Source organism: Hylobates moloch, unplaced genomic scaffold, assembly GCF_009828535.3.
Source record: "Hylobates moloch isolate HMO894 unplaced genomic scaffold, HMol_V3 SCAFFOLD_2, whole genome shotgun sequence".
NCBI classification, from domain to species: domain Eukaryota; kingdom Metazoa; phylum Chordata; class Mammalia; order Primates; family Hylobatidae; genus Hylobates; species Hylobates moloch.
In genome coordinates, this window is record NW_026652277.1 from 96,134,523 (window position 1) to 96,206,611 (window position 72,089).

General features: G+C 32.4%; 1 long non-coding RNA gene across 1 annotated transcript; it reads right to left on the bottom strand.

Moving 5' to 3' along the window:
- Positions 1 to 13,413: 13,413 nt before the first annotated feature.
- LOC131381691 (uncharacterized) lies at positions 13,414 to 55,286 on the bottom strand. The gene is made up of 3 exons (XR_009210574.1): positions 55,231 to 55,286; positions 21,238 to 21,325; positions 13,414 to 13,479 (listed from the first exon to the last, which is right to left on the bottom strand). It is a non-coding gene; the product is annotated as an uncharacterized LOC131381691 (long non-coding RNA).
- Positions 55,287 to 72,089: the final 16,803 nt, after the last annotated feature.

Sequence of the window (72,089 nt, forward strand, 5' to 3'; positions counted from 1 at the left end):
TGTTTCTCCTACAATGTTGACATCAATTAAAAAACATAAGCTCATACAAATGCAAGCAAGCAAGCAAACAAACAAGCAAACAGAACACAAAAAGTCAATTGTACTAGTCTCAGAGAGATATCTAGATGTTGAAACCATTGAACAGAAAATTTAAAATAACTATTACTATATGTTTCACAATTTAATGGAAAAGGTAGGCAATAGGCATGAACATTTAGATAATGTTTTTAGAAAGAATAAGCCTATAAGACAGCTAAATAAAAACTCCATAATTAAAAAATGCAAGAGATAAAATTCTTTCAATAGGCTCACCAGTGAACTTAACACAGCTTAGGGAAGAATTGGTAGATTTAAATATAGGCCAACAGAAATTGCTAAAAACTAAAATACACAAAGAAAAATGATGGACAAAAAGCAAGCAAACACTGCCACCGTAAAAACAGATAAGAGCATCCAAAACTGGAAAAAAATTCAGTCTAAAAAATGTGTCATTGGATTAGAAGAAGGGGAAAAATGAGAAAATAGCAAAAGTGATATTGGAACAGAGAATGTTCGAATTTTTAAAAAAATAATAAAAGACAGCTAAACCCAGATTCAAGAAGCTAAGAATAACACAAGCAGAATGAATAGCTCCAGAAAACCACACCTAGGCATATTAAAGCCAAACTGCTAAAAATAAAAAATAAAGAAACATGTCTTTAAAGACAAGAGAAAGGTAAAAAGAAAATACAGTTTACATACAAAGTGGCAAAGATAAGAATTATACCAGACTCTGTTTAGACACCACACAAGCCAAAAGATGTGTGAGATCTTTGAAGTGCAGAAAGCAGAGGAAAAAACAAAAATCTTTGTCAACACAGAATTCTGGACTCAGAAAAAATGTATATTTTTTAAATCAAAGCCTAGTAACAACAGTTTCAGATGATCATAATCTGAGAGAATTAATAACCAGCATTCTTGCCCTACAGGAACTGTTAAACAAAGTTCTTCTGAGAGGGCTTTGGTTCTAGATATGAATCTACACAAAGAAATGGAGGCTCTAGAAATTGTAAAATAAATAAACATTATTTCCTTATTTTTAATCACTTTTAATGACATTTGGCCATCTAAAGTAAAATTAGTAGAAATATCACATGCTTATAACACTTCTAAAATAAAACATATGACAACAATAGCATAAATATTTGGAGAGAGGGATTAGAAAAAATACGATTCTGGGAGGAGAGGTGTTATTTCATTAAGTAGTCTCTGCTGCCTTAAAATACATTGAATTTTATGGAAAAAAACGATTGCATTAGTTAAAATAATAGGTTATGTTGAAGGAATCGACGAACTTATAAACGTTAGTTACTTTGTACCACACAATTTTATATTTCACACAATTTTATAATTTCAGATATGTATTGGGTAGCTCTTCAGGGCTGCTTGTTCTTCATGACTCAATGGCCCTTATCACAGTAGATGAAGAGAAAGGATGCACTGTCATGCACAGGATTCTGATTCCCTTTGCCAGTCATTGAAACGTATCATATTCATTGGTCAGAACCAGTCACATGTCTCTGCTGCCATTCCTTAAATGTATGTTGACTGGTAAGTATAAAAATTTGTAAACCAGGTGTGGTGGGTTACATCTGTAATTCTAGCACTGTCGGAGGCTGAGGCAGGATCACTGGAGCTCGGGAGTTTGAACCAGCTTGGCCAACATTGCAAAACCTGATCTCTATAAAAAAAAAAAAAAAAGTGATAATTTATTTTCCTGGGAAGGGGAAAAAAACTAGACATGCATGTGCATTGGTAATTTTTGCCGCAGAGCTTCACTAGGTGAACTAGCGATTAACTTATACTCAGCATGTTGGCCCATGAAAAATGAAATTGATGCATTTGCAGTTCCCTAAAAGCATGGAAACATTTCTATATTTGTCTATCTATCTATCTATCTATCTATCTATCTATCTATCTATCTATCTATCTATCATCTATCTACCTATCTATCCATTGATCTATCTCATCTATTTCTGGGTTAAGCATCTCTAATCTGACAATCCAAAATCCAAACTGTTCCAAAATCTGAAACTTTATGAGCACTAACATGATGCCACAAGTAAAAAGTTTCACATCTGTCCTGCTGAGAGAAGAAGTAGTCAAAATGCAAAGAAAACTTTGTTTCATGAACAAAATTTTTAAAAAACGTACAAAATTTTCTTCAGGCTATGTGTATAAGGTACATATAAAACATAAATAAATTTTGTGTGTAGATTCGGGTCTTTTTCTCAAAATATCGCATTATGATATATGCAAATATTCCAAAACTTGAAATTTAAAACACTTCTGGTTTCAAACATTTCAGAGAAGAAATAATCTAACTATATCATCTCTATATATTATGACTTCAATTATATAAAAAAGCCTGATAAAATGAGTGTGGCTAACAAAAAAATCTTAATATTTTATATGTGTTACAGCCTTAACAAAGATTAAATAGCAGAATATATGTTCTAATTTAGTTGTTTTTATTCCTTTTTAAAGCCAATTTAGTCCCTTCACATTTCATTTAATAACAGTAGAAATTTTTATAATATTTGGAATATATATGACATTACATATCCTAATGCTGCATGATAATTGCCACATGATGAACTTTAATAATCAATGCTTAAGATGTTAATATAAAGTTTCAGATTGTTAGTAATAACATTTTAAGAAACTCAAAGTCCATTTAATTTTTAGATTGCAAATACTCCTGCAGTTATATCGAGTCTTATATAGTTTATTAGGAATTATCTTTATATAAAAATATATTTTTATCTGTCATCCAATTACCTTACTCTCTAAAATTATAGTCACTGATTTGGAATAATCATGATTGATTTTGTTTTGTTTTCAGAATATAAGTCAAGAAAACCAGAAACAAATCCTCTTACCTATCCAATTTTGACAATAAAAGTACTTCTATTTTTCCATCATTTTTTTCTAATTACAATATAACCAAAGAAAATTCTTTTATTTTTGAAAAAGTTGAAGTATAGCACATTTCTCCAACTGTTCTGCTAAGCTTAGAAATTAACAAACCTTCTACATGAATTTATCAGTTAAAACATGCTAAACAGTTTCCAATATAGTGAACCTGGAGTATTAATTTCTTAAGAAATTATAATATCACTTCATTATGTGTACATCTTCACAGCCTGTTCAGCTTTTGCTTAATAATAATTAAATGGGAGATATGGTTAGTAAAAGTTGATGGTCTATGTTTTTCATTGGCGTGGACTTAGACATTCATATGCTAAAATACACACAGATTCACAAACACAAGCACAGTTATACATGATGTCTAGAATAGAAAAGAAGTGAATTAGAAATTTATTTGTTTTAAGAACAAAAACATAAGAGACAGGCTCAGAATATTATGAATAAGTGTATATAAACATGTCTTCCTAAGAAGGCAGTGGATGAAAATTATTTGAAATTTTTTTCTTAATATTATATATAATTTCATTTATTCTTAAACTTGTTACTAATCATTTTTGATGAGAGGAGAAACAGACAAATTGGTTTAATAGTTTTACAAGGATTGATTAAAATTTTGCTTGGCTAAAAACCCAATTTTCATAATTTTAAATGTCATTCCCATGGAAAAATAGTCAACATTAGCTGTCTAACATTTGTAGACATTCATGGAGTAAATCTCCCACTGGATTATAATGCCCTTAAATTTTGAGACTAATTTTCTTTTTGTTTCCTACAGCATTCAGCATGATGCTTGTCACATAGGAATGTCTCCACAGATATTTTTTGAAAGAATAAAGACATGGTGGCTGTAATTAAACATCATAGAATGTACTTATTATACATTTATCTCATTAATAGTTTTAATTCCATCCAGTTGTTTTAAAAGATTTGTGATTTCCTTTATCACACACTACAAAGAAATTCCCAGGCCTTTAAATGAAACTTGGAACATATTGAGAGTGTCTTAATTTAAAGATCATTTCCCATGGGATTCCAAGATATCATCTTCTGTGCCATAACTGCATTTTGAGGGAAAAAGAATATCAAGCTTCTTTTAAAAATATAATAATGACAATTATTTAGAGGGCATTTACTATTGGTCACAACAAGTGTGTGAGAGGAGTCAGTGCTTTAACTCTCATTATTCAAAACTCATTAGCCACTGTTGAGTTCATGGGCAAATTAAGCACCATGTGGTTAAAGACCACTGTCAACAATAATATGAGATGTGTGATGGAAAATTGTATCCCTTTCTGTAAATGTTATTTTGTATAAAACAAATTGAAAATATAAGTACTCTTGTGTTCCTACCTATAAAATTTTACATTTTCTTAAAACTATTTCTTTAGTATATTTTCCTCAATTGCCAGGTTGGGGAGAGGGGCATCTTATGATTCCATTTTTTACCAATGGGACGAAGTCTCAAATGGGTAAAATGATGCAAGGGCACACATGACTAGTAAATTACAAATTTTGAAATGAACCAAAAGCATTATTCTTTACATTTAGATTCAGGGTGACTTTCTTGATAGCCCCACAAATTTATGTTGGACTGAGTAGTACAGTTGCCAGGTAACATATAGAATGATCAGTTAAAGTTAAATTTTAGATTAACTTATCGATGTTTTAGTATACATGTGTTCTAAATATTGCATGTAACACACATAAACTAAAAAAAAGTTTGCTTACCTAAAATGATAATTTAACTGAACTTAGAAATACACATTCTATGTAACGTTAATGAACTTAATAAGCAATGCTTAAAATGTTAATATAAAGTTTCAGATTCTTAGTAATAAAATTTTAATAAACAGTAACTCAAGGCCCATTACTTTAATTTTTAGACTATAAATATTCATGTGTCTATATAAAAAAACAGAATGTTTTTTTCTTTGTTTGGTTGGGTTTGGCTAAAACTCGCAACTCTAGTTGGGTAGGGATATATGAAAGACTCATGTTTAGCAAATGAAGAAGGAGCGTCTGATAGACAGAAAGTAAAAACATTTTAAGATTGTTAGTAATCTGCTATAGATCTCTGATATATCCAAACACTTTAGACCTGATTAAGAAACAATAAACTAAATAAATAAAGCAAATGAAGATACCTCTAGCAAACAATAATCCACGAAATCAATGGTCCATTTTAACTTTATTGATTTTCACTTTTGTACAAGTAATATCAGCCTGTTCATTTGTGCTTTTGTTTCTTTTGCTCAGCAGTAACATAGTTATCTTCTCAGCAGAAGACATATTACACTCGGCTTGCGATATTGTGGCTCTGTGGTGCTCTGGACATGGAAGACTTAGAGCTGGAAATATAGTCTCATTGATCTGGTTTCAATTCTAGCAGTGAAGGGAAAGGTGGATCTTTAGACTAAATCTTTATGGATGCAAGTTCAAGAGCCCAGACCTTGAAACCAGAAGTCGTGGGTTCAAATACTGACTGCCACTTACTAACCGCATTAATTAAATCAGTTACATAGCTTCCTCTTTATGATTCTTCATCTGTCAACTGTGCTTGATATTATACTAGGCTTATAGAGTTTTTATAAAGAGCAATGACTAATTGTACATAATGCTCTTACAATGATCCAGGGGATATGGTCCTTTTATTACTATTGATATTATTAGACATTTAATCTACCATTTCTAGAAAAATTTTAGTTTTATCTAAGAGATAAGATTTAAAACATATAGTAGTAAGAATAATAAAATATACTTTTTTTACTACCAACATTAGACATTTGTAATTTACTGAAAGTAAAATAATTAACGGCAGATGTGATACAATAAATGGAATTAAAAATTAGGCACCTGTTTCCCTTTTGTACCTGCACCAAGTCCATTGTCTTTTGTGTTTATAAGAGTATACCACTCATATATATACATTTACATATATAATTAGCATTACATGCTTAGAAATTCTTATCCATGCATGCTCTGTGCGGCTCTGTTCATTACTTGCACCATTTGTCTTGAGACCTATGGATTGTTTTTGTAATATCAAAATCATCTTCAAATTCATATCTATGAGTATTTTAAGTTATATTCTTTATAGGAACCGAACTGGCAAATAATAAAATTAATATTTCAATATAGCTAATATAAACACGGAACTAAAAATAATCTATACTTCTGAAGATATATACAGCCTTAATTAATCAATAGTAATAGGTAGTAAAATATTTGAATTAGATTCTGGCAATTCAATATGGTTTTAATTTCTAAAAAGTAGTTTCCAAATTACTGCTACTGCCTCAAAATACAAAGAGAAAAAGGAGAATGGTATAAGTAGTACAGGAGTTGAACCAAATAGCTCTACACTAGAGTATCATTGGATGTGTATTCTGAGTTCTTAGCACTTCACATAACGATTTCCACATGAGGGGCATTAGCTTTTTTCTGATAGTTTCTCTCCACTTCAGTCTATTTCTTTTTAATGGGTATTTTCATCAAGCAGAGGTAAGAGAAGTAATATACAAGCATAAGATTTCTGCCGCGCTTTTTACATTGTCTTCTCTTCCGTGTCTCTGTGTCTCACATGTCTCTACTTTTCTTTCATAAGGACACCTGCCATAGGCGGATTTATGTATATATATATATATATATATATATATACACATACTTTATCGCTAAAAAATGCTAATGATCATCTGAGCCTTCAGTGAGTCATAATCATTTTGCTGTGGAGGGTCTTGATTTTTTTGTTGATTGCCCCTGACTGATCAGAGAGGTGGTGGCTGAAGGTTGGGGTAGCTGTGGTAACTTCTTAAATAACACAATAATTAAGTTTGTCACATAAATTGGCAAGTCATTTCTCTGTAGCATGCAGTACTGTGTAAACGCATTTTAGCCACAGTATAACTTCTTTCAAAAGTGAAGTCAATCCTCTCAAACCTTCTTGCTGCTTCATCAACCACGTTTATAAATTATTCTAAATCATTTGTTCTTATTTCAACAATGATCACATCCTCACCAGGAGTAGACTTTATCTTAAGAAACATTTATTTTTGCTCATTCATAAGAAGCAACTCCTCATTTGTTCCAGTTTTTTCATGAGATGACCGTAATTCCGTCACATCTCAAGGATTCATTTCTAATTCTATTTCTCCTGCTATTTAGACCACATCTGCAGCTACCCACTTCTCTTAAGTTATGGACCCTTCAAAGTCATTCATGAGGTTTGGTATCAAATTTTTCCAAACTCCTATTAATGTAGATATTTTGACTTCCTCCTATCAATCACACATGTATTTAATGAAACCTAGAATGGTGAATCCTTTCTAGAAGTTTTTCAATTTACCTTGCCCAGATGCATCAGAGTAATCCCTATCTGTGACAGCTATAGCCTTATGAAATGTATTTCTTAAATAATAAGAATCAAAATTTGAAATTAATCCTTAATCCATAGGCTCCAGAATGGATGTTGTGCTATGAGGCATGAAAACAACGTGAATGTCTTTGTGCATCTACATCAAAGCCCTTGGGTGACTAGGTGCATTGTCAATAAGCAGTAATATTTTGAAAGAAATATTTTTTTTTCTGAGGAGTATGTCTCAACTTTAGTCTTAAAATATTAAGTAAACCATGCTGTAAACAGATGTGCTGTCATCCAGGCTTTATTGTTTCTTTGATAGCGAAAAGGCAAAGTAGACTTAGCATAATTCTGAAGGGTTCTAGAATTTTTGAAATGGTAAATGAGCATTGGCTTCAACTCAACATTACCAGCTGCATTAAGCCTCTAATGAGAGAGTTGGGCTGTCATTTGAAGCTTTCTTCTACCAATAGAAGGCAGTGTTGTCTACATTGAAAATCTGTTGCTTAGTCTAGCCACCTTCATCAATAATCTTAGGTACTTCTGGATAACTTGCTGCATTTTCTACATTAGCACTTGCTGCTTCATCTTGCACTTTGTATATTATGGAAATAACTTTTTCTCCTTTAACCTCATGAACTAAATTTGCTGGCTCCCAACTTTTCTTCTGTAGCATCCTCACCTATATCAGCCTTCTTGAATTGATGGGAGTTAGAGCCTTGCTCTAAGTATTAGCTTAATGGAATATTGTGGTTGGTTTGATCTTCTATCCAGACCACTTAAATTTCTCTATATCAGCAATAAAGCTGTTTTGCTTTCTTATAATTCATTCATTCACTGGAGTAGTACTTTTAATTCCCTTCAAGAAGTTTTCCTTTGCATTCACAACCTGGCTAACTGCTTTATACAAAAGGCATAGATTTTGGCTGTTCTTGGCTTTCTCCATGCCTTCTTCACTAAGCTTAATCATTTCTAGCTTTTGATTTAAAGCGAGAGATGTGACTCTTCCCTTGAAAATTTAGAGGCTATTATGGGGTTATTAATTGTCCTAATTTCAATATTATTTTGTCTCAGAGAAAAGCGAAGCCTGAGGAGAGAGAGAGAGGGAAGGAGAAAGGACCATTCAATGGAGCAGTCCAACATTTAATTATGTTTACTTTTACGGACACAGTTTGCAATGCCCCTCTCCCCCAAATTATAATAGTAACAAAAGATTACTGATTACAGACCATTATAACATATAAAATAATAATTTAAAAGTTTAAAATATTGTAAGAATACCCAAAATGTGACAAAAGATACAAAATGAGCACATTGTTGGAAAAATTGTACCAATAGACTTGCTTGATGCAAGGTAGCCACAAATCTTCAATTTGTAAAAAGCATAAAATCTAATGAGCACAATAAAGGGAAGTATAATAAAAGGAGGCATGCCTGTATTAGTCGGCTGATATAAGTATTCCTACTGTGATGTAACATAGATTATCCTTGGTTTGCATAGTTTTGATATTAATGAGTTTTAGTTTTCATGATTTAGTTAAATAACACCAACCCTCCAACAACTTGGTCTTAATTTTGGAAGTCCCACTGTATTTTCTGTGAAGAACTGCAAAAGGTACAAATTTGGCTGTTAGCTTGTTATTCTACTAATCACTATGTAAATAACTGATGCATTTACTTCATTATCAATGACTACGGAGTCAATTCTTTTTGAGTATGTCAGTGATTAGCCACTGCTCATCCGTTATTCATTTCACATGTAGACACAAAGCTGTAGTTGTATTATGTGGCACTTTTGTCTCTCAGTGAAAAACCCTCATGCAATTTTACAAAAATAGATAATCAAAAGACAACATTAATCATCCAAGATGAAAGTGCAGCAAAGAAACTTGATGTCTGGAAATGAAATTTGAATGAAATTCAAGTAGAATGAAGTTACAAAAGAAATAGCTAATGGCAATAATGTTGATTTTGTCTCCATTTGGAGAAACTAAATATGCAGCTGGAGAAACTTAGTAAAGGTAAATTTAACCACATGCATAAAGAAAGTGGTTATGATGAAAATAATAAAAATGTCTCACAGGACTGGTAGCTGCAACAAAGTTTACATTAAAGAAACACTAGGAGATTTTTATGACATTGAAAGCTGAAAGGACAAAATGTTGGAAAATAATAAGAACTTCAAAAGAAGTATGACTATTGGCCTAAGGTAAGCACTATCCAAGCTACTGTAAACCCAGAAATAAAGCCCTTTAATTTTCAGTAAGTCAGAGTATAATAACATTTATCCCATCTTCATTAAATTTCAGTACTAAGCAAAAGTGTTTTACTATTTTTATTTGTGTATAGTCTTCTAATTAACGGTATGATAAAAGGTTTTTTTTATTTAGTTGTAGTTTACTGAATAGTTTCCTATTTGTTGTTTTAATGTTTAAGAAATGAACATTTTTATTTATTTATTTTTTATTTTTTTATTATTATGCTTTAAGTTGTAGGGTACATGTGAACAATGTGCAGGTTTGTTACATATGTATACATGTGCCATGTTGGTGTGCTGCACCCATTAACTCGTCAATTAGCATTAGGTATATCTCCAAATACTATCCCTCCCCCCTCCTCCCACCCCACAACAGTCCCCAGAGTGTGAGGTTCCCCTTCCTGTGTCCATGTGTTCTCATTGTTCAATTCCCACCTATGAGTGAGAACATGCAGTGTTTGGTTTTTTGTCCTTGTGATAGTTTACGGAGAATGATGATTTCCAGTTTCATCCATGTCCCTACAAAGGACATGAACTCATCATTTTATGGCTACATAGTATTCCATGGTGTATATGTGCCACATTTTCTTAATCCAGTCTATCGTTGTTGGACATTTGGGTTGGTTCCAAGTCTTTGCTATTGTGAATAGTGCCACAATAAACATACGTGTGCATGTGTCTTTATAGCAGCATGATTTATAATCCTTTGGGTATATACCCAGTAATGGGATGGCTGGGTCAAATGGTATTTCTAGTTCTAGATCCCTGAGGAATCGCCACACTGACTTCCACAATGGTTGAACTAGTTTACAGTCCCACCAACAGTGTAAAAGTGTTCCATTTCTCCACATCCTCTGCAGCACCTGTTGTTTCCTGACATTTTAATGATGGCCATTCTAACTGGTGTGAGATGGTATCTCATTGTGGTTTTGATTTGCATTTCTCTGATGGCCAGTGATGATGAGCATTTTTGCATGTGTCTTTTGGCTGCATAAATGTCTTCTTTTGAGAAGTATCTGTTCATGTCCTTCACCCACTTTTTGATGGGGTTGTTTGTTTTTTTCTTGTAAATTTGTTTGAGTTCATTGTAGATTCTGGATATTAGCCCTTTGTCAGATGAGTAGGTTGCAAAAATTTTCTCCCATTTTGTAGGTTGCCTGTTCACTCTAATGGTAGTTTCTTTTGCTGTGCAGAAGCTCTTTAGTTTATTGAGATCCTATGTGTCAATTTTGGCTTTTGTTGCCATTGCTTTTGGTGTTTTAGACATGAAGTCCTTGCCTATGCCTATGACCTGAATGGTATTGCCTAGGTTTTCTTCTAGGGTTTTTATGGTTTTAGGTCTAACATGTAAGTCTTTAATCTATCTTGAATTAATTTTTGCATAAGGTGTAAAGAAGGGATCCAGTTTCAGCTTTCTACATATGGCTAGCCAGTTTTCCCAGCACCATTTATTAAATAGGGAATCCTTTCCCCATTTCTTGTTTTTGTCAGGTTTGTCAAAGATCAGATAGTTGTAGATATGCGGCATTATTTCTTAGGGCTCTGTTCTGTTCCATTGATCTATATCTCTGTTTTGGTACCAGTACCATGCTATTTTGGTTACTGCAGCCTTTTAGTATAGTTTGAAGTCAGGTAGCGTGATGCCTCCAGCTTTGTTCTTTTGGCTTAGGATTGACTTGGCAGTGCAGGCTCTTTTTTGGTTCCATATGAACTTTAAAGTAGTTTTTTCCAATTCTGTGAAGAAAGTCATTGGTAGCTTGATGGGGATGGTATTTAATCTATAAATTACCTTGGGCAGTATGGCCATTTTCAGGATATTGATTCTTCCAACCCATGAGCATGGAATGTTCTTCCATTTGTTTGTATCCTCTTTTATTTCATTGAGCAGTGGTTTATTTTATATCTTGATAAATATTTTGATATGATTTTACAAGGACACAGGTGAATTGTAAAGTTTCCCATTGGTTATTAGGATTGTTTTGCAAGGTTTCAGCAAAACAGTGATAAGAAATATTATAGTAAATGATTGGGAAAGCTGAATAATAATCCATCAAAGTCAGAGCCGAAGGTCTAACTATGCCAAAAGGAAGATGGTGGGATTAAGGCCACTGTTTTCTACTTCAGTTGACCTAGGGTTGTTTACTTTCAACTGTTGTTTCTTGGTAATCCCAAATATTGTCTGAAAAATGTGGTTTATAAAATAAGGCAATTACCACTTAATAAAATAGTCTGTCTTTATCAAATGCATATGAAACAATTCATACTACAGAAATGTAATTTTTGCATAAAAATCAGTGTGTGTGCTTACATTTAATCAGATTAAATTTTTCAGTGATTTTAATACATCCTCTAGTGTTATGTACTTTCAAAAAGAAAAATATATGTTGACATAGTGCTTTTTCATAATGGCTTTATATTTGGTAATTTTCGGCTGGTGTTTAGATTTAATAAGCCAGAAATTATTTTTGCTATCTGATATTTATAAAAAGAAGAGAGAGAATAGACAAAATTTAAGAAAACACATACACAAAATATAAATTAAATAATCTGGTTAAAATATTCCTAAGATTTCTTCACTTTTAGAGTTTAATTCTTTGTTGTATTTTTGGCTTAAACTAGTTGATGTTTATATCATTTACAAAATATAATTTTTTGTTTTACGAAAGCATTGGTGGTGCAACATTTCTTAAAATAATCTGTTTAAGAAATAAAAGCCATCTGTGGAACTATGTAGAGCTAATCTACCTTTGACTCCTGCTTGAAAAATGTTGAAAAATATATTTTATTGTCTACTTCCCCTCTCTCTATACCAGTTTGCTCCTTGGGATTAAAAGATTGCTCCACTCTTCTCCTTGGGATTTCCTTTCAAGCTCTTACTCTTCTTTTTACTTTTTTAGGGAATAATTATGTTCTTATCTTTCATTTCTAACACACTTAATCTAAATACAGTTTCTCTAGAGAGAGCTTGTCTGATTTATTTGAAAAAAGCTGCCATGAACCCAGGATTTGGGGCAATTAGCCACACTGATCTTCAGAGAGAACTCTATCATGGTTTTTAACCTCTGTTTTGAAATAAAATGTATATCTATTACATTTTAATGAAAGTGCAACTGCATTACTTTTAATGGTAAAAACTGCAATTACTTTTGCACCGCCTAATATTATTGTGACCATTTTGCTATTTTTATTTTATTTCATTTTTTGAATAAAAATGCTGGGTGAAGTAGTGTTTTAAAGCATTGTTAAGTACGTTGTTCATAAAATGCTGCATTAAAACACATTCAATTGCAAATTGTGAAGCATGATTTTGTTTTTGATAAGTCTCTTTGAAGCTTGTTTGTATTTTCATTCTAAATCCAGGATATTGGTGGGAATATATATAGTATTATGTTGGTAGAAAACTCATTCAGATAATTATGTTACAAGCTCCTGTATGTTACATAATTCTTATTTTCAAGTGGAATTTTACTGTAACTCTTACTTAAGACTGCTGGATATTGCTATTAAAGTCTTCTCTTGAACTCCAGCAGTCAAAGCCAAGGAAACCGGCACATGTTCCTCTATAATGCAGCCTGGGAGACTCTGATCTTATAAACACTCTATCCAGCAATCTTTCTGAACTCTGGAAAACAATTCAAATAACATTCAAGAGGTTACAATAATGAAAGGCAGGTCTTTTAGAACTAACATAGTAGTTTCAGCATAGAGAAAAATGTTATTTTGATTACTTCTAAACTGTTGAATTTTAAGGGATTTGCTAGTGCTTTAACATATTTTATCTATTGCTACAAATTATGAGTTATAGCAGTACTCACGACAGAAAAAAATACCTCCAACAAATATGCATACAGGAGAAAATACTCGAAATCTGGAAAAGTCTGTGGGGCAACATCATTACCTAAAAAGTAAAACAAACATGTAATATAAATTTTACTAATGTAATTTATTTGTCCAGCATACCTAAACTATTATAATTTATACATGTAACCTAATTTTAAAAGTTAATGAAGCATTATATATATACATATATTCAACTAAGTCTTTGTATTATATTATATAAAATATGTCTCAATTCAGAAAAATTACATTTCAAGTGCTCAAGAGCCACTGTGGCTAGTGGTAACCATATTGAACAGATGTAGGAATGTATTCTTCTCTCATTAAAAATAAATATTTAGAGATAGTCTTTTTTTTGGTATATATTGAAAAAGAGACATAATATTTTCTCACTTCCCCAATTCCTTTACACATGTTCCTAGACAAAAGGATGCACAATACTTTCTTCAGCATTTAATTATGCATCTGGTTTCAGTATGGATTGCACACACAAAAATATTTTCTCCAGAACTGTAAGATTGTAAAGCAATCTTTTCTGTGAAATATTCCTGATCAGCCACCAAGCACTTTGAGTAGTTTGTCTTAGAGTGGTAATCCATCAAAATGTTTTATTTAAAAAAATGAAGAATTAAGTGATTTATAAAGAAATAATCACTTTTAAATTTCTTCTTTTAGTAACAGGCAATGACAGGTTGAAAATGCACTAGTTTTAGGTTCAATTTAGACAAATAGGCATGTCTAAATCCCAGTATGTTGGGATATATGAACTTGAGTGAGTTATCTAGCTTTTTGCTTGGTCTCAGTTTTCTAATTTATAAAATTTGATAAGATAGCTATATTAAATAATTGCCCAAAGTCACCTATTGGTAGTAATTGGTTAAACTCATTTTTGAGTCAGTAAAGAGAATACACGTACATATAAAGAGTTTAAAAATGAATTATTCAGTAACATAAGAAAACATTTCAATAAACATAAACTGTCAAGATGTGGTTTTGTAGCAAAAAAAAAAAACCAATATGATGCTATAAATTTTCAGAGAAGGATGATCACAGTGTAAACAGGAATACACAGAAAGACATCATAATAATAGTCACATTTTTGTCTTGGTCATTTTAAAAAAATTTTGCACTGAAGATAGTGTGCCATCCAAATCACAAAATAGCTTGAATAAATGCATTTCATCAGGAAATCACATGATATGTTCAGAAAAAAAAATAATCAGATCTACCTGACTGAACTTTTGGGAAGTACATTTAGCACTTCTGGAAATAAAGTAAATCCATATTGTAGACATAAATAATAGATTACCTATTTTAGGTTGGTGGAGATACAATAACGAAAGCAGCCTTTAAGAAAGAAATTCTAAAAATAATGTCCACATTAATTCTAATATGCTCATTTTTTTCTGTCTTGCATTTTCATTTTTAATGTTGTTACTATTTAGAGGGCTTATGTGATTAGAACATTAAGTTTTCTATCCTTGATGGATTCGGGTTCTGAAAATCTGCTCTGACTTAACTAAAACAGTTTTACACATAATATCTCTAATTCTACCAATAATAGTGTATGATAGATATTATTATCCTGCTTAATATATAAGGCAAACAAGGCATGGGAAGGTTTACAAATTTTCTCAAATTCACACTTCATAATATAATGAAGCTAGGAGGCTGACTTAAGTGAATTTGATGGCAGAGCTACTTTATCCTATCCTATGTTATTAGATGTTCCTCTATGTCTTGGACACATTTATGTTTACCATTTGTGAAACTCACATATCTATTCCTGCCTTGTTCTTAATAATTCTTAATGCATCAATGAAAAAAAAAACAGCATGATTCAAGGGATTAATGCACTAGACTCACCACAGGGTTAAATAATAGAAAGAAAGGTGGTCATTCTCACTTCTCTAGGACAATAGTTATTCAAGAAAAGAATCTCCCACTCATATGCCCAACTGTCACAAAATGTTTAGGTTCTAATTATTTATCACATACTTTTAAAAAACAACAATTTAATTATGGAGGAAACATTACCTAATTTGAATTTATTTCTTACATCTGTTATATTCTTATATTCAAATGTTTAAACAGGTGAATAGCACAGAATTCTATCTTCATTTTCAGATAAAATGATAGCAAAATAGCAGAAATTCACATACTGCATAAAGAATTATTATATGTTGGCTCTTTCTATCATGGTCTGTTTGTGCAGGCTGGTTGACAAAAGATGAGTAGAATATGAGAAAAAATTGAAAAATTTAGTATTCTCAATAAAAGATTATAGTTTTTTATTCAGACTCAGAAAGGAAAGAGAAAAGAAAATTCTCAGTGTTTATTTTGGCTAAAGTGTTAACTGCTCTTGCTGTTTTATAAGATGAAAGAAAATGGCACTCATCATAAATGCACATTTTAGATATAGCCATATAGTCATGTGTATGTGCATAAATTGTCTGGGGCTGAATAGAAAATAAAAATCATTATCTTATTCAGTGTAATGGAAAGTATGAGTCATTCATTTCCTTCAGAAGCTTGTTCTCCTCCTTTGTTCCCTATTTGAGTTAATTGTAACATCCTCCTCCTAGCCCTTCAGCTTGTAAAATATGAAATTATTATATCTTTATAATTCATATCATTCAATCTATACCCTACCATTATTTCCTAAAACTTTCATGTCTCTGTACCATTTTTTGTACTATTTCCTCAGCCCAGAATTGTATCTTCTTTAATTCAACATATATGTATTCTTTATCTTTTTCAGAAATATATGATATAAATTTTGACTTATGATATCTTTTCTCAAAGTTTTACATAGTAAAAGTCTTTTTTCTATTTTGCATTCTGCTAGAATCATATCAGTTTATTTTAAGACCTTTAATATTTTCTGTCTTGATTTATCTAACACCTCATTATATCTATTTCTTATTCCTCCTTCTGTAGTGTAAGATGCCTGAGAGGTTTCAGTGTGCAGCACAAAAACTAAATAACTGTTAATTGACTGGTTGAATAGTTTAGTGCATTTTTCTAAAGTAGAAACTAAATGGGAGTAAACTAGACAGCTTTGGTGACCGCATTGGTATTGTTTTGTTTTCTTTTTAAATTAAAAAATATAAATTCTCTAAGCAGCTTTCTTACTACAAACAATAATATAATAAAGTTCGGGATAAATGATATTTAGTTCTAAATAAAAGTGTCATTTATCAGTATATTTCTGTTATATTTAATATTACTTGTTCAACCAGTCACTGATTAATGAGGTAATATTTGAAAGGATTCCTGTGGGATCTATTCAAAGCTGTATTTTTAGTACTTCTTTAATATTTTAAAATTATTTTCTTAATGTTAAATTCCAATTTTACCATAAATTGGTTATTCTTATATAATCTTATGTCCAAAAATCTTTAATAGTAACAAATTAACAGGTTAAAATGGCAATGACCTATGAAATGGAAAGGAACTGACAATTTGGAAAAGCAAAATAGCAACTTATAAAGTAAAATACAACGCATAACAGAGAAACATTTAAGGAGGACTATAGAAACTATTGCCTTTTGAATTTACTAACCTATAATGGATGAAGAAAACTTTTCTATCATGTCTTTTTAAAAACTGAGATATAAATTTTACTTATCTGACATACATTTTAAACTCAATTGTTAATAATAAGAAAAAATAGAAGAATTATACAGCTATACTATACTTTTTCTTCCTTGTTTTCTGAAACAGCATCTAAAGTTCCACTTCCTGACAGGGTATATGAGATTTTCAGTTTCCTGGCAGATGTACTGTCCTGAGGCAAGGCCCACAGAATTGACAAATCTCCTCCCCTAGGCCCTGGTTTTCTTGTTTCAGAAAAACATTCCAAAGACTGTGAACTCACAACAGTGGTAACATCTGTGGATATCCTTCTTGAATGCTTTAAAGTATCAAAAAACACAATATAGTGGCTATTTAAAATAATTTACCAATATGAAATCTAATTGAAAATATAATAAATATAGCAGAACAATGTTAATGAAGTATTTAAGAAAAGAATATAAGAAAACAGCATCTTTTTTCATCAATATAAATTGTTGTATCATTTGTATTTCTAATTTTAGTCACTGAGTACACATAATTTCTTAAGTAATACAAGTATTTCCCTATGAAATATTTCAAAATACATAAATTGGCATTGGGGAAAAGAGACTTACCAAGGACCCACTCATTCTTGTAGTGAGTGAAATGTATCAAAGGAAACCCTAAATGTTCATAATTTGGAGTGATTTTAGCCACAGTATAAATGTGGTATATATACACCATAAAATACTACCCAGCCATAAAAAAATGAAATCCTGTCATTTGTTGCTGCATGGATAAACTAAGAGGTCATGATGTTCAGTGAAAAAAGCTGGATGCAAAAGGAATACCACATGATCTCACTCAGTTTTGGAATTTAAACAACTAGATCTCATAGAAGCATAGAATAGAATAATGGCTAACCAAAGTTGAAGTGGGCTGTAAAGAAGGAATGATAGTAACTGAGACTGGTCAAAATTATAGTTAGATAGGAGAAAAAAATTATGTGTTCTATATCACAATAAGATGACTATAAACAATATTATCATGGGTACTTCAAAATAACTAGAAGAGAGGATTTTGAAGGTTCTATCCACAAAGAATAAATTTTGAGGTGATGGATATGCTTAATACGCTGGTATGATTATTAAACAATGTATATTTGTATCAAAACATTACACTGAACCCCATAAATATGTGCAAGTATTATGTATCAAGTACAACAAAATAAATAAAATATTTCCTGTATCCCATGACACATGTAAATAAAAATAAGTAGGGCTAGAGAATTTGCTGAACACAAAGCAAGAACAAAGACATCTCAAAGATTGTCTAATAAAACACATCAGAGGAACTAGCTCGTATCAGTTGTTGCCAAAATCCCTGTAGCTTTCCAAATGCAGAAACTGACTGCTTCCAAATTTTTATTTTTTCAACACTTTAGTCAAGAGGAGACTTTTCCTGAACATGGGGTATACTTACTGTATGACAGAGTGCATATCAAACATCAAATGACATATTATGTTTCCCTTGCAGTGATTGGCAAGCAAGTAATAATTAGATGTATCAAGATGAGTTCAGAGGAGAGAACTTGCTGTCACATCTGTTTATTTTCCAAAAGTAAATACATACACACATATATATATACACACACACAGATACATATATATGTATATATACAGACATATATATATACACACACATATATACACACATATGTATATATATGCAGAAGGAGTTAAACTGTAATAAAATCTTACTCTTGAATAAGAGCTCAAGAAGGAAATACAATGCTTTGTTGTGCTATTTGATAGTCCCATCTTAAATAAAGAGACTTTCATAATGTTTCTTCATGTTGTATTATATTTAACACAAAATAGATGAATAAACAAAATCACGTATTAATTAGGGAGGATTTGAATAAAAGGTTCTTCTTGTAGGGATAATTATTCTAGCATCACAATTTTGTAAGGAATTAAATGAACTTCATTTTAAGGCTTCTTAGAAAGCCAAAACTAGAAAAAACTTTGGTCTTATTAAAAGTCTGGTAAGAACAAAGGGAAGTTGAAGTTCCAGACATGTAAATTCCAGTGCATATGTCTTTATACTTCCTTAACCAATTTCATTCTTGTTGAAATGTGAATGCTATAAATTTAGCATCTGTTCTACCTACACTTGTTCTAGAGTGAACCAAATGGTAGTTGAGTTCAGAAAACATATAATCAGTATTCCACTGTCTCAGTGGACTATGTAACTTGAGAAAACAATGGGAGACAATTCAGTATCTTCATATAAATTCCAATACATTTATAATTTAAAAATATATATCTAAGAAATCATAGCAAACACATCCTTAATGAAGGCATATATAAAATGATAAACATCAATAAATTTCTGTTATAAATATAGTTACCTTCATTTATAATCCCTATCATATTGCATTCTCATTACATATGAAAGCTTATATTGGATTTTACTTTTATTCTTTGACATCAAGGTTATACTAACATTTTACCATACCTGTTTTTGCACAAAGAAATCTATGACAATTTATTACTTCCTTTAAACTATGTTTTTTCTGATGTTCTATGTTAGAAACTTTAATATAAATCTATGTTCAGGCTTGACCAACACTTGGAAATCTGTTTTTGTTATAGATAGAGAAAGATAAAACCAACAAATATATATCTCAGTGTTTTAACAGGCCAATCTTGATGATCTGGTTTTGGTATTTCTGCCATTATATTGGATTTCTTTTTTCCTGGATTCAAAATTCATTCTCTTTAATGCTGTGCTTCCCTTGCCCTATACCCTAGTTACTGGGTTTCTTCTCTTACCTACTTTGTTTGTGTCCTCTCTGTAACTGGGTGTATTAGTGCCTAATTCATACATCCAATCATTAGATCTCCTTTATGCCTTGTGGCTGTGATATAAATAATGAAAATAAAAACTTTATTAATTTTTTAAATATAGGTGTCTTTGTTTATGTTTTATATTATATATTTTCTATAATACCCATGACAACACCATGCTGTAGGTATTGTTGTTTCTATTTTATACACTTAATAATTGAAAAATGTATGTATTAAAAGGCTTAGCTGTTTCACTCACTGATGCCTAATTGGTAAGGAAAGTTTCTCACCAATTTTTAAAGGTACTTTCCTCAGTGTCAAAGTAAAAATATGGAACCTCTTATACCATCAGCATTATGCACATGGGCTAAAAATTTATCTGCCTCTCTTTGATTTATCACCGCCACTAGATTGTAGTTTTATCTTTAGCACTAACTCTGGTTAATTGGTTGAAATAACCTATAATTCTGGGTCACAAAACTTTATTTATTTAATTTTTTATTACTTTTTATTTTGAGATAATTGTAGATTCACATGCAGTTGTAAGAAACAATACAGAGAAACGCAAAATGCCCTTTACCCAATTTTCCCCAATGGTAACATTTTTTGGAATCAAATAGTACAACATCACAACCAGGAAATTGGCATTGATATAATTCACCAAACATATTCAGATTTCACCAGTTTTATTTGCACTCGTGTGTGTATGTGTGGGTATGCAATTTTATCACGTGTCACTGCCATCAGAGTCAAAATACAAGACAGTTCTCTTACAATAAGCTCTTATGCTACCCTTTTGTAACCATGGCCACCTCCTAACTTCCTAACCCTGGTAACCACTCATCTCTTCTCCATCTCTATAATTTTTTCATTTCAAGAATATAAATGTAGCCTTCTGAGGTTGGCTTTTTTCAGGTATCATTTCCTTCAGATCCATTTATGTTTTTATGTCCCTCAATAATACATTCCTTTTTATTTTTGAGTCATATTGCTTGGTATAAATGTGCCACAATTTTTTAAAATTATTTTAATATGGTAGGTTTGGGTTGTCTTCAGTTTTTGGATAGTATAAATGAAGCTGCTGTAAACATTATTATTACTTTCTTTATGATCATACATTTCATTTCTCTGGGCTAAATATACAATCACTGTATCATATGAAATCCACACCATTACTTGTGTAAGAAACTTCCATACTCTTTCCCAGAGGCTGTATTATTTTACATTCTTAACCAAAGTATATTAGTAGTTGTTTCTTTGCAATTTTGACATCATTCCCTAAGTGATATTACTATTTTTAAAAACTTTTAGTATTCTTATAGGTGACTAGTTGTATTCATTCCTTCTCACACTGCTTTAAAGAACTACCTGAGACTAGGTAATTTATGAAGAAAAAAGGTTTGACTCACAGTTCTGCTGGATGTATAGAAAGCATGGCTTGGGAGGTCTCAGAAAACTTTCAATTACGGCAGAAGGAGAAGGGGAAGCAAGCACTGTCTTCATGTGGCAACGAGAGAGACAGAGTGAGAGAGAGAGAGAGAGAGAATGAGGAAGTGCTATACACTTTCAAACTAACAGATCTCATGAGAACTCATTCAGTATCATGGGAACAGCATGAGGAAAATCTGCCCTCATGATCCAATTACCTCTTATAAAATCCCTCTCCCTATATTGGGAATTACCATTCAACATGAGATTTGGGTGGGGGCACAGAGCCAAACCATATCATTCTTCCCCTGGCCCCTCCCAAATATCATGTCCCTCTCACATTTTGAAACACGATAATGCCTTCCCAACAGTCCCCTAATGTCTTAACTAATTTCAGCATTTGCCTTCCCAACAGTCCCCTAATGTCTTAAATAATTTCAGCATTAACCTGAAAATTCAAGCCCAAAGTCTCATCTGAGACAAGGCAAGTCTCTTCCACCTACGAGCCTGTAAAATAAAAAAAAAAGTTAGTTGCTTCCAAGATACAATGGAGTTACAGACATTGGGTAAATGCCTCCATTCCAAGTGGGATGGAGTTTGGCCAAAACAAAGAGCTACATAACCTTTGCAGGGCTGCAATACAACAGGGCAGTCATTAAATCTTAAAGCACCCAAATTACCTCTTTTGATTCCATGTCTCACATGCAAGGCACACTGATGCATGGGACAGGCTCCTAATGCCTTGGGAAGCTCTACTTTGGTGGATCTGCATGGTACAGCCCCCATGATTGCTTTAAGAGGCTGGCATTGAGTGCCTGCAGCTTTTATAGGTATGTGGTGCAAGTTGTCAGTGGATCTACAATTCTTGAGTCTGGAGAACAATGGCCCTCTTCTCACAGCTCCACTAGGTAGTTCCCCAGCGGGGACTCTGTGTGTGGGCTTCAACCCCACATTTTTCCTCCACATGGCCCTAGTAGAGTTCTCCATGAGGTCTGCACTTGGGCAGCAGACTTCTGCCTGTATATCCAGGCACTTCCATACACTCTATGAAATCTAGGCATAGACTCCCAAACCTCAACTCTTGCTTTCTGCATCCCTGCAGACCCAAACCACATGAAAGCTACCAAAACTTGGGACTTGCACCATCTGAAGAAATGGCTTGAGCTGTGCCTTGGCCCCTTTTAGCCATGGCTGGAGCTAGACCAGCTGGGATGTAGGGCACCATGCCCTGAGGCTGCACAGAGCAGTGGGGCCCTGAGCTTGGCCCATGAAATCATTTTTTCCCTCCTAGGCCTCCATGCCTGTGATGGGAGGGGCTACTGCAAAGGTCTCCAAAATACCTTGGAATCATTTTCCCCAAATCTTAGTCATTAACATTTGGGTCCTTTCATGTAAGTTTCTGCAGACAGCTTGAATTTCTTCCCAGAAAATGTTTTTTTTTTCTTTTCTACCACATGGCCAGGCTGCAGATTTTTCAAACTTTTATGCTCTGCTTTTCTTTTAAATATAAGTTCCAGTTTCAGATAATGTCTTGTTCATGCATATGGTTGTACACTGTTAGAAGCAGCAGGTCACATCTTGAATGTTTTGCTGTATAAAATTTCTTCTGCCAGATACCCTAAATCATCTCTCTAAAGTTCAATGTTCCACAGGTCTCTGGAGCAGGGACATAATGCTGCCAGTCTCTTTGCTAAAGCTTGGCCAAGAGTGACCTTTACTCCAATTCCTAATAAAGTCCTCATCTCCATCTGAGACCACCTCAGCCTAATATCATTGTTCATACAGATATCACTATTTTGGTGAAAACCATTCAATAAGTCTCTATGAAGTTTCAAACCTTCCCTAATCTTCCTGTCTTCTTTTGAGCCCTCCAAACTGTTACAACATCTGTTATTTAGTTCCAAATTTGCTTCCACATTTTCAGGTATCTTTATAGCAATGCCTAACTTCTCTGGTATCATTTTTTTTGTATTAGTTTATTCTCACAGTGCTAGAAAGAACTATCTGAGATGGGGTAATTTATGAAGAAAAAAAGATTTAATTGGCTCACTGTTCTACAGGCTGTAAAAGAAGTATGGCTGGGAGGGGAAGCAAGCACTGTCTTCACATGGTGGCAGGAGAGAGAGAGAGAAAAGGAGGAAGTGCTACACACTTTCAAACCATCAAATCTTGTGACAACTCACTATCATGACAGCAGCATAGGCAACATCCAGCCTCATGATCCAATCACCTCCCACTAGGTCCCTCCCCCAACTTTGGGAATTGCAATTCAATATGAGATTTGGGTAGGGACACAGAGTCAAACCATAGCACTAGGGATATCTCATTATGGTTTTGTTTTTCTGTCTTTTACTGGCTAATGGTATTAAACATTGTTTAATTAATCTGTGTCTTGTTTTTTCTAATTGTTTATTTCAACTTATGAATTTTCATAACTCTTTAAATATTTAAAACATAAGTTATTTGTCATATCAGTGGTTTGCAATTTTTTTTCCACTGTGTAGCTTGAGACAATAGGATTTAATGCTTTGTTTAGGTTTATATGATAGAATTCCATGACAGTTTAGCAATTTGTAGGAAGAAAACAGGGAAGAGACTTAAAAAATCCTAGTTCTCTATGTATTTGCTATTCTTATTCTAGATATTAAACATAGTCCAGACTTTGAGCATGCATGCTATCTTTGCTTCTCATCTCTTACAATCTGTTCAATTGGAAAAATGCATACAAACCAATCTTGTAATTTATTAACCAGAATAATAACCAGAATAATAGACTTTGATTGGTTCTAACTATATGCTCTTGCTATCAACCCTTGGAAAGTCATTTTAAAAATTGTCGCATTGAACATCTTAATAGAAAATCACTGACACAGGTTTTACCAATGTAATCCAAAATAATTTATAAGTGATTGTTAAGTTCATTAACACTTGTAAAACATATGTGTATACTAATATTTAATGCTGGATTTTATTTACTATATTCTTGTGACACATTTCTGCCAGTTTTTATGATAGAATTATATTTGGGCTAAGTTGTTATAAAATTTATTTTAAAGAATCTATTTTACTTTTTTGTGTGACTAAACAACAAGATAAAAGAAAGCCCAACATATTCTTCCTTCCTTATCAGCTACAGCTAGGCGTATTCTTAAATTTGAGCCTGAGTTGATGGTTTAATGTTAATATTTTCAGAATCGTTCAGTTATGTGCTCCTAGAAAGAGGAAGACCCCACCACATGTAGTACATAAGAGTCATTTCCTAAATCTGAGCCCTTATATGTAGGAGTGATGGAAAAAAAAATTCCATTAAGTCCCCCTCCCTAACTATTAAGATAATACCAAATATTTACTTTGAGCTTGATTCAAACAATCTGTTTATATATGCTTTCAAAATTGATTGATGACCACATATGTATGATGGTAATAAATCTAAACTTTTTTTTCTGGAAATAAAGTCTTGGTCTTCACAGGCAAAACTAACTGCTTATTGAAATGGTCACCTCTTAGTGAAAGGATAGAGGAAATGAGGACCATCTTTGCTAGGCACTTCTTCCTCTCTATCCTCTTTATTTTTTCCTACTAATTAGCAGATTGTATTTGTTTTTAACGTGTCATTTTGCCTGCATAGAAAGAATTACAGATTGATTTGGAGGCCAGCTGTGAGGTCAGGGTAAAAATGCCCTTCAATATGTGTCCCCCTTATGGCCATTCTCCAGTTGCTTCCTTACGATGCGGGTGCCGGCCATTAGCTCACATTGTATAACGTAGGCTAGGCAGTCAAGTCTTATACCTGGATAATACTTTCTGGGGTAAACTTCTCAATCCAGGCACATGAATTTTATTTTGTCAGCTTGAAGAGAGAGATCATGGTTCAAAACAAATAAAGACTGACCTAAGCTTCTGATGTGAAAAATGACACAGTTCTGCTCAAAGATTTTGCTCCTTCAATTCAAATAAGAAGTCATTCATTTTAAATAAATAAATAAGCATATGTGAATTTTTTCTCTTGTTCTTAAGCAATAGATAAAGGTAAATAGAAAATTATAATTGTAGTCAGAAGCATTTCTGTTCAAATTTCTATTTATAAAAATCTGATATTATGATATTATTGTTAGCAGTGATTATCTCTTCAAAATGGAATACATAGCACTTCATTAACATGTGAATTTTTACAGCGAGGTAAATGTTAGTTTTAATTAGGTAGTATAATAAAAGTGAAAAAAAAAACAGAAAACATATTTTAGAATATGAACTTCAAGCTTCATTCTTTAGTTAAGTGTTTTTTAACATTTCAAATTTTTGCCAAACTATGGGAAAGACAATTTGGTGTGAAATGTTCCCAAAGGACTTAATCCATAGGTCATTCTTAAAGCACATTTACTTTTAAGAGTAAATTCATGTGAGAGGATTTATTCAACTAAAATATAATTTAAATTACAGAACAAGTATATTACTCCTAAGACGTATTTTATTCATTGTAAATTTCAGAAGATGAGGTTAAATAATTCATGTTCCTTTAACTGGTTTACTGGTAAACTAAATGTAAAATGCTTTACCTTATAATATTCAATATAATAACCACAACAAAATGAATTTAAAATATTTTTACAAATCTTTGTGTGGTGTACCTGCAGACAGACTGCCTGAGACATTTAAAATCACCTCTATTTTAATTCCTGTCAGATTCCCATCATTCTAAATTTTCTAGAAGACAGCGAAACATATTAAAATATTTGAACAACATCAATGTAGCTACAGAACCCCTGAAATTAAGGCAGGCCATCTGGATCCCGTTTTGAGCTTTATTTGGACTGCAAATCTTCAAAAGATAGGTTATCTATTTTTCTAGTTTACTGTAGATTAGAAGTTGCAGTTAGATTAAAAGCAACAAACTAGATGTGGGAGGAGGTAGTGAATGGGGGTGGTTAGAGATATTCTGACAGCATTGAGAAGTTGGAGCTGACAGTCTGACATTGAGGGATACAGAAACTCCCAAGCATATGCAGGATGTGCTGTGGTTTTAGCACAGAACAAGAATGGAGATACATAATGATGGTGATGAGTCATGAAGAAAACGACTACATTATGTGCTGTGTCCTCTGTTAGGGAAGGAAGTAAAATGTACTCTGTGCTTTTTGGAAGAATTTCTATCAAAACAAACAAACAAAAAAGTGAAAATGAATCATCAGCACCCGATGGAACAAACTTCATTTATCTAGAATATTCAGTCCTATAAAATGTGGCTTCATGATAAAATCACTCTGATTCTCCTAGGGTTTTATCCTGGAACAAACTGAGATTGTAAAACTATACAAGTCCTAATCTACCAAAAATCTGGTTTGGAATTAAAGTTTCATTCTTTAGTTAAGTGTGACTTTGGACAATGGAGCCTATTTGAAGTTGAGTGTTCATATATCTGTAAATGCCAGTTTTGCATTTGTCATGAGGTTTCATTGCAAACCAAAAGGGAATATGGAATTGAAAGTGAAGTCACATATGATAAAGGAGTATTACTAATAATCCTTCTAAGCCTCCTCTGTTGATAACTGAGAGCATCTGGGATTTTGGAGTAATTTTTTAAAGAACAAGCTCTAACAATCTTGCTGAATTTACGGATACTTTATTTTCTAAGGCTCTTACTTGGATATCATGTAAAGTACCAGTTGGACTCCAGGTCAGATACCCGTCACCTTAAACACTCTGAAAGACAATAGAACACTTGCAAACGTACACAGCCTCAGAGCAACTTAAACAGAACCACAGAGTCTCTGAAATTAAGAGACCCTCAAGCTCTCTCTCTGAGCTCTGTTGGACTCTAAATCTTAAAAAGCTGGTTTATCTGTTTTCTATCTTATTGCAGATTAGAAGTCACAAACCAGTAGTGGGTGGAGGTAGGGAGGGGCAGTTGTTAAATACATTCTGATGGCATTGAGAAGTTACAGCTGACAGCCTGACATTGAGCAATACAAAAACTGCTTCAAACTCACACATTACCATATGGAGGAGATAAAAAAGAATTAGAACCACACATAATTTCCAAAGATACCTCAATTCATCTCATTCCTTTAACATGACTTCGTTGTGAAATTTTTCAATGTTTTACCTTAAGCATTGAGTTGAGTAGTCCAGTGGATGAGTATTTCATACAGAGGCAAGGTGAAGACAAATAGGAACTGAACTTACATTTAAAGATCATGGAATGGAGATGGAGTCCTGTGACTGGTGTGCAAAGGCCAGTCATAACAACTTTGGTTGAGAAAGCTGGGAGACTGGTAGAACATTCTCAAATTTGCAGGGAGAACATACACATAAAACTAGTGAGAAAGAAGTCAATTAAATAAGTGATTCTCCTTGCGTTTGGAGTTTTTTGTTGCTATCATTACCATCACTTTTGTTTTTCCCATTTTGAGCGTACTAAAAAAATTATGTTATTGAAAATTAAATCTGAGTTACATAAGTGTAGTGAGATGCCAAAGGGAGGATTTGCACTCCATATTCACACTTAACTGGTATTAGTGCTGTTCAGTAGACCTGTCTGCAGTGAAGTAAATTCTGTATCTGTGTTGTTCATTAATACATGTAGCTGTATTAGCCACATGTAGCTACTGGGCATCTCAAATGTGCCTGGTATGATCAAGGAAGCAATTATTAATCTTTAATTAATATTGTTTCATTTAAATTTAAATTAAGTGGCCAGATGTTACTTGTATTTATGCTACTGGACAATACTGGTCATCATGATTTTTAAACATCAAAACAATTCAAATGAATGGAACGGTGTTAGGATCCAAAAACATGTAAGATAGTCTTTGTGTAAACTTATTCAATGTAAAAATCTCACCAAAATCTGAGAGGCTATTTATTGAAGCTGAATGTAAGGAAAATGGTATGAAATACTGCAAAAGCAGTTCTCTCCTCATTTTGATGCCTGCCCCGAAACTGAGTAATATTATCAGGGCACCAAGGGAATCACTGAGGCATTGATGTTGATGTTTATGCAAGAAAAAGATCTATTGGGATTTAGAATGAAAACATTTTTTTTCCTCAAGATAAAGGCAGCAGAGAAAAAAATTTTAGAAAGTAAGTGATCTCAGGAAGAACACTATTTATTTTAATAATAAACTTTATTATCTCAGACAGGTATAGCTGATGTTGGAGCAAGGTAACAAAGAATTCCTTTCAGAGACAAAAATAGAAAATCAAGTCTCTGTTATTCCTCCTAGAATTAAATAAAGCATGAAAATAGATGTTTAATTAAGTTTAAAAGAATAAAAGAATACTTTTTAATAAAAAAGTATCAAAATATTAGACTTAATATTTATACATTTAATTTATAATAATTATAAATACATAAATTTATATGTCTTCAATTTACTAAATGCATATAAATGAAACTGTTTATCTTTTTTGTTATAATTTGCTTTGTTTGCTTATATTAAGTATTATAACATGGCAATAATTTAAAGAGCCATTACTTCTAATGGTGAAAACTGCAATTACTTTTGCATCAAGCTAATAACTTTAAAGTGAATGCTTTTAAGACAACAATATATTGTATAGGCAATGAAATTATTTAACAAAACATGAAGTGCCTTGATAGTAAGCTAGGAGAGAATGTGACTAATTTTAATGTGACATGGTTTTCTAGGCTTATATAAAACAGATTTGTCTCATTTGTAATATCTTCTCATCTCCTCTGTCTCCTAATTTTGAAAACTTGTTCATCATATATTTAAGGACTAATATATACCTGTGCTAGATGTCAGAGAAATATACATGGGGCTAATGATACAATGTAGGTTACCACATTTTAAACCAGGGTATCATTTCTTCTATAATGATGACTATATTGTATCAGGTAATAGACTAAGAACAATTAAACTGATCGAATTAATATTGATTCTTTGTTGATTCTATTTTATCTTAAAATTGTAAGTGTCTCTTAAGAGTACATAGGAAGTGAAAATCTTTAATTATAAAAACAATCACAAAAAGTAGGATAAGACATCAATACATTGATTATGCCTACTATCTCAATTTATTTATCTTATATAAAGGATAAGCTAAAGAAAAGTAAACATTGAGAAGAAAACAATGACTTTTTAAAAAGTATTAATTTCTGAAATGATAATCTGTTTTTGAAGGACCATATTACTTTTATTAAACCAAAATTTAAGTGATGATACTATGAAGTAATGTATTTCCTCCTTGAAAGTGGTGATATATTGTAATATGTAATGGTTTGCATGCCACAAAACAAAGTTCTGTCTTCCATAAGCACAGAAAAGCTTATTTTTTTTTATTTTTATTTTTTTTTAGATGGAGACTCTGTCTCTGTCGCCCAGGCTGGAGTGCAGTGGTGCAATCTTGGCTCACTGAAAGCTCTGCCTCCCGGGTTCAAGTGATTCTCTTGCCTCATCCTCCCCAGTAGCTAGGATTATACTTGCCCACCACCATACTAGGCTAATTTTTGTACTTTTAGTAGAGACGGTTTCACAATGTTGGCCAGGCTGTTCTTGAACTCCTGACCTCAGGTGATCTACCCATCTTGGCCTCCCAAAGTGCTGAGATTACAGGCGTTAGCCACTGCCACTGGTCATAAGCACAGAAAAGCTTTAACTCAAGGAAGTAACATTAATCTTTTTAAATACTAAGTTCTTTTAGAAATATTTTATCGCATTTCCAAAAAGAGTGATCTTTTCTCATTACCTTACACCTTTTTGTTGGTGGGTTTAAGCAAAATCATTATTAAAAGAACACAGTGTTTTTTATTTAAAACGTAATCAGCTTAAAAAATGAAATACCTTAAAACAACAAAATCCTCTCATTCAATTTAACATAGAATAATATTTTTTATTAAAACCAGAAGAGTTATGGTTTTCTTAGCATTCCCCACTAAGAAATTTCTTTCAAATTCTTTAAGTCTTTTTAAGTCAAACATTTGAGTTGTACTGTAACATGGACTACAATAAGATACTCAGTGGAACTAAATGGAAATGTAGAAATTATTTATTATTATTAAATGAACCATTATTTATTGCCTATACTACTGCACATTGCATCCTAATAGGTGCACTGGGTGTGTCAGTCAATAAAACATAGTTCAATATGTATGAAGTTTCAGTTATGCAAGATGATTAATTTTAGAGACCTGCTTTATGACATTGTGCATATAGTTAACAATACTCTATTGTATACATAAAAATTTGTTGATAGTGTAGTACTCACAATAAGTGTTTTTACCATGATAAAACAAAACAAAATAACAGCAGAATAACCTCACAATGCTATTTCTTCAAAATTTAGGAATTTAGCGGATGTCTAAAAGATGAACAATTTGGAATGTGAGGTACATGGGAAATGTAGTAGGAAAGGGGTTTGGAAGGTATATTGGAAGGCCCAATTGTGATATGTTTACATAAATTTAGGTAATATCATATATTTATAAAGAACTTTTTCACCAGAACATGGCTAGTGATGTACACTGTACTTTAAGACTTCATTATTGATTATGATGGAAAAGATGAGTGGAAAGACAAGAACATGCAGACCAGAGGGTCTATTAATAGTCTTACTATAATAGGCACGTCAAGACAAGCCTCTTGACTTAGTTAATGTCAGTGGAATTGTAAAGGAGAGATATTCAAATGACCCTACACATTTAGAAACTTAAGAAGACAAAAGTGCCGAGTGATTGTGAATACATGATTCACTCAGTATCAGCTATAAAAATAACAATAACAAAAGTATATAATATTAAAGATAGAATTATTTAAATCAAAAGTGAGTTCCTCTATAAATTATGACATGATGGCATCCTGAAATGAATCCTTTATGTTGACTCACTATGGTTTCTGATTTTTTATAGTCTCTTATGAAGGATGATGGATGTAGTAGTCTTGTGCCCAAGAAACTAAGGTTATTATTTTTTAAAGAAGACTAGTCATGAGCAGTAGTGAGAAGGGGGAAAGGATAGAACAAAAAGTCTGAACTGTAACAGACTGAGTAATCAATTGAGATAACTCACTACCTTCAAATCAGTCCAAGATACAAAGATTTCAAGGCAAGTCTATCAATATTTAAATTAATAAAGTTGAAATAAATAGGTTATGAAATAGACGTTTAGATAAATAATTTTGCCTCTCAAAATTAATGAACATTTATAAATGTACATAATGTATATATGTATATTAGATATATTACATATAATTTATAATATGTAATATATACACAATATATAATGTACATATATTACATTCTATTCTATATACATGTGTATATATGCATATATACACATGTGTTCACATATACATATTTGTAAATGCAGATATATGTATATATGTACATATATATTTTGTGTATATATATGTATATACGCATATACATATATGTGCACATATGTGTATATAGTAGAAATCTTAGGGTCAGAAAATGACTTTTTTCTATAACTTAAAATACATTAAAATTAAATGCATTAATAAATGCTTATAAACTAAAAAGAAAGGCAGAGAGGGTAATAGTGAGAAACCTCAAAACACCCAACTAATCCCTGAAATCGTATTGATTAAAAAGAATGCCCTATAAGTCATGTATATTTGAATCATGTCAGCTTTCAAATTGATGATTTCTCAACCCAGATTTTTAATATAATTACATCATACTAAGTTTAGGAACATAGCAGGAAGTCTATGAAAACTGGAACAAATTCTACTTGTTTTGCATTTTTGAAACCATAATATGCATGATGTGAAGTAAAATTTAGATACTTTTGCTGCAGACATATTAGCTTCTATTTTTGAAGAAAAGTTATAAGGAAACAAGGAGATTTAAGAGACGTTTGAGGAGAAAACAGGCTCTGCTTGCTTTAAATTTTAACTCATCTCTAGAACATGGCAAGCTAATTAAAATCCTGGCTTTAATAAACTTAAAATTATATTATACCAGAGAAGTAAATATAAATTTTTTTTTGAGTCAGACAAATTTGAAGGTTAAATCAATAAACAATTGCAATTGTTCTTGTGTTATAGTCTAAATAAAATTTTTAAAATACCCTGATTTATGTATGCATGTTTTGCCTTGCAGTACTTTTTTTCTTGATATTCCATTGTTTCTTTGTACAGAAAAAAAATTATTAAGTTGGAAAGCTCCAACTAAACAAATCATAAAATAAATGATCAGTTTTATTTTTCTTAGCAATTTTTTATTTCTTTTAACTCATTTAACAATTTATTTCTTCCTTTTCTGCATTGTTCTTTGATTCAAAATTTGTATTTTTTCCTTTCCTATATTTATAAAGTGTTATTAAATAATTCTATGAATATTTGGGTATTAAATCATTTTATAATATCATTGTTCATTTATTTCAGACACTAAACCCAGAAAAGCAGCCTATTAAAAGAGTTTCTCATCAATGATAAGTTTTATATATTTCATAACCATAATGGGGAAAGGTTTCCATGTGATCAATGGTAAGCGGGGGAACAATTACCATTATTTTCAATGAATGCTGTGCTGTGATTTCTATCCTATTGAACATAAATTTACTTTTTGATCATTTAAAATGCCCCAGGGAAATAATACACAATTGATATATTTACTTTTCCTCTTGCAATTGAATAAGCATAAAATTTATAAATTAAAAGTATGGATTATTCATTATATTTGAATGACTCTTAAATTTAAAGAGTTTTTTTTCACATTAATAGAATATATAGTAGGAGAAAAGAAGGCAGGTGTATTAGTCTGTTATCACACTGCTAATAAAGACATATTAGAGGCTGAGTAATTTATAAAGAAAAAGAGGTTTAATGGACTCACAGTTCCACATGGCTGGGGAGGCCTCACAATCATAACAGAAAACAAAGGAGGAGCAAAGTCATGTCTTACATGGCAGCAGGCAAGAAAGAATGAGAGCCAAGCAAAAGGGGAAACTCTTTATAAAACCATCAGATCTCGTGAGACTTATTGAGTACCACATGAACAACATGGGGGAAACTGCTCCCATAATTCAATTATCTCTCACTGAACTTCTTTCACAACACATGGGAATTATGGGAGCTACAATTCAAGGTGAGATTTGGGTAGTGACACAGCCAAACTGTACCATTCCAACCCAGCCCCTCCAAAATCTCATGTCTTCACATTTCAAAATCAATCATGCCTTCCCAACAGTCCCCCAAAGGCCTAACTCATTTCAGCATTAACTCAAAAGTTCACAGTCCAAAGTCCTATCTGAGACAAGTCCTTTCTGCCTATGAGCCTGTAGAATCAAAAGCAAGTTAATTACTTCCTAGATATAATGGAGGTATATGGATTGGATGAATACACCCATTCCAAATGAGAGAAATTGACCAAAATGAAGGGGCTAAAGGCCCCATGCAAGTCCAAAATCCAGCAGGGCAGTCAAATCTTACAGTTCCATAATGATCTCATTTGACTGTATGTCTCATATTCATGTCATATTGATGCAAGGGATGGGTTCCCATTGTCTTGGGCAGCTCAGTTCCTGTGGCTTTACAGGGTACAGCCTCCCTCCCAACTGCTTTCACTGGCTGGTGTTGAGTGTCTGTAGCTTTTCCAGACACATGTGCATGCTGTTGGTGATTCTACCATTCTGGGGTCTGGAGGAAGGTGGCCCTCTTCTCACAGCTACACTAGGCAGTGCCCCAAGGGGGACTCTGTGTGAAAGCTTCAGCCCCACATTTTTCTTCTGCACCACCCAGAGGTTCTCCATGTGGGCTCCACCTCTGCAGCAAACTTCTGCCTGGACACCCAGGCATTTCCATACACCCTCTGAAATCTAGGTGGAGGTTCCCAAACTTCATTTCGTGACTTCTGTGCACCCATACATTCAACCTCATGTGGAAAGTGCCAATGCTTGGGGCTTGCACCTTTTAAAGCTAGAGCCCAAGCTGTACCTTGACTCCTTTTAGCCATGGCTAGAGTAGCTGGAACGAATGACACCAAGTCCCAATGCTGTACACTGCAGGGGGGCCCTGGGCCCAGCCCACAAAACCATTTTTTCCTCCTAGGCCTCAGGGCATGTGATGGGAGGGGCTGCCACAGAGATCTCTGTCATGCCCTGGAGACATTTTTGCCATTGTCTTGGGGATTCTCATTTGGCTCCTTGATACTTATGCAACTTCCTGCAGCTTGAATTTCTCCTCAGAAAATAGGTTTTTCTTTTCCATTGCATTGTCAGTCTGCAAATTTATGAACTGTTATGCTCTGTTTCCCTTTTAAAACTAAATGCTTTTAACAGCACCCAATTGAGCTCTTGAATGCTTTACTGCTTAGAAATGTTTTCTACCAGACACCCTAAATCATCTCCCTCAAGTTCCAAGTTTCATAAATCTCTAGGGCAAGAGCAAAATGTTGCCAGTCTATTTGCTAAAATATAGCAAGAGTCACCTTTACTCCGGGTCCCATGTTCCTCACCTCCTTCTGAGGCCACCTTAGCCTGGATTTCATTGCCCATATCATTATCAATATTTTTGGTTAAAACCATTCAACAAGTCTTAGAAAGTTCCTAACTTTCCCACATTTTCCTGTTTTATTCTGAGCCTTCCAAACTTTTCCAACACTTGCATGTTACCTAGTTCCAAAGTTGCTTCCACATTTTTGTGTATCTTTACAGTAGCACCCCACTCTACCAGGACCAATTTACTGTATTAGTCCATTCTTACACTACTAATAAAGACATACCCAAGACTGAGTAATTTATAAAGAAAAAGAGGGTTAATGGACTCACAGTTCCATGTGGCTGAGGAGACCTTACAATCGTGGCAGAAGGCAAAGGAGGATCCAAGTCACATCTTAAATGGCAGAAGGCAAGAGAGTAAGAGCCAAGTGAAAGGGGAAACCCCTTATAAAACCATCAGATTTCATGAGACTTATTCACTACCACCAGAACAGTATGGAGGCAACTGTCCCCATGATTCAATTATCTCCTACCGGGTTCCTCCCACAACAAATGAGAATTATGGGAGCTACAATTCAAGTAGAGATTTGGGTGGGGACACAGACAAACCATATGAGTAGGATATTTAATAACTAGATACAGACACAGAGCAGATTAAACTGCATTACCCTACAATCTTGACAATGCTCTTGTTTTATTACATTTTAAATCATTCACAAACAAATACCTTCTGAAGTGATTTATTACATCTAAAGTCATTTCTCAATCAAATATTTTCTGTTTTACTTTTGGAAACAGAAATAACTAAAAATTACTATTACCAAGGAATAATTCAATTCTCTTCATACATATAAAGTAAAATATTATTTAAAATTTTTAGTTCATTATCTACTCTTTATACAAATGATCATTATCTACTCTTTATATAAATGATCATTAATAATATTATTTATAGTAGGCTTACATTATTTTGCTAGTGTACTTAATTTGATGACAATTATCTCAATAATTAAAACATTTGTGTCTTTTGACTTACAAACTATGTCTACATATGATGCAAATTTTAATTCATGGTCCTAAGCTGTCATATAAAATGCTTCATTAAGTCCTAAAGTAGCCATAGTAATAAATCAGTGTACAAGTTAGGTAAGTTTATTTACCCTGCAGTGTGTATATTCTAGTGCATTTAGACAAACATTTTAGTAACAGCTTTTCATTCATGGCTTCTCAGCCTTTTCATCTGCCATCAAGCATCTATTGCTTTTATATCCATTATAATTTATACAATCTCTTCATAAACAAAACTCAATTAAAATCCCATCATTCATCCATTTATCTGTTGATTGACAAAAAGGTTAATTCCATATCTTGTCTATTGTGAATAGTGTAGAAATAATCATGGGAATGCAGATATCTCCTTGACAAGTTGGTTTTCTCTCTTGAATATATACCCAGCAGTAGGATTGCTGGGTCATAAGTAGTTCTATTTTTAGTTTTTTTGAGAACTTCCATACTGTTCTCTTTAGTGGTCATGTGGTACATATACACAACGGAACATTATTCGGCCATAAGATAATAATATTCTGTCATTTGCAAAAACATAGATAGAACTGGAGGACATTGCATGTTTTCACTCATATAGTAGGTAAAAAAATAAAATTTAACACTGAAAGATAGAGAGTAGAATGATAGTTCTCAGAAGATAGGAAGGGTAATGAGGAGAGGGGAATAATGAGGGGATGGTTAATGGGTACAAAAATACAGTTAGAAATAACAAGATCTAGTGTTTGGTAGCACAATAGGGTGAACAATCATTAACATTAAATTATTGCATATGTCAAAACAATTGAAAGATTGAAATTGGAATATTCCTAATACAAAGAAAAAAAATTTGAGGTGACGGATACCCCAATTATCCTGAATTGATCATTACACACCATATGCTTGTATAAAATATCACACATATACCAATAAATATGTACTATTATGTGTCTATAATAATTATAAATAAAAACACAAAATAAAATGAAATAAAATATCAAGTCAAGTCATTACACTTCGCAAGAGGATCCACAAAAAGAGATGTTAAGAGCGTATATGAACATATGAGTAAAATATTTACTTGTTCATTACCACATGTATTCATTCAGCTAATATTTATTTGGAGTATACTTTGTGATGAACATTCTTCTATCCATTGGTGAATAAATCAGTGCCAGTTAAGTCTCTTTATCTTTCAATGTGTATATTATAGTATATCTATACCACCACTATAGCAGAGTTTTCATTCACAGCTGTCCAACAGTCATCATTTCATATTTTATAGTTTCCTACAATTTGTATATATGTCGTTCCCACAGTGTGTGTATATGTTTGTATTTAGGCATACACACACACACACTCACACACACACATATATATATTTATGTTTATAAATTTGTGTTTATAAATGTGTATGGACATCAATATATCTATATTTCTATCCTTCCATCTATCTGACCTCCCTCACTTCTGAATTGTAAATACATTTAAGTTCGAAACATTTCACTTACAAGGGACTCAATTTAAAACTTCATTAAAAATGAAAAAATGCAAATCACAAAACATATAATTTTTAGTTTCTTTTTAAAAATTTTTGAATATGTAATAGTTGTCTACATGTATTGCATACCTGTGATATTTTGATACAAGCATATTCTGTGTAATTAGTTAATCATGGTAATAAAGATATCCATCACCTACAACATTTATCATTCCTTTGTGTTAGAAACATTCCAATTTCTATTTTTTAGTTATTTTAAAACACAATAAATGATTCCTAACTATTGTCACTCTATTGTGCTACTGAACACTAAGTCTTATTCTTTCTATCCAACTGGTGGGTCAGTTTAGTAGTTTGGTTTTAATTCTTCTCAGAGCAAAGAACAGGCTAGAATATCTTCAGTTCCTAAAATTTATGATAGCTAGTTAGCTAGATATGGGTAATATCTAAATAGATATAGATGAAAAGAGAGTTTTGATTACTCTGTTTAAAATTGATACAATGGATTCCACTGTGTTGTCTGAAAATACCAGCTAGTATTTTAATTGGTTTAAGAAGTGGAGTATTGTACCAGGTTCTACAAAATAGCCATGGCTTAATTAAAAGGGTAGAGAATTTTCATATGAACTCAGCTACTTCATTTTGTAAAGCTGATGAACTGAGTTTCCTAGTGAACATATTTGTTGCAGCTGTCATGTTCTGTATGTTGACCAGTCAAACAAAGTGCCAACCAATGCTGTAGCAATGCTAGAAATAATAAAGTCTAAAGCTTGGTATAATTTGGCTCCATGTTGTCAGATTCAACAAAATCCAGTAAGAGACAGTAAAGCAATTGAACTAATCTAAAAGCAGAGATGGAAGGAAATACAGTTTAGTGAATGGAGAGATTTACTACACTCCCAGTTAGAAACTACAAAGGGTCAAAAAAAAAAAAAAAATGCTTCTGTATGCAAAGTGAGAAGGCCTGGGAGTTGCAACCTAAGCAGAAAGTCAAACTAGTACCTGCAACACAAATGTGGTGAGCCTGTTGGCAAAGGCAATGAGTCTATTGGAAAAGATAATTTAACTGGTTTGGTTCCACACACAAGTTCATTATTTAATAAAGTTTCAGCCTAGCAGCCACTAAGTTGAGGAAAAGGGACGTAGATGCAGCTTAGAGACCTATAAGTAAAGTATTATTGTCTTCAGGCTTAAAAACTATATGTAGAGAGTACTAAATGGTGAGATTATCTGGAAGAAAATAAACTGGGAGCCTTATAAGTTTTTGCTAAAACAGCGCTACCAAAACCCCCAAAACCTGACCTGAAACTATCTGTATATATTAAATTCTTAAAAGAATGCTTAGAATGCCCAAGTTTAATCTTTAAGATCTCAATTACTAAAGCTGTGCAGACTTTAAAAATGATGTATTCTTTCTGCTCACCTCATGGTCATGAAAGATAATGAGTAAAGAATAACTTCCTTGATAGTAATGCTAGGCAAGAAGCATGTTTCACTGCAAGAGTAGGGGACTGAAATATTACCTATGAGAGATATTACCTGAATATTTTCTCTTTTCCCCTTTCCTAAGTTGGATATTTTATCCCTAGTATTCTATTACATCTTCACAGCATGTATTACATATAGCTTATTTTGTATACTAGTGACAAATAACTGGGCTTTTTAAATTACAGGATCAGCAGTCCTCAGATTAGAACTAGGTTGAAAAAATTGAACATCACTCAGATATCTTTGACCTTGAATATGGAGTCAAATACTGAACTTCATAGGGCAATTATATTTATCTTTCTTAGAAAGCCAACGAGTGTGTGTCATGCATAGAAAAAAAATGGTATAAATTTTGTGGAAACCAAAGGGATGGATTCAGAGAAAAACAAAACAAAACTGTCCATATCTATTTTTATTCTTTAACAATATAACTTTTTATTCAGAGTGGCAACGCATCCAGCTCTAACACAACATTCCGCAGCCTCTTTGATGTGGGAACATGACTATACTCTGATTGGTAATGTGTGAGAGGTAATGGTATGTGGAAATTCTCACTGGGAGCTTGCTCAGCTGGAAAGTGAGTCACTATCGCCCTCCTCTCTTTCCTCTTTTCTCTTGTCTCAACACAAATGTTTCCCAAAGCTGTGGCATAGTTTTTTTTTTTTTTTTTTTTTTTTTTTTGCTTTTTCTTGGGAATGAAATCCAGAGTCAAAAAAAAGCCTACATTGACAATGGCTTCATGGGAATTATAAAGTGGCCTTAGATCGCTTATATCTGGACGTTTTGCTATGTGTGAGATAAATAAACCAGAGTCATATTTAAAACATTATATTTTTCCATTTGTTTGTGTCCTCTCTTATTTCCTTGAGCAATGATTTGTAGTTCTCCTTGAAGAGGTCCTTCACATCCCTTGTAAGTTGTATTCCTAGGTATTTTACTCTCTTTGTAGCAATTGTGAATGGGAGTTCATTCATGATTTGGCTCTCTATTATTGGTGTATAGGAATGCTTGTGATTTTTGCACCTTGATTTTGTATCCTGAGACTTTGCTGAAGTTGCTTATTAGCTTAAGGAGAGTTTGGCCTGAGATGATGGGGTTTTCTAAATATACAATCATGTCATCTGCAAAGACAGGCAATTTGACTTCCTCTCTTCCTGTCTGAATACGATTTATTTCTTTCTCTAGCCTGAATGCCGTGGCCAGAATTTCCAATATTATGTTGAATAAGAGAGTGGTGAGAGAGGGCATCCTTGTCTTGTGCCAGTTTTCAAAGGGAATGCTTCCAGCTATTTCCCATTCAGTATGATATTGGCTGTGAGTTTGTCATAAATAGCTCTTATTATTTTGAGATATGTTCCATCAATACCTAGTTTATAGAGAGTTTTTAGCATGCATCGGTGTGGAATTTTATTGAAGGCCTTTTCTGCATCTATTGAGATTAGCATGTGGTTCTTGTCATCGGTTCTGTTTATGTGACGAATTACGTTTATTGATTTGCATATGTTGAACCAGGCTTTCAGGGATGAAGCTGATTTGATCTTGGTGGATAAGCTTTTTGATATGCTGCTAGACTCAGTTTGCCAGTATTTTGTTGAAGATTTCTGCATCGATGTTCTTCCATGCTCATGGATAGAAAGAATGAATATCATAAAAATGTCCATACTGCCCAAAGTAATTTATAGATTTGATGCTATCACCATCAAGTTACCATTGACTTTCTTCACAGAATTAGAAAAAAAACTACTTTAAATTTCATATGGAACCAAAAAAGAGCCCGCATAGACAAGACAATCCTAAGCAAAAAGAACAAAGCTGGAGGCATCATGCTACCAGACTTCAAATTATAATACAAGGCTACAGTTACCAAAACCGCAAGGTACTGGTACCAGAACAGATATATAGACCAATGGAACAGAACAGAGGCCTCAGAAATAATGCTGCACATCAACAACCATCTGATCTTTGACACATCTGACAAAAACTAGCAATGGGAAAAGGATTCCCTATTAAGTAAATGATGCTGGGAAAACTGGCTAGGCACATGCAGAAAGCTGAAACTGGACCTCTTCCTTACACTTTGTACAAAGATTAACTCAAGATGGATTAAAAACTTAAATATAAGACCTAAAGCCATAAAAACCCTAGAAGAAAACCTGGGCAATACCATTCAGGACATAGGCACAGGCAAAGACTTCATGACTAAAACACCAAAAGTAATGGCAACAAAAGCCAAAATTGACAAATGGGATCTAATTAAACTAAAGAGCTTCTGCACAGCAAAAGAAACTATCATCAGAGCGAAAAGGCAACCTACAGAATAGGAGAAAATTTTGCAATCTATCCATCTGACAAAGGGCTAATATCCAGAATCTACAAGGAACTTATATAAATTTACAAGAAACAAACAAACAACTCCCCCTTAAAGTGGCCAAAGGATATGAGCAGACACTTCTCAAAAGAAGACATTTATGCAGCCAACAAACACATTTAAAAAAGCTCATCATCACCGGTCATTAGAGAAATGCAAATCAAAACCACAACGAGATACCATCTCATGCCAGTTACAATGGCAATCATTAAAAAGTCAGGAAACAACAGATGCTGGAGAGGGTATGAAGGAATAGGACTACTTTTACACTTTTGGTGGGAGTGTAAATTAGTTTAGCCATTGTGGAAGACAGTGTGATGATTCCTCAAGGATCTAGAACCAGAAATACCGTTTGACCCAGCAATCCCATTACTGGGTATATACGCAAAGGATTATAAATCATTCTACTATAAAGACACAGGCACACGTATGTTTATTGCAGCATTATTCACAATAGCAATGACTTGGAACCAACAAAAATGCCCATCAATGATAGACTGGATAAAGAAAATATGGCACATATACACCATGGAATACTATGCAGCTATAAAAAAGGATGAGTTCATGTCCTTTGCAGAGACATAGATGAAGCTGGAAACCATCACTCTCAGCAAACTAACAGGACCAGAAAACTAAACAGCACATGTTCTCACTCATAAGTGGGAGTTGAACAATGAGAACGCATGGACACAAGAAGGAGAACATTACACACTGGGGCCTGTCAGGGACTAGGGGGCTAGGGGAGGGATAGCACTAGGAGAAATACATAATGTAGATGAGGGGTTGATGGATGCAGCAAACCACCATGGCACATATATACCTATGTAACAAACCTGCACGTTCTGCACGTGTACCTCAGAACTTAAAGTATAATAATAATAATAATAATAAAGACATTATATCCAGGCATTGTTACCCCAAAATGAAATTGTGTCCTAACTGATAGAAGGTGCAAACACTAGATTATAAATGACATGATTTCAGCTAGAAGAGAAATACTTTTGAGAAAGAGAGAATAATTGGCAATAAGGTAAATAAAGGCCCACTGAAGTGGTAAAATTTGAGCTGAGTAGCAACTAAGGAGCATGCTATGTGAAGATCTCTGAAGAAAAAAGAAATTGCAGGCAGAGGAAAATGCAAGAGCAAAGAGCTTGAGTCAGGAAGGATTTGCAAATAATTGAAAGGACAGAGGAACAGGAAGATATATGTTATGGGAGAGCAGCAGAGAATTATATAAGAAAGACTGGCAGTTGGCTAACCATGAAGAATTATAAAATTTTATTTTATTTTCAAGAGAGATTTGAAGCCATGGGGGTAGTTTCAGTAAAGTGATGGCATAATTAATTTGTAATGATCACTTTCACTGCTCTGTAGAAAATGAATTTTAGGTGCTTAACAGTTGAAACACACAGACAAATAAAAATTATTGTGGGACTCTAGGAGAGAAATGATAGTAGTTTGTTTTAATGGTAGAAATAATGGAAATGGTAAAACTGTTCAAGTCAGGATCCATTGTGTGATTAGAGGTACATACTCTGGTAATTTGATCGGAGGATGGGGTATTTGTGAGGGAACAAAAAGAACAAGGTTATTATATTTGCTTTTGTGTTGATGGTAGCTTTGGTGATGGTAAGGATGATGAGTTAATGGTCCTAGTGACATACACTGGATTTGAATATAATTATAATGGAATTTCTTGGAATTTTTAAAATAAACTTAAAAAAATAAACACCTACAAGGTATATAACAAAACATAAAACTTGAGAATTGTAAATATGTGAATATGTCCAGATAAACACCGCCAAATAAAGAGCAACAATGCCTTTTCATTCTCATGAATCTACATACCTAAACTATGCACTATTCTGATTTCTCTTACCATACATTAGCTTTACATTTTTTGAATTTATATGTAATATAAATTATCTCACATGCATTATTTTTGTGGGTACTTGATCATTTTGGTAAACATTATGTTTACAAAATTTACCCATTTTTATGACAAACAGTAGTTTGTTCCCATTACCGTCTGATATTTCATTGTATAAATACCAAATTTTATGTATCCATTTTATTATTTATGAATATTTGGGCTATTTCAGTTTCTATTTTAATATAATTGTGTGTGTCTTTTGATGTATAAGGTATGCATTTCTTTGGAGTATATACATAGATTTAAAATTTCTGGATAATAAAAAGTGCATGTTTTCACCTTTGGTAATTCAAAATTTTTTAAATTATATTGTATGACTCCTACTGGCTTATGAGAGTTACTGTTGCTTCACATCCATGTCAACAGTTGGTGTTATGGGTTGTTAATTTTAGACATTTTGGCAGGTGTGTAGTGTTATCTTTTCATAATTTTAATTTATATTTTCTTTTTTTTTTTTTTGCACATTCAGCAAGCACATATTTATTGGAAATGAGTGAGGAAAGTCTGAAAGCATATGGTGTGATCATATAGACGGCTGAGAGCCCTCAATTTCCTTGTAGGTTTGCCTTCACGTGGACCTGGGTTTTGGGATCAGGGTCATCAGATTCCAAAGCCAAGCCCTGACTCCTATTAATTGATTTATTACACAGGGCCATGAGGATTTGTAAAGAGTTTCCTACTATAAACAATTAATGAGGTTGTGAAGATTTTTAGAAGCTTTTTGCCTATTTAAATATCCTTCCGCTATTTAAATTTTGCACATTTTTAAGTTAGGTTGTTCGTCTTTTTCTAATCTGTTTAATGTGGGTCATGAGTCCTTTGTTATATAAACTAGATCTATAATTTAGATCTATATTATTTTTTCTTTCTATAAATCTACTTATAATCTATGGCTTGCTTTTTCAATCTTTGATGATGTCTTTTAATGACTTAAAAGCCTTAAACTTAATATAGCACAGTTTACCAGTGTTATAAGGTATGATTAGAGTTTTATATCTTGTTCTAGAAAACTTTGCCTATCTTAGATCATGAAGATATTCTCCTCTATTTTCTTCTAAATAATTTTTGTTTTATACGCTGAAATTTATTTTTATGCATGTTTTGATGCATAAGATATATAATGCATATATATGTATTAAATCTATAATTTACTCAAAATCATTTCTTTCCTCATTAAACTGGTGTTTCAATGTTGTCGTTAATTTAGTGCTAATTTTTAAGTTCTATTTCTATACTTAATTCTGTGTCTTTGGTCTACTTTCTGTGCTTGTACAAAGTTCTAATTTATTACAATTCTATAACAAATATTTATATCTGGTATTGTATATCACCTAAGCTGCTTCTTTGCATTCAAAACTGTCTTCACTACGCTTGGCTTTTACTTTTACCTATAAATTCTAAAATCATACTGTCAAATTTTTACTAAAATATTCAAATGACTACAAGTTTTTCTATTTCTTAAATTTTGTCAATTTTAATTTTATTATATACATGTATTATTCATATTATATTATTGGTTACATAATGTTTACTTTTTATAAACTATTTGGCCATTGTAAAATATATTTATTTCTAATAATTATGTTTGTCTTGCCTTAGTATTCTTTTCGTTCTTTTCGTTGTATATTCGTGGTATATCTTCTTCATCATTTTTTCTTTATATTGTCTGTGTTCTCATATCGATTTACATATCATTAAATCATATTTGAGGATTTTGTTTTTTAATTTCATTTGGCAATTTTTGACTATTAATTAGATTAGCTTACTTTAATGTAATTACTAAAATATCCGGAGTAAGCCTTACCATTTTACTTTTTATTTCCTGCTTATTTCACCTATTCTATGTTTATCTCTTATTTCCTATATTATTCTGGATTATACAAAATATTTGAAATATTATTCAATTTTTCTCTGTTAGTTTCTTAGTTAAATACGATTATAGATTTATTATTTGACTTAATGGGATCTACCATAAATGATTAATTTTATTATACTGTACCTTAGATAAACCAGAACCATTGAACACTTTAACTCCATCCATCACATTGTATCATTGTATGACTCATGTTACAGATTTAATTATATGTCTTAGTGATGCACATGATGTAATTATGTGTTTGGTCAAATACAATTTAGATTTACCTGTATATTTAACCTTTTTTTTTTTTTGAGACAGAGTCTCGCTCTGTCGCCCAGGCTAGAGTGCAGTGGCACCATCTCGGCTCACTGCAAGCTCCGCCTCCTGGGTTCACACCATTCTCCTGCCTCAGCCTCCGGAATAGCAGGGACCACAGGTGCCCACCACCATGCGCAGCTAATTTTTTGTATTTTTAGTAGATACGGGGTTTCACCGTGTTAGCCAGGATGGTCTCTCCTGACCTAGTGATCTGCCAGCTTCGGCCTCCCAAAGTGGTGGGATTACAGGCGTGGGCCACCGCGCCCAGCCATATTTAACATTTTGATTGCTAGTAATTCCTTTCTGTCTTTCTTTACTTCCATATGGGATCATTTTTTTTCCACCTGACTAACTTACTTCTTCCACTGCAGGTCTGCCGAAAATGAATTCTCTTAATTTTTGGTTTGTATGTATTATTGTTTTACTTTTAAGTATATTTTCACTGAGTATGGATTGATGATCTTTTATTTTAAGTATGTAAAGATATGAATCCATGGTCTTTTGTCTTCCATTGTTTCAATAGAGAGTAAATAGAGTAGGTCTTACTTTTTGTTGCCAACATGTCTTTTTGACTGATACTAAAAATTTATCTTGAAATGTGAAATTTAATGATGTATTTCATAATTTTGGAATGTTTTTTGGTTGTGATATCTTCAAAAGTATCTTTTGCTGTATTTCTTCCTCTCCCTCTCTTGCTGAACTTCAATTGCATAACATTTTATTATGCATTTTTCCTCATACATTTCATATGCTCTTTGATGTATTTTATATACTTTTCCATCTGTTTTTCCTTGTGTACTTTGACATGATTAATAACCTGTTTTCCAGTTCATTAATTATATTTTTGTGTCCAATCTGCTATCAAGTCCCTTTGTCATATTCTTTAATTATTATAATTTTCTGTCTCAAAATTTCAGTATGAGTTTTAAAAATATTCTAGTTCTACTTAGGTCAATCATCCTATCAATGTTTTTGAACTTATTACTCACAAGTATTTTAGAAGTTCAGTAATATAAGACTAATGTCTGGAACTCATTTGTACATATTTATATGTTATGGTTATTTCTTAATTTTGATTTTTTAAAAATATGGATATCATATATGAAAATTTGAAGAGGATCTGGAAAACAAATTAACACAGAGAATATAAACCTTGTGTTCTGGCAGCCATATTGATTTTGAGATTTCTCAATTCCTTCAGCAACAGAGTTTACTACAGGATACTTTCAAAGTCTGTGAAGCCTAATAAACCTCTATTTAGTCCCCAACCCCAAGGTATAGCCTTTTAAGCTTTCCATCTGGAAGCTTAATATATTCACCAGAAATCCTTCTTGGTAGGCCTTAAACTATATTTCCCCCCAGTTTTATTTAGGACTGATGAAAACTCCACTGAGGTTATTATAAACCAATTTTTTTCTTGGCTTCTTAGCCCCCTTTATATTACAGGTGAAACACCTCAAATATCTCAAGTGGAAAAACTGGTGCAGATTTTCATCCTGTCTTCAATACTATTTTTCTCTCCAAAATGTTTACTTCTTAGTGTTTGTTGGCCTGGTACTTATTACCTTCAAATTTTGTCTCCTCAGAATTATGACATAATTAAAAATTATTCTGGCTATTCTGGCTCTTAATGGGTACCCTTTTCAGCCTCCAGCACCGGTAATGTAGAACTTGGAAAAGTGTCTTGCAGCATGGGGATCTCACCTCAGTGAAATGTCATTTTCTTCTCCAAAATATTAATAAACAATGTCACGGCTATCTCTGATGCTATCCATTTACTAGAATATATATGTTGCTGCTGTTGTTTGTTGTTATCTAGCTTTTGTAGTTTTTCTTGACATAGGTTAATCTGGTAAAAGTTTCTCCATCATAAGCATGATCTCTTTGGTTTTGCCTTTAGTAACTAGTTAGTTGTGCCATTTATTAAAATGTGACATATTCATGCAGAAACACATATGAGGGTGTCAGAAATACATAATTCTATCTTGGGTATGTAAAGTTTGAAATGCCTTTAACACATAAGTGGATAGGATCAGTCAATAATGGCATGTTTAAGTCTGGTTTATTCCTAATTCAACAATTAATGTCCATCATATGCCAGATACTATTCTCATGGCCAAGTAATAAAGACACATTTGATTTAAAAATACATTAAAATATATTTAAATGATGTAAAAATAACTATATTTTATAAATTATGTTTTCACATGTTTTGCATAACATAAAATCTGCTATGTTTTTTCATAATTTATAGTTTTCTTACTGAATATTTCTAGTTATTTCTTATTATGTGATGGTTTATAGCTTCATAGCACTTTTTGTTTCTCTGAAACATACTTAATATATAACATATTTAATATTATGTAGTTAGATTAAATAATTGCTTCCAATAGGGCTTTGAAAGCCATTTTGAGAAATTTTTATGAAAAAGTATTGATATAGTAATTGGGGTCTTGTATTTGTTTGTTCAATTATACCTCTCCACTACATCCTGTCCTGCTTAGCATAAAGTGTGGCTCTTCCATGAATCCTAATGAATTATATGACTTCCTCTAAACTTTCCAACAACTCTGTAAGGAAGTTATTACATTTTTATTTATATATTTTTAAAAAATTGAAGCATACAGGTTACAAACTTTGGCAATTTCTTAATTTTTACAAACATGCAAAAGACCACACATGGAAAGCCGGGACATGATATGTGGAATAGGGAGAAGTAGAATCAGAGTCTGACTGTCACTTGCATAAACATTAGAAATAAAGGAAAATTTTAATGATTTAAGTATCTTTAAATATTAGAAAATAAACACTTGGAATATTCATTGATCATTTTTAAATATATAAAAATCTGTTATTTATTTTTAACTCACAATGTATTTTTCCAATACTCATCCATTAGCTGCTTTATTAGTCCTTCTTTCAATTGTTTTTTTAACTCATTACTTATGCTGCACCAGATATTATAATAAAATTACACATGGTCATGTAAATTAAGTATGTTATGGGTTGAATGTTTTTTTTCCCCAAAAATTCATAGGTTGAAGCCCTAACATCCAATGTGATGATATTTAGAAATAGGACTTTTGGGCTTATTAGGTTTAGATGAGGTAATTAGGATTAGGTAATGATGGGGGGGCTTTTGATGGAATAAGTGCCTTATAAGATGAGACTGGAGAGTTAGCTTTCACTCTCTCCACGATGTGAGATAGTGCAAGAAGGCCACAGTCTGTAAGCCAGCAAGTGGACTCTTTCCAGAACTTGGCAATGCTCACATCAAAATCTCAGACTTCCTGATGTCTAGAACAGTGAGAAGTATATTTCTCTTGTTAATACCCCCCAGCGTGTAGCAGGCCAAGCCAAATACTATGCTACTTATAGTAAATGTGCATTACAAATACATACCTATGCAAAATATCTGAGTGCCAGGCCAACAGAGGACCCCTAAGAAGTATAGAGCAGTGGTTCTTAAAAATTAAAGTATGTGAGAATCACCTGGAAGATTTAATAAATTACAGATTGATGGCTCACCTCAAGTATTTTATTCAGTACACCCAGTATGTTTTTGAGAATTTGCATTTTTGCAGAGTTCCCAGGTGTTGCTACTATTGTTGATGTGTGGACTCTATTCTGAAAACCAATGCTCTAGATCAGGTGTCAAAATATATTTTTAAAAAAGATGTATTATTTTAAAACCTGTCAAGCATTCAAATTTGCCTTGGCTAGCTTTGTAATTTAAAGTGGTTTGCCAGAATATGTTCCTAAACATTCTGCAATACTTAAAACATTTATCTTGTGGCAAAATAAGTCACTTTTAAATAGAAGCAAAAGGATGATGAGACTCCTAAAAAGACTAAAAATATTCAGTTTAATATTTCAACTCTCTCACAAATAAAAAAATGTGTGCTGATAATAGAGCTTTATCTCCTGCTAACTTCACTCCTAGAAATATAGACTAGAAAAACAAGAATGCATGCCTGATTTTGATGCATAAGTGTCTTTTCCTTCTTGCAAGAATTTATTTATATAGGCATTTGAATTTTGGATTAAATGTTTTGTTTCTTTCCCTTTGAGAATTCAAGATATTATAAACGCTCGGGATTTTTGAGAATTTGTTGAATGAGAGATAAATGTGTATACTTCTCTTTAGAGCTATCACTAAATATATGACCAAACCACCAAATAAGATTTTCTCTGAATTTATTAGACAATCTGTATAAGGAAAAAAACTGCTCAAATTAAAATTTGTTTGAAATTTTTATATGAATGAGATTCCAAACATACTTCTTAGAGAAAGTGCTACTGATAAAAATATACCATAAAATGTTAAAAAAATACTCGAAAGACAGGATATATCTATTAGTCTCCCTCTGTAAAAGGCTTTAAACACACATTTGCTCACACATAATACAAGTTTTCATTACAAACAATTATCATTACAAAATGATAAAGAAAAATAAAAATATAAAGAAAAAGTGAGCAAAGTTTATCAATAGAGTAGGCAAAAGAAAGGTAAAAGGTCAGTAAATAAGGAAAAAAACATATTTCCACACTATTTTAGAAAGGGAAATCAAACAAAATGCCTTTGATTGTGTATGAAATACAATGGCAATTAATTTTCCTTCCTTTTAAATCTTCAACAATTAAAAACAGAAGTATTGATGACACCCAGCTCTATTGACATAGCAGGAAATAAAACATTTTCAAAGGGTAATCTGGCAATATTTATTTAAATTATATATAAATGCAATGTCATTTATTCTACTTCAAACTTTTGGAACGATACAAGCACAAGCTGAATCAATACCAGCATGCAGACATTCATGAGACGTTAATTTGTAAACGAAAAAATAAGAAGAGAAACTAGAAACAACTCGAATGCCCATTAAATTGGAAAGATTGAATATGTTATGATGTAGCTGGTAGATATTATACAGCTATTAAATATAGCTATATATGTTATATCCCTATCAGGTACACAAATGCATATTTGTACACAAATAACAAGAGTAGGGGGATGAAATAATTGTTAGCTATTCTTCAAATCTCCAAAACTGTCAGTTACAATATTTCACCTCCTATATACCTCCTCCAACACTTTATGTATTGTTAAATTTTCTGAACATTATATTCCAGACATCATTTTAACAGAACTTACATTCTTTTTTCATCTTTATCATATTCTATTATTTAGCTCATTAATGGATTATTCATCTTAATACTCATTGTATTAATTTCCATGCTTTCTTCCATGAAAATAGTTTCTAAATTGCTTCTTTCTTATAGCATCCCGATCTTGCTTTATGGATATCAAATCCAGCTGTTCTATTGATTCATCTTGATCCACCTTTTTTTTAATTTCTAAAAATGTTTAGTAATTTTTTAATGTTTCTTCATATGCAAATATTCACATGCAAATAAAAAAAACCTCTGGTTTATTTAGGTAGCTGTAGGAGGTTTTTGTTTTTGTTTTTGTTTTCTCTACAGCCTTATACCACTACTGGGCAATGCCTACAGTAAAATATGGATGAGAGGACCAGGGTTACTGACATGTGGCTTCATCAGAGAATAAGTGGAAACTCTGGAACTCCCTGCACTGTTAAAATAACTTTTCGCTAAGAATTGTTAACTATGTTATATTTTCTGTTAAGCAAAGTTGTATTGCCTTCCCTTGCCTTTCTTTCAACCCATCTTTTTTAGAGGGCCATCAAAATGAAATTGAGTCACTTAATTACTCGGATAATTTTTGGTTGTTTGTTGGTGAGATGGAACCTCGCTGTGTCGCCCAGGCTGGAGTGCAGTGGCGCGATCTCCGCTCACTGCAAGCTTCGCCTCCCGGGTTCACACCATTCTCCTGCCTCAGCCTCCCGAGTAGCTGGGACTACAGGCTCCTGCCACCACGCTTGGCTAATTTTTTGTATTTTTAGTAGAGGTGGGATTTCACCGTGTTAGCCAGGATGGTCTTGATCTCCTGACCTCGTGATCCGCCCGCTCCGGCCTCCCAAAGTGCTGGGATTACAGACGTGAGCCACCGCTCCCGGCCAATGACTCGGATAATTTTTAAATGCCCATGTCCTATCTTTCTTACTAGTTAGTGATCCCTCATTTGGTACACTTTTGGCACTCCTTATGAAGAACCTTACTTATCTCTGGTAAATTTTTCCCTGCTTTCATTTCTTCACCAATGCGATTTCACAAGTAGTTGAACAGCCTGAAATGTATTTAAAAATTTCAACTATTTATGGATCTTCCAGTTTTTAGCTCTTTGACTGGATATTCTCCATGTTTGTTTTAAGCTGACGATGCCATTCTAGACCTATTCACTAGCCAACACTACCTTCCCTACAAATCATAATATTCATTCTGAAGAGCTCCACTTTACCTGTTTATTACACAACACCATCCAATTCTCATTCTTTCTAGCTTCTAACTTTGCTTACTCCTCTGTTAATAGCCCTACTGGTATATTCCAGGGCACAGGTTTGTATTATTGTAATCTTGATCATGATTCAGAGTCTTTTTATTCAGTTTCTCTACGTGAAATCCTACTGATTTCCTTTGACCACAGAATCTGGGTGCCATCCACTTGTGGCTGATGTTTTGTGGGAATTAGCCACTGTCCTGCAAGCCAAAACTGCTCAGTGATATTGATTACACCACTCTGGGGAGGCCTGTTCTGTGTAAATACAATTCTTTATTCTCCAGCAATGCCTTGAGGCATGATATTTGCCAAAACAATATTTATCCATGGGCACTTCATTTTAGTGGCAAGGTTAGGAAATATATTTTTCACACCATTTTTTTATAAGTGCTCACTTCACTTAGCAAATCCTTAAAGCATGATTCAACTTTTATTGGTTTTCTGTTACCAGTGCACAATTATAAAATTTGGTGCCAATACTGAAAGATATTCCTAATCCTACCTGCAAGTCAAGAATCACTGAGCATTTCAATTTCACTAGAGAAGTAATAGGCTTAAGGAGCTTGCAGGTAGAGAGACAGTATCACAGAAAACTCACAAAGATGGTATAGTTATTGACAGCTCTGAAGATCCTAAGGGACAGCAAACTGTTAAAAGGGAAATTTGCTAAGGGAATTGATAAAGTAGATGTTTGATTTATCAAGTGAATAAAAATATCTCTACCAAAATAAAATCAGTGTAAATTGGAGAAAAGAAGTGGACACAAGAGCTAAAAGCTACTCAATATATTTTGAATGTAATTAGATTTATTGCATGCATGTACATTCAGCGATAGATACAATTAACCTTGTTTGTTCTGTGATTTCTATCTTGCAGTTTGAAATCTGTACCATTTGTGAGTAATTTTCTTAAAAGCATAATCAGATTAAATAGGTATTGTCAGTGATTGCTGCCAGCTGGACTTCAGAATGATTAACTTCCACTCCATAATTTCATTGTTTAACGTTTGCCAATTGATTCCCCCACACTGACTAACAAACAAGCCTCTCTGTTTTTAATGCTTTTTGCCTTGATTTTTTTCACTGCTTTATGTGGTTGATGTGATCCTAGCTACAAGAAAACGAGTGCAGGGCAGGGGATATGCTCTGTGAGAATTTGCAAATTATCCAAAGGAGGCCCTGAATCCCTGCCCATTCAGAGAGTGTTGGGATTATTTTTTTGGTTATGGTAAAACTGCAGTGGCATATAAAATTGTATGCATAAGTGTTTAATCATTTCATAATGTACCTGAATCATCTTTAAAGATGATTTTTTTTTCTTCCCCAGAAACTGATGGCTTTAGGTAAAAAGCCTTAGCTTGGCACAAAAGTCACTTTGAAGCACTTTGGACTGCTTCCCAGATCTGCCGTGCCTCATTTTTTGCTATATAGTGACATCAGCATTTCATATTTCAATATTTATTTTAAGGAAAAAGTGCTTTTCAAAGCTAAATAAACAATGATATCATTAAATTGGCAACATTGAAAGAATAACAAAAACATCTTTATATGCATTATGTCCTTTTAAAACTGGAATAGAGAAACAAAAAATGACTTTATTAATCAAACATAGTTCATAAAATTGGTAACACAAAAAAGGCTCCTCTCAAGCTGGAAAACATGCATGTTGTTACTTCTCATTTTTCAAATGTGACTTATTAAATATCACAAAATTAGGTACATCTCATATTTCTTAAAATGCTTTGCATTTACAACTTGAGGAAATATTCTTTGTGGAAAGCTTATGCAACAAATTTTGGTCGGGTGATTGGAAATTGGACACATACATTGACACAACAAACTGATAGATATATTCCTTATGTGATGTTAGATTTATTATAAGTAATTAAACTTGTATGTTAGTGTGTTATATATATTGTATAGGTAAGTATATTTTGAAAATGTAAAGATAAAATACATTTTTTCAAGCTTTATATGTTTTAAGGGCATTTTTTTGTATCCAGGGTAAATTGAGCAGGTCAGAAAATACTTAAATTTTCACTGCATGCAAACTTGGAGTTCATAGTGCTCTGCTGGTTGTTATGAGAACTAACAAGAAGCACGTGTATATTCCTTTTTAAGAAGTAAAAGATACTGATAGAAAATTTAAAACCCATAAGTACAAAATTATATTACAGTTTAAGTAAACAATTCATGAGAATGTTATATGAGATAGAGAAATGGGAGTCCTCTAGGAAAATGATTCATTTGAGAGACTGGTCAAAGTCTTTGCTCCATCAACCACTGTGAATCAAATAGTTAAATCACTTTGTTGTTGTTGCTGCTGTTGTTGTTTTTTAACACTTTTAAGTTCAGGGATACAAGTGCAGGTTTGTTACATAGGTAAACTAGTGTCATGGGGGTTTGTTGTACAGATTATTTCATCATCTAGGTATTAAGCCTCATACCCATTAGTTATTTTTCCTGCTCTTCTCTCTCCGCTCACCCTCCACCCTCTGATATGTCCCAGTGCATGTCATTCCCCTCTATGTGTTCATGCCTTCTCATTATTTAGCTCCCACTTACATGTGAGAACATGTGGTATTTGGTTTTCTTTTCTTCTGTTAGTTTGCTAAGGATAATGGTCTTTAGTTCTATCCATGTCCCTGCAAAGGACGTGATATTGTTCTTTTTTGTGGCTGCATAGTATTTCACTTTTTCTGTAACGTCTTCTGCACTTTTCTAGAATTCCTCTTGGTAGCATAAAATAAAAATCCTTTGGAAACCACTGGTTTATTTTAGATAATTAGTTCTGGTGTGCGAATATCATGCAATGTCCCTAGGAGCATTCTCTTAATAAATTAATTAATATAAACTAATAAAACTCAAAGAGGCACGCTAGAAATGTATAGAAGGTACTATAGAAAAAGTGAAATAGTATTCAGCCAAAAAAATGGGCATTTAGGTTGATTCCATGTCTTTGCTATTGTGAGTAGCAATATTGTGTGCTGCAGTGAACACACGTGTATTTTGTCTTTATAATAGAACGATTTAGTGGACAGGGAAGACATATTTGAAGAAAAATGATTCAAAAATTACTTTTGATTAATAAAGTGTAAGTTGTCATATTACTTCAAGTATGTCTTCCCTGAACACAAATTGTCCATAATGACATATTATTTTACTTCCTAATACAAATATGTAATCCCTTAGGCACCACATTATGTGTGTATATATGTGTGTGTGACACACACGTATATATATATATATATGTGGCATATATGGATCCATTTTTTATGCATGCATTCAGTCCTCCTAATTATGCTACATTCTTACAGTGGAGACCTTTATATTACACCTTTTGTTTACTTATTACCACGTAGATCTTATTATATGTGTTAGGCACTCCATAAATGTTTGCTGATCAAACACAATATGCTTTAATTGCAAAAGATGTACTTTGTGGCTTGTACCCTGTCCCAAGCCCCTTGAAAAGGCAGTCCTTGTGCCATATAAACCTCTCTCTAGATAAAGACCTAGCCATGAGGCAAATAATCCATAGATATTCTAATAACCTATGACATGTAAGAAGACAAGACCACCAAATTCTACCTATGGATAATTTAAATTGAGCAACACAGAAAGACTTACCCTCCGGAGTGAGCTGTGGGTAACCAGATGGGTCATAATGAAGAATCAGACTGGGGTCATATTTTGCCGAACGTGAGATACTTATGTGGAGGGAGCTGGTTGAGACAAAAAAGAGGTTGAACTATACAAGAAAGAACGAGTAGCCCCAATGAAATGCTGTTTTAAGTACTGGAGGCTTTTGAGACAAGATTCAGTTTGCAACAATTTACTTGTTTCATTTTTTGCCTGGTGGAGTGGAGAAAAGATATAACTAACTATCTTTGTACAATTTAAAGGGGAAAAAAGTCCCTTTACATTATTTTGATGAGATGATCTTGAATAAGCCCCTCCTACTAGTTGAGAATCATTGACGGAATAGATAAAAATTAATGTCAGTTTTTAGATCTCATTATTTAATTTTATTAGAGCACGTAAGATAGAACAGCTCTTTTTCTTAGTGAAAATTAGTACAGAAATTCAAAATAGAAATATCTAAACACTTTATCTATTTTAGATTCATAAATGTGTATTTAAACTTAAATGTATATACCAAATCAAATTCTAGAAGTCAGTTCCATAAAAAACAAAATAAATATGCATGCATAGAATTACACACCTTGCTAAATTATCGCTATTTAATATCTTCCACTTACGTCTGAACAACCAAGTCATAAACTATGTTTTCAGTAGCTTTTGATGTTTAATTGAACATAAGATCTAAACACATTTTAAGCTTTTTTATTAAGAATAAGTTCTATATGGCTTGACAGGATTAAAACAATGAACTCCAATCATACTCTGAACCAGTTTGGTTCAGAGAATGGGTAATTTCTGATTCAGTTTCCTTTAGATGATCAACATAATCTTTCATAAATGTCATATGATGAATTGCTAATAAAGAAGTTACAATGTTAACACAATTCTAGAAAGAATATCTAAAGTCAAATTGATTTTAAGGTTGAAATGCCATGTACAACATTTATACTCAAGGTAATGTTCAGTTAATTAAACTCACCACTGGCCAGAATGTGTCAAGAAGAACCATTTAAGTGATAAAATTTTCAATTTCATTCTGTAAATATTTATTGGGCAATTACAATGTGCAAACCACTGTGTAAAATTCAGTTAAGAAGACAAGATATAAAAGACAAGATCTTTGCCCTACATTCTGTAAAAAATGTAAGCAACAATAAAAGCTTACACTTGTTATCTTTCGTATTAGGTACAGATATCTTTCCTGAATTGTTATTATAGTTTTCAAAGTATAATCCGTATTTTCCAAACTGTGATTATCTTTTGTCTCCTAAAGAAAGTAAATCATAAGAACAGGCTCAAGAGATAATTCAATGATTTTCTTAAAGGAACCAAGTCCTGAGCTAGTGGTTATAAAAAAGCTAACTCTAGAAACCAGGGCTTCTCACTTGTGGTTTCGTATCCCCCATGTGATATATTCCCTTTGTCTAAATTGCTGCTTTGAGAAATAAAAAGCCATTGTCTTGGCAGTATGTAGAGGACATTAAGAATAGTTACATAGAGGTCACTGTACAGGTTCAACTTAGCAAGTATGGCCAATTTGTGAGAGAAAAATGGGTTGGTGACATTTTCAATGAAAAAGCAAAGGAAAACATGACAAAGAAATAACAAGCATTCTTCACAAAAGATGAACATACTCTTGCCTTACTTTTCTACCAAAATGTGGTGAGGACATTGAAAGTCTTTAGTTTACCGAACTGTGTTTATTTCCAATTGAGTCTCGGCAAGTTGGGGTTCAGCATTCAGCACGTGGAGTTAAGATAATTTTATTACAGCTTATGTGTTGAGTATGATTTTCATCACGTTTTTGTTTGTCTAAAATACTCAGAGAATCCAAAACAAAACCATTAAAGTAGGCACATTATTACAAAAGTGAACACTGCTTATAGCTTTGCTAGGGTTTCCTGTGATACATTTATTTTTATGTAACCCTGATCTTTATTCTAATATAAAATATTTTCTTCAAAAATAAACCAAACATTTCCAGGAGACATGGCTGTATCTACATCTCATTAAATAAATAGATATTATATTGTATTAGTTTACCAGGGTTGCTGCAACAAAGCCACTGAGTGGCTTCAACAACAAAATTTATTTTTTCATAATTCTGGACAGTAGAAGTCAGAGAGAAAAGTGTCAGCAAGGTTGGTTTTTCTCTGAGGACTCTCATTTTGGTTTTTGTGTAGATCTTTGTTCTCTTCCTGTTCCTTCATAAGGTCTTCCTTTTGTGTGTCCTAATCTTTCATTTTATTAGGAAACCAGTTATATTGGATTAGATCCCACTCTGATGACCTTATTTAAACTTAATTACTGCTTTAAACACTCTATCTCCAAATACAATAATATTCTCAGCTACTAAAAGTACTTCAACCTAAAAAAAATTTAGGATGGGGAACACAAGTCAGCCATAGTATGTTTGAAAGACATAGTTCCTTCTTTAGAGTAATGTAATATTGCACCTCAAGACCTCTTTATTTCTAGTGTAAAAATTATTGCTATAATTAACACCCTTTATTTTTTCATCTATTGATATGGAAAATATTCTTTTTTGAGCATATGTAAAAATCAAATTATATTACATATTATACAAAACATCTAAAAATTATATATTGATCAAAACTCTTAGATACAATAAATCTAAAGAAAACAATTAAATAAATTAAATTTAAATACCTTTTGAAATATGCATTATGATCAAGTAATGTTTATTCTGGCAGGGTAAGACGTGGTCAATTAGGGAAATATATCAACATGAATTTTTAAATAAACAAATTAAAGTATACATAAAACCATTTACTTCTGGATGCTGACAAATCACACAATAAAATTTGGTAGCTATTCCTAATTTCCATCTCTAGTGAACATGAAATTAAAAAATTAAATATAACAAAATGCATTCTCCTAGCCAAAATCAATTAGTAATGGTGAAAATAATAAATTCTATTGGATCAAAATTAGAGAAAATATTATTTTGGCTGTTATTTAACTGAAATCCACAAGGATGCTGATGGTTAGATCCAGTTAGGGTACATTTCATATGTCCTAAAGAGGATGTCCCCCCATGAATGAACTCTCTTCAGAATGTCAAGTACTGTCTATGTCTTTAAATTCAATTTTGTGTTGTACTAGCTAATTCTGGAAAACAAGAAAAGAACATTTTCCATAGTAAATTCCATTCTATTTTAGTGCCATATAATAGAATTCTAAGCATTCTATTATATGGCAGCAACAACAATTAGAGATCATTTTAAAACTTCATTTACAATACTGGCAAAATAAAAATTCCTAAAAAAATTATACAGAAAATATCGAGGCCCTGTACGAATGAAGCAACAGAATTTTTAAAGTAAATAAATGTATCTGAGTTATAGTGAGAGATGTGCAATTTTTGTGGTTTTGAAGGCAATTTCAAAATTTCAATTCTGTTAAATAAATATAGGAATTTACTGAAATGACAATGATAATTCAAGTGTGGTTTCTTGAAATTGTTATAAGTGACTCATAAGATCAAAAAAAGAAATACACATCTTAGAATTTTAATTGGATTTTGAAAAAAATATCCACAAATTGAAGACTCAAAATAAAATTAGTATGAAATCAACTAGCATTATAATAGTAATAAATAGAATTAAGAAGAAATAGTACATCAATGAGGAATAATGATTAATTTATTTAGCTATAATTGATGAAATTATGGGAAAGAAAAATCAAAGGTGTACTCCCAAATACACTGTATATAAAATAAATAATTTCTGTTCAGTTTTAGATATAGTTATTGAAAATAAAACTATAAAATATTAGAAAAATTAAGAAAAATGAATGTAAATGGTTCTAGTGAAAAAGGTCTGATTAAGGAAAATAGAAAACACAAAAGCCATAAAATAATACATTATTAAATATATTTTTCTGTATGGAAGAACAAACTGAAATCAGATGACAAATTAATTATACTCCAAATAACTGCTTGTGATCTATAATATGCACAAAGGATTAATATCACAGTATGAAAAGATTACTCAGAAATCTTCCAGGAAAACACAAGCAGAATTTTAAGTAGGTAATTCTTAGTGGAAACATGTAAAAATATATTTAAAAGTAGTAGGTAATCATTACTACATATGTTATTTTTAAAATCACATTTTACTTTGTTTTTTATAAGTGATTTTACCCTGACTATATTTTTTTAATCTTACATAAATTAATGTAATAAAGAAAAGCTTATAAGTTGTTTTTACCCTAAAGATATCTGCATAATAAGAGGGAATGCTCCCTAAATCCTTCTAGGACTTGAATATTGCTCTAATACCAAAACCAGAAAAGAACATAACAACAACAAAAAACTACAGACCAATATCCCTGATGAACACAGACGTGAAAATGTCCAACAAAATACTAGCAAACTGAATTCAACAGTATACCAAAAAGATAATACACCATGATCAAGTCTCATACCAAGGATGCAGTGCCAGTTTAACATAAGCAAGTCAATAAATGTGATATATCACACAAACAGAAGTAAAAACAAAAATTATATGATTATCTCAATAGACACAGAAAAAGTATTTTGACAAAATCCAGCTTCCCTTTAGGATTAAAACCCTCAGCAAAATCAGCATAGAAGGGACACAGCTTAAGGTAATTAAAACCATCTATGACAAACCCACAGCCAACATTGTATTGAATCGGGAAAAGATGAAGCATTTCCCCTGAACACTGGAACAAGACAAGGATGCCCACTTTCACTGCTTTTATTCAGCATAGTACTGGAGGTCATAGTCAAAGCAATCAGACAAGAGAAATAAATAAAAGTCATTAAATTGACATTATTTCTTTAAAAGAAACACAGATTCCTCTCCACATTTTGGGACAGTTAGGTACATTAAGTAATTTATTAAATTTTTGTTTTAATTATATGTTAACACAAGATTATATGAAGGACAATATTGTTAACATCATTTCTATATAGTTAAAAAACTATATTTACCACTAATTTGTAATGATCCTTAAAGCAAAAATTATTTGGCAAAAGCAATATGACACAACATGAAGACAAGATTCTTCTCATGCTGTGGCATCAGTTGACAACTCTATAAGACTTTTGTTCAAAAACGTATGTCCAGAAGAACAATGTACCTTGTATAGGACACAATTATAAACCATATTTTAGTTATTTGCTTTACAAAAAACAATGTACATAATGTATATCTGAATTTACTTTTATTTTAATGATAAAATATTGTTAAAACTTTGTCACTGTTATTTTATATTTCTATTGCATATGGTCTCATACATGTGCTTATTTGTCCAAATACTTGCATAATAATAAAAGATGAACAATTACTTTTGTTCTGGACCAGGAGTCAACAACACACAAGTTACATCCCACAGGTTATATCCAGCCAGCAGCTTGCTTTAAATCTGGCCTAAGAACTAAGAATGGTTTTACATCTTTAAACCACTGTAAAAACAATAAAAGAAAACAAAATTGAAGAAGAATATATGATAGAATTGTATGAGTTGAAAAACCTGAACTATTTGCTACTTGACCCTTCAAAGGAAAAAAATAAGCCAATTTCTACAATAAGTAATTACAAATCCATCACATCTGAAGCTAAATTATGTTCCAAAAGTTTACAAAAATCTATTTTTATACGTACTTTGTTATTATCATTTCCACAAAGTTAATATACAAATTACGAAAATATTCAGACTCTTGTGAGTCTCAACTATGTTGTAACATTCAAATAGCAAACCTTTGTTATGCAAAGAAGTATGGTGCCAGTTTGTGACTGTGAATTAATTACTTATCTAGTCTAAGCTGCATTTTCTTCATCTGTGACATGGGGATGATGGCGATAACCCCTGGGTGGTATTTTGATGTTCGTTGAATTAATATAGGTGAATTACTTAATACAGTGACTCGCACACAGTAAGTAACTCAAGAATACCAGTTTTTCTTCCCACATTTTTACACTGATTCATTTTATATAATCATTTAAATTATGGAGATTAGAGCTCCACCAGCAGGAATGGACAAAAGCAGTTTCTTTCTTAACATGCAAAAAAATAAAACAATAGTGCTAGTGCCAATATAGAATTATATTAGTATATTAAAATAAAAAATTTTATTATATGACTAATGTTCTGTGTTTGATGCATATAGTTAACAGTGGAGTATTTTGAAATTATTCTGCTCAATAAATTTATATATATGAGGGACATAAAATTACCTATGGGACTTAGTCACTAATAGAATGGAGAAAATTTCTCTGTGTTTTTCTCATTGTTAACTGTGTATTGAATAATAACTAATGGCTATAATTGCTCACAATTGTTAAATACTTACATGTTAGTCTTCTGCTGTACAGAATACTTCTCACGCATTATTGCACTTAATCTTCAAAAATCCTTTGAATTAAGTATTATTACCCTCATTTTAAAGATGAGAGAATTGAAGCTTAAAAAGTGTAAGTGATTTGCGCTGGATCTCACAGCTATTAACTGATGAAGTCAGAATTAAAACCAAAGAAATCTGACCCAGAACCTGTGCTCTTCACTGTGCTAAACCATTGCTGAACTGATAGAAACTTGTCAACAGTTAATTTGAAGTTGCTTATTAAAGCTCTTCACTAATTTTAGATAGTATATTAATTTAAATAGTTTAATTCTAAAATATGGGGAAATGGGAGAAAAAGAAAAAGATGTGCAATATTTGAAATAATTCTAGGCCTATTGAAAGAGTAGGCAGTTCAGAAAGAACAGGCATAAAATATAATATTAGAAAAGTATAAAAGAGGTTTCGTAAATTGTTGTTGTGGTCTGTTTTTAAAAGATTAGCCATTAAAAAAGGATAAGGATAAGGATGAAGCTGGAAACCATCATTCTCAGCAAACTAACACAAGAATAGAAAACCAAACACCACATGTTCTCATTCATAAGTGGCAGTTGAACAATGAGAACACATGGACACAGGGAGGGGAACATCACATACTGGGGCCTGTCGCGGGGTGTAAGGTTGGGGGAGGGATAGCATTAGGAGAAATATCTAATGTAGATGACGGGTTGATGGGTGCAGCAAACCACCACGGCACATGTATACCTATGTAACAAACCTGCACATTCTGCACATGTACCCCAGAACTCAGAGAATATTTAAAAAATATTAATCTTTTAAAAGATTAATATGGTTGTAGATATAAGCAAATATGACAAAGCAAATATATATTTCAAATTTCTGATTTGATACAGAGTAGTTGGATTTTCAAACAACCACATTAAATTATTACACCACTTTCTAAATATATTTATTCCACAGATTTCTTCTAGCAGTTTTTATAGATAACAAATAATTATAGATTATTCAGTCACTGCATGAAATGCCTGACTTGTTTTGTCCTCAAGATTATCCTCACATAGTGAAAAATAGTTATTCCTGATTTCCAACCATGTAGGCTTTTTTTAAAAAATTAAGAACCCAATAGAATGTTCTAGTAATCAAATTATTTGTGGATTTTATAATATATATATTTAAAATATTAGTGTGCCATGTTTATTTTCTCACTCAAAGAAGCATCAGGACAAAAGGTGAATTTTGTGTGTATACGAATCAATATTAGTAAGCTCTAGAGTACGGTATCCACTTTCCAGACCCTTGCAGGTATCTGACACATCTCACTGGAGGATGTTAAGAAATGATCTCCAAGTTCAGTGAGTTCTCCAGGCCTGAAGCCCTTTACGTGAATTTCAAAGTGAGAATTTTATTCAACAATTGATTTCTTTGCTCTTGCCATAGTGCATACTTAGCTACTGCTACCAAAATATATGAAATAATCTTACAAACTACTTTAGAAAAAATTAATTTCATATAAAGCAAGATAAATGGCTTTCAGGGATTCTCATATTATTTAAAAATCTCTCAAAAAGAATGGCAAAAAATATCAATATTCTTTTTTTCCACTGCCTGGCTGTAACTTTTATCACCCTTTGCAATAACGGGCCAATAAGTTTTAATTTCTTATTATTAAGACAATCATGTATTTTATGAAGCACTTAATATAACAGCTTTATTCCAGTACAATATTAATATAATAACAAATATAATCCTTCTCAGAGCCATTTGAAGAGCATATCAGAAACAAGTAAAGGAATTTAAAAGCATGTGCAATGGGAGTAAAGGATTTAGAGTTATGTAGTTTGGAGCGGGGCACTTGGCAACTGGAGTTTAAATCAAATGGATTGCACAAATGTAAAGTCTACCCAGCAGAGAACTGCAATAATAAAGTTATATATTAGTTCTGAAAGCTATGACTAGAGATCTAAACTAATTTTCTTCTATTGCTGTCTTAGATGATCAATGGGGTTAGGTGTAAATGTTCTAGCTAGATGATGAGAAGCTATTATTCTTGAACTTATTATTGTTAAGTAGCAACCAAAAATATAACTACCTTAACATTTTGAGTAACATCAAATTTAAAGAGAAATAAGCTTGTTTTATCAGTAGCAGAATTTATTTAAAATAATGAGATTAAATTAAGAATTCTAACTCAATGACAAGCCAAGTTTTCAGAAATGTTTAAGTCTAATTTTGACAGTTTTACTGCATTTCCAGTTATCACTAAAACTCAAGAATGAAAGATTAAATTTGCTGTAAAGTTTATTTTATTTCATTCTTTATTTTATAATTAGAAGTTTTAAGATATATTTCATCACATTGAAGTTGAGATTTTACATTACTTTCCTCGGTGTTTTTATTCTACTCTAGACTATAAGATTTACCTGAAGGGAAAAGGCTATATCTGTTAGATTCACTAATATTTTTTCAGTTTTTAGAACAGTATCTGGAATGATATATATGTTTGTTAAATGAAAAATGAACATTATGTATAATGTTATATGAGGTATAAACAGTTCAAAATTCTCTTAAGAAAATTAAAACCGGTAATGGACCAAAAGTATAGGAAGGAGATATAAAGAAAGACAACAGCATGTAACAGTGTGAGTAATACAATCACATAATTGTGATTTTACTTCATAAGAAGGTCTACCGAACATAAAATACTTATAGAGCTAGGAAAATATGGTGTTTTTTTTTTTTTTTTTTTTTTTTTTTACAGTAAGCATTGAAAGTCTAAGTCCATTAGGGAGAAAAAAGTCGAAAATTGTGTAGCTCAGTTCCCTTAGGTTTATGAAAATAGGGACTTTTTAGTTTGGGTACCTAAAGCCTGAAATTTGTCATGAATCATCAAATATTGACTTAAATACAATGTAATATTAAGTTATAAAATATCACATAGAACCTTCTGTTACATTGTCCATCTCCAGAACTAAATATTTAGATAAAAGTACTATTATCACAATAATTAATTTGTAACCAAGACAGTTCTAATTATTATTTAGTTCTAACTCAATTCAGATGGGTATCTAGCTAATATTGCCTAAAATCATACGGTGGGTGTTCTCTTAAACGTAGAACCCAAAAGGAAAACTAATGTCAGTGATGCTTAAAGGTTTGTTTACATTTTATTAATGCCCCTGTTAAAATATTATTAGTAAGCTTAAACAAACAAAAGAAATAAAACAAAGTAAAAATTATCCAAGCCATTAACTGGTAAATTCTGAAACTGGCTTAAATTACTTATTGAAATTATGACCATAAATTTAACTGCATTTATCTTCTGGAGTCTAGTGAAAAGGTACTGTCTATAGGGATTCAATAATGCTTAAAACTTTCTCCTCTTTTGAATCTTTTTTCTTGCCAGGCACTACTCTAGGTGTTAGTTCTGCAGATCTCAACTGTACTCTCACAGAACTCATTTTCTGTAGCTAGTTAAGTCCCCAAATTCATACTATGTAATATAAGGAAAGTACAGTGCTCTCAGATCACGTGAGATGAGCATTTACCCTAGATGCCTAAGCTGTGAAATGGAAGTTAAAATGAGTTGGCAAGCATGCTTTTGTAGAAGTTTTCTAAGTCAAAACACATCACGTAACAAGAATCCCAAGCCAATGTGATAATAACACAATAGAGAGAATTAAAGGATGTCAATATGGTGCAACGTTAAGTTGTCACAAATATACAGAAATCTGCTTATTAATGGTCTCGCATGCCCTGTTAAGGAGATTGTGTCTTATCTCAAGAAAAATATCAGGATTATTGAACAGCTTATCTTTAAATAGGTGAGTAAAGTGATTCGAAAGCTAATACATTTTTTTCAAATACTTTATAGCACAGAGTTTATTATTGTATCTTAAATCCTTGAAGATAAATTTATATGTGACTTTTGATGCAATGAAACAGATAAAGATTGATTTTATAATAGAGTTTACTTTTTAGAGCAGTTTTTGGTTTACAGAAAAATTAAACAGTTGGTATAGAGATTTCCCAAATATTCCCTGCCTCTACACATGCATATTCTCTCCTATCATCATCATCATCCCTTCAGTGGTACATTTGTTACTACTGATGAACCTACACTGACCCAAAATAATAAACCAAGGTTCCTAGTTTTCATTAGGGTTCACTCTTGGGGTTGTACCTTCTATAAATTTGTACAAATGTATAATGACAAGTATGCATCTATCATTATAGTATCATATAGAGTAAAAGACCTCTGAGATACACCATTCATCTCTCCCTGCCCCAAGTGTTGGAAGTAAATAATCTTTCTAATGTATCCATAGTTTAACCTTTTCCAGAATGTCATATAGTTGGAATCATACTATATATAGGCTTTCTAGATTGGCTTCTTTCATTTAGAAATATACATTTAAGATCTGTCTACCTCTTTTCATGGCTTGAGAGCTCATTCCTTTTTACTGCAGAAGAATATTAAGTAGTTTATTCATTTACTGGAAGACATCTTGGTTGGTTCCATATTTTAGCAGGTATGAAAAAAGCTGCCATAAATATCCAAATATCCATTATTATCCACACTTATTTTGTGTGGAAAATAAGTTTTCAACTCATTTGGATAAATACCAATGAGTGCTAATGCTGAATCATTTGGTAAAAACATGTTTAATTTTTAAGAAACTGCTAAAGTGTCTTGCAAAGTAGTTGTACAGTTTTGCTGACACACCAATAATGAATTAGAATTCCTGTTGCTCCACATTAGCACATTTTAAATATTATCTACAAATTAGGTTGAAGGAGGAAAGATGGTGCATGAAGATGCAATAAGAATAATTTTTAAATGTCCTGTGGAGTATGGTGACTTAAATGAGAATACTAACAGGCAGAGAAAGTAAGTACATTTAAAGTATAATATGAATATAGAAATTTACTTCTGAAATGGCACCATCAGAAGGTCCATAGACAAGTTTTTCAGTGAAACAAGCACTACTGGTAAAAATCATTGAAAAAAACTCTTTTGAAATTATTCAGAGGAGATAAAACAAATGAGATATTCAAGAAAATCTACTTGAACTTGGTAAAAACAGTGAAGCTATGGAATTTAAAATGTGAGCATATCCCTTTCTCTTCCCTTCCACTTCAGCAAGATGGAAATTCCAGGCATGTACAGTAAAAAACACAGAGCTCCCTTCTTCAAACTCTAATTCTAGAGATATTGTACCTTCTCGAGAGGGAAAGACCACTAGAGTTTTCTATTCTCCATAGCTTCGCATTGCAAAGCTTAAATTCTAGAGGAGTATAATCAAAAGATTGGGGGCTTCTTTCTTCTTTCCAGCCCAACTCACAAGGCACGGATCAACCTCAAGTACAGTATAGTGAGAATATTGGGCATCATAATATTTACCCCAATTTATTTGTAAGGCAGAAATTTTATGGAGGGGAAGCATGAAGGAAGAACAGTTTGACCTACCACTCTGCTCCTAAAGGGTGTCACCTAGAGAGAAGCATCATACTCTCTTGACCATCAGCTCCAGAGCTGAACATCAGATTGTTTGCCATGGGAAGAGGCAGACCACAAATCAGAGAACTCTGAAGCCTTACCCAAAGGAAATGCCTCTATCTGAAACAGAGTATTGAAAAGTTCAAGTTGAAGGGTGACATAAAAAACAATGGAGCTCTTGATAGTAAGCAAATTAGTAAAGACTGATGCTTCATGGGAAATAAGGCCTAAACAATTAGCCAGCTTGTTTGCCAGAGAGAAATAGGAAAATACAAAGCTGAGATGGCTCCATCTGAAGTGAGACAAAAAATCTCAAACATTTACCTCAAAAGCTATCCTCACAAAGGACTCTGGATTTAATTGGATTAAACTGTGGGTCAATTTATGCCATAGGACCATCTTGAAAACAATAGAGGAATTAGCTAAAAATTAGTGTACCCTAACAGTTAGACGTGCTCAAGGAAAGAGAAAATCAAAATTAGCCTTGTTAAACCACTTTCATTTAAGTGTGACTTTGTGCATACCCAAGGATGCACCGTCTAAGAAGCAACGCCAAGACGTCACCCTGTGGAGGTAATACACTTCACTAAAATAGTACAGCTAGTCATTAAATAAGTAAGCAAACAGCAGTAAGAGGCACTAGAGGGATGAATAGTTGTTATTTGAGTTGCTACAATATATCTAATATTTCCAGTTTTAAGTAAAAAGTATTAAAATGCAAAAATAAATAATAGAAGTGTGATTCATACACATATACATATACTATGCAAATAGGCAAAATAAAGAGCTAGTGAAAGAGACCAGATGTCAAATTCAAATTTCAAAGTAGCTATTTTAAATACACTTAAGGAAAAACAACAGCAACAAAACATGATCAAAGAAGTAAAGACAGTTACAATGACAGTGTTATATAAATTGGAGAATACCAATAAAGAGAAATTATAAAAATAAACTGTACATAAGTTTTTGAATTGAAAACTACAATAACTGGCCACGCATGATGACATACATTGCTAATCCCAGCATATTAGAAGCCTGAGGCAGGAGGATTGCTTGAGGCCAGCAGTTTGAGAACAGCGTAGGAAACATAGCAAGATCTTGTCTCTATAGACAAAAAGAAAGAAGAAAAAAAGGAAACTATAATAACTTATAAGAAATTTCACTAGCAAGACGAAAAGCAGATTTGAACTGGTAGAACATACAATTAGTAAACTTGAAGATAGATAGTGATTGTACAATCCAAAAAGTGGGTGAGAGAGAGAGAACGAGAGAGAAAAAAATAAAGAAAATAATCTTAGAGAAATGTGGGATATTGTGATGGGGTAAATTCATGTCAATTTGGAAAGGGTATGGTGCCCAGACACTGATCAAACACCATTGTAGATTTTGCCATGAATGTGTTTTAGATTTGTTAACACTTAAATAAGTAAACTTCAAGTAAAGCAGATTACCCTCCATAATGTTGGTGAACTTTATCAATTATTTGAAAAGCCTATGAGAAAAAGACTAAAGTCCCCTAAGGAAAAGGAATTCTGCCTCCAAGTTGTTTTCAGGCTTGAGACTATAATATCAACTCTCCTGGGTTACCATCCTGCCCTTCAGATTTGAGACTTACCTGCTGTGTGAGGCCAATTTACACACACACACACACACACACACACACAAATTGGTTCTCTTTCTCTCTGGAAAACATTGATTAATACAAATACCATTAGGTATACCATAATATGCATAAAGACAATACTGGAAGAAGAGAAAGGATGCAAAAAAGAATTCAAATAAATAATGTTTTTAAATTTCTGAAATTCATTGAAACATTTACACACATTCAAGTAACTGGACAGAATCCAAGTAGGATAAATACAAAAATTCACACAGACATAGCATACAGTAAAAATGCTAAAAGTCAAAGAATAGAGAAACTCTCAAAAGCAACAAAAGAGAAACAGCCAATCATGTACAAAAAACTCCATGAAGATAAACAGTTAACTTCTTATTAAAAAAAATACGAAGACAGAAGTCAGTAGGAGAACATATTCAAAGGGCTGAATGAATAAAAACCTGTCACCCAAGAAACACATATCTGGAAAAACAATCTTTCAAAAAGGAAGGCAAAATAAAAACATTTTCAACTGAACAAAAACTGAGAGAATTAATTGTTATCAGACTCCTTACAAGAAACACTAGAGAAAATTCTTCAGGGTTAAAGCAAGGGACCCCAGAGAGTAATTTAAAACCACACATTAAAACAAAACAAAGCAAAAAAAGAGGACTTACATTTCTAGTCTAAGATATAAAGGGCTTGGAAGTTGAATTAGTCAGAGTTCTCTTAGAGAAACAGAACTAACATGAAATATACATCCTGTTTATATATATACATATATACATATATACACACATATATATAACGTATACATGGGATGTACATATACATATATGTATATATACATATACATATATATACATACGTATGTATACATATACGTATATACATACATGTATACATACACACATATATACATACATATGTATACACATATATACATACATACATACGTATGTATACACATATATACATACATACATACATATGTACATGGGAATTTATTATTAACTTACATAATCACAAGGTTCCACAATAGGCTGTCTGCAAGCTGAGGGGCAAGGAGAGCCACTCCGAGTCCCAAAACTGAAGAACTTGGAGTCCGATGTTTGAGGGAAGGAAGCATCCAGCGTGAGAGAAAGATGTAGGCTGGGAGGTTAGGCCTATCTCATCGCTTCATGTTTTTCTGCCTGCTTTATATTCGCTGGCAGCTTATTAGATGTTGTCCACCTGATTAAGTGTGGGTCTGCCTTCCCCACGCCACTGACTCAAATGTTAATCTCCTTTTGCAATACCCTCAAAGACATACCCAGGATCAATAGTGCATCCTTCAATCCAATCAAGTTGGCGCTTAGTATAACCATCACAGAAGTCATCACCCCTAACTTCAAAATAAGAAATATCTGGACAAACTGAAAACCAACAACTTTTCTTAGATCATAAAAGTATTGAGGACATACCGCCACTTTGAAAATCGGAAAGTCAAAAAAATATGAAGATTCACACCCTACCAGAAGCAGAATCCTAGGAGTACAGTTCCATTGCGGGGGCAGTAATACTAGAAGCTCTTAAACTGTGATTGGCAAATTGGTAGGGGATAAGTGTTAATGAGATTGAAAGTTCATTACTCCAGTGATCCAGTCTTAGGAAGAACCACCACACTCTCTTGAACTCAGATTATTTTACTCAATATATTATGTGTGGCTGTGAACAAAAAATTACAAGGCATACTAAAAGGCAAAATATAAAACCTGAAAATATAAATACTAAAAGGCAAAATATAAAATGATATAAAATCTCTTCAGATTTTATATCATTCGGATTAAACTCAGATATGGCAAAGATTTTGGGATTATCAGAACGGTAACTTGAAATAACTGTAATATTTTGCTAAGGGTCCTAATGTAAAAATTAAATAGCATGCATAAACAAACAGGTAATGTAATGTAAGCAAAAAGATAAACTTATAAAAATCCAAACGAAATGCTAGAAATAAAATTACACTCTAACAGAAATGAACAATGTATTTGACATATTCAAGAGTAGACTGGATATAGTTTAAAAAATCAAAAACCTTGACATTATATCAATAGACTCACAAAACTGAAATGCAAGGGGAAAAAAGAAAAAATATATAACAGAATATCCAAGTATTCTGAGACACCTGCAAAACCTAGAATATATGCATAATGAGAATACCAGAAGAAGGCAAAAGAGGTAAAAAATAATAAATATTTACAGTAATAATAACTGATAATTTTCAAAAATCAAGGACAGACACAAAACCATAGATACTGAAAGCTCAGAGAATACCAGGGGAAATAAAAACCAAATAATGTATATTTAGGCATATCATATTTAAACTGCAGAAAATCATAAATAGAAAATCTAGAATGAAATAATAAAAGGAAAAATGCTTTATCTTAGAGGAACAGGCATAGGGATTTAATTAGACTTATCTCAGAAATCGTGTAGGCAAGAAGACAGTGGAATGGACTAATCTGTTAATAAAAAAAAGCAAACAAAACACAAATCTAGAATTCTATATCCAGGAGAATTATTAATCCGAATTAAGCAGTAAAAACAACTTATTCAGATAGGCAAAAATTGATAGAATTTGTTGCCAGTAAACCTGTCTTGCAGGAAATATTTTCAAAAGTTATTCAGAAAAAGGAAAAATGAAATAGGTTAGATTCTCGTAACTACATAAAAGAAATAGACAAATCCTCCATTGTCACTAAAGGTTTCAACATCTCTTTATAAGTAATTGGCAGATTCAACAGGCAGAAAATAGGTTAGTGTACAGTTGGCCCCAACAGTTTTTTCAATTAACATTAATTGGCATTTATAAACATTTCAACCAACAATAAATATGATTATATTTATTATAAAATATATTCATATATATTTCAACCAACAGTATATATTTAATATTATATAAAATATATTCATATATATTTCAACCAACAATAAATATGATTATATTTATTCTAAATAAATATAAATATAAAAATAAATATATATGATTATATATTATAAATATAATATATAATTATACATATATATTTATATAAAATATATTCTTATCACACTCGCATGGAACATTTACCAAGATAAGCTGCGTGATGGGCCAAAAAGAACTTCTTAACAAATTAGACAAAGTATATTCTGAGACTTATATGGAGTTAGACAAGAAAACGATGAAAGAAGAGCTAGAAAACTTCAAATTTTTACAGATTAAATAACTAACTTCTAAATAGTTCATGGTTAATTAATGTCTCAATAACAAATTAAAAATATTTTAAATTAAATGAAAATGAGAATATGGTTTTATAAGGTTTGTGGAATTATGGAAGGCAGTGTTCAGAATGATAGACACACCACTGAAGGCA